The sequence below is a fragment of the Anarrhichthys ocellatus genome, unplaced genomic scaffold, assembly GCF_004355925.1.
Source record: "Anarrhichthys ocellatus isolate YVR2014 unplaced genomic scaffold, GSC_Weel_1.0 scaffold179, whole genome shotgun sequence".
Lineage (NCBI taxonomy): Eukaryota > Metazoa > Chordata > Actinopteri > Perciformes > Anarhichadidae > Anarrhichthys > Anarrhichthys ocellatus.
Window position 1 is genome coordinate 213920 of NW_022280209.1, and position 59158 is coordinate 273077.

The 59158-nt window shown below is 42.3% G+C and overlaps 1 protein-coding gene across 3 annotated transcripts; it reads right to left on the minus strand.

Annotated features, from left to right (window-relative positions):
* Positions 1 to 8924: 8924 nt before the first annotated feature.
* LOC116400552 (stromelysin-3-like) lies at positions 8925 to 43856 on the minus strand. Of its 3 annotated transcripts, none has more exons than XM_031878452.1 (8): positions 43401 to 43856; positions 27249 to 27529; positions 23635 to 23778; positions 18671 to 18804; positions 17173 to 17387; positions 14489 to 14693; positions 10679 to 10858; positions 8925 to 10560 (listed from the first exon to the last, which is right to left on the minus strand). In XM_031878452.1, the coding sequence occupies exons 1-8, from the start codon at positions 43509 to 43511 to the stop codon at positions 10433 to 10435; spliced, it is 1398 nt and encodes a 465-aa protein (XP_031734312.1). In that variant the 5' UTR covers positions 43512 to 43856; the 3' UTR covers positions 8925 to 10432. The 3 variants fall into 3 exon arrangements, with proteins under 3 accessions (XP_031734312.1, XP_031734311.1, XP_031734313.1); XM_031878451.1 differs by having other exon boundaries at positions 10679 to 10939; XM_031878453.1 differs by lacking the exons at positions 23635 to 23778; positions 27249 to 27529; positions 43401 to 43856 and adding an exon at positions 19653 to 20046 and having other exon boundaries at positions 10679 to 10939.
* Positions 43857 to 59158: the final 15302 nt, after the last annotated feature.

Consider the following 59158-nt stretch of genomic DNA (forward strand, 5'->3'; position numbering starts at 1 on the left):
TGTATATATATATGTGTATATATATATGTGTATGTATATATATGTGTATATATGTATGTATATATATGTGTATATATGTATGTATATATATCAGTTGGGTAAAAACAAACTACAATCCCCGGTGATGTTACTGTGTGCACTGCTCACACAGCAGCAGTGGCTCAAAGCTGTCAAGTGTTTGCAGCCAATTAGAGAGTTGGTTTGATTTTCGCATGTAGACTCTGGTTCTGATCTTACTTGCCAATTACGATCAGTTCTGTGCACCAGTGTTCATTTGCATGCTAAAACATAGGTAGTTGATACTGTACCCTGTGCATGAGGGACTCATTGTTCTTGTTACTACTGTTTGCACCGTGCCTCACATTGCACCAGTATCAGCAGACTGGAACCTCTGTTTTACTAGGAGTGTTTTTGAGTAGCAGACAAGGACCAATGGTGTCTTCTAAAGTGCTGATTTTCAACTTCAACATGCTCCAGAAAATGATGTTAACGTATGTACCGTCGCTTCTTGTTCTCTTCTTTTGTAAAATGGCTTTACCTTTTATAGTGCAATTGTTTTTTATATGAAAAATAACAATAAAGAGAACTTGTTGGAAATGTTTTGTTAACCTGTGTATTCATTATATTTATATTGTGCTAATTTCTCTGAGCCATGAGATGAATAACTTTGCATAAAAGGTACAGATACAGGAGTGTATTTAGTTATTGAATGAAAGTACACATTATCTCACAGTATGTGTGAAGTCGCTAAGAGTAACATTTTGGTCTCAACTGTTACAAAATACTGAAAAATTACACTTTTTTAAATTTATTATATGAATATAAAACAAACATTCTTAAGTGATCGGACTTGGTCTCAGCTCCCATTTTATTTAAGAAAGCTCCAGAAATCTATAAAAAAAAAAAAGTTGAATCCTTCCAATTAAGAGCATTATGGACTGTGGGTAAGTGGAGAGCAGGGCCGTCCTTCAATCAGAGCGTCGGCGGTTCGATCCCCGACTCTGCTAGTCGTATGTCAATGTGTCCTTGAGCAAGACACTTTTTTTTTGCTCCTGTAGCTGTGACTACGGTGTAGAAATGTGTGAATCTGAATTGTAAGTCTCTTTGGATAAAAGCTGAATGACTAATGTGATGTAAATATGGAATCATGCTTACATGTCAGTGGGTTTCCACCACATCTGCAAATAGAAGAATTTAGTTGTATAATATAGATTTAGTTCAATAATATCCCACCCATTATATCTGATATTGTCAATATCGTTTAGAATCTCTCCTTCAATCTTTCAAAAATATTGACGCACTGGTGCAATGAATCATGGGTAGTCATTCAGAGAGTTAATTATGACAAGCTGTGATTACAAGCATGTCTTAGGTCCTGGGACAGAGGATGTCGTATGTGTACATATTGTAAAGCAAATTTGTGATTTTGGGCTATACAAAATATATTGAATTGAATTACTGATGCTGCCTGCAGTGCATGAGGTGTGGCATTGTGGGTAGACAGATTTGGATTCTTATTATACGTCACTGAGGAGTTGCTGCAGTCAGCACTGAAGAACAACACTTTGACTTTAGCTTCTTAATAGAAAGCCTCTCCGGCTTAAAATATTCCGACTCATTGGTCAAAGTGTAGGACCACTCTGAGCAGCATTTCTGACCACTTCTATACATCCCACTCCTTATCTTTGCTTCAGGGAGCTTTAGGTGCAGTGATCAGCATACAGACATTGTTCAAATGATATCTTAAATGTATTAGTTCACTCACATTCCTTTTTCTTAGTTTTCCCGATGATGTCAGTTTGTGTATTTCAGTATCATTGAAAACCAGTACCTCCATACAACTGTTAAATATTATACACTGAATGTCCAGCCCAAGACACAATCTGTTGCATACCAATCTAACCACAGCAGGTTGACTGAAACATGACTCACAAGATATGGAAATAATCAGCATTTGAAGTAGAGTTTGTTACTAGACATATGGTGCACTATGTGGACATATATTTTTATACCTTATCCCTCAGTTCTTTTCTTTATAGTAGCTGATACCTCAGTGGTTGACATTTTAGTCTGAAACAAACACTGGTCTAACCTGGAAAGACCTATTTTTCAAATCAATAATAATTATTATGTAATGTGTATATATATATATTAGTGCAGGGCAAGTTAACACGTTATTATCACGTTAACGCATTCATTAATTAACGCCGACAATCATTTTAACGCGCGTTAACGCAGTTCATTTTTTTATTATTGAGTGGGCGAGTGGTGAACAGCTGTTTGTGTGGTGTCTCTTCGTCTCTTCCTGTTTCCTTCACCTACATTCCCCTGGGTCCTAAGTCCCTCCATGTACAGCTTCTTATCACCCTCTATGTACCAACGTACATAACAAATACCACACATATTACGGTAATCTAATGTGTCTGACCAAAATACCAAAAAAAGCAAAAAAGAAATGATTCATATAAATTATTGTTTTAGAGTTTTTAAAGTGTATTTGTTTGGAATATGTATAATAAGCATTTAGTTATCGCTACTGAGAATTTAACAAACATAAAAAAAAAACACTGGCTGAATATCCATTATCAGAATCATTATAACTGTATTATAACGCTACTGTGTAAAGCAGTGGTGGGCCGTCAGGGTCTGCAAAGCCTTCCCTGCTGGCCTAAACAGAATCACAAAGTTATAGCTATTTTATAATTTAATAATTTTTCTTAAATACACTACATGTATTATAATTTATGAAAATATTTTCCCCATTATCTTATTTTCTCATTGCACAGCTACTGTCTTCCTCAGTTGCTCTGCTTCCAGTGCAGCTTGTTTTAAGTAGAGCTTTTATCCAATCAGATTTCACCTCTGTGTCTCTAGGTAAGAACAGAGGCCCGAGGCCTGCAAACCAGGTGAGACATCTTAGAAATGTGAGAATAGCTGTGCTCTCCATGTTTCAGTCTTATACAATAACTCATACTGTCAACAACAGTGCTCACACACAAGCACAGTGAGAAATCTTTAGAGCTAACATTACATTATGATGACATGATTTTGTCAGAGGTGTTAAGATGCTGACAGCAGAGTTACAACAGAACTGGTCAGAGGTTGATGATGATGGTGCAAGTTATTGGCAACATATTGGCAGAGAGTGCCAGCCCTTGTGCCTTTATGTAAGTGGATGGGATCAGGAGACACTGCTCACGAAGCATATCAAAGAGGAGGCGGATTTTGAAAAATCTGTCTGGACTGTCGTTGCGCTGCTTATCATTAAAATGGATGAACCGGGGTAACAGCTGGAATCTCTTCTTTGGTATGATATAAGCTATCAGATCAAAACCTGACTCATGGTGCCAGTAGTCCTCTAGGGATGGGAAGGCGAGCACACCCATGAAGAGTGGTATCGGCAGGAAATCTTCAATCTCTTCAATCTCTTCAGGGCTAGTCTTGATTGGATCCCCCGACTCATGGGCAAAGTACAGATTGGTATGATGAGCAATATGTTCAATTATTTGGTCAGTGAAGAGCATTTTGAAGTACTGGAAGGGTGTCTTTACAGCCTCAGGGGGTTCAAATATTGGTTCAGGAACCTGGAATCCCTCAATGTCTTCATGCTTCCAGATTCTTCTTGTGCCTTTGTTTGGGCCTGAGAGCGAACCTGGGTCAGGTGTGTCCTCTGGGCTTTCTTCCCTTTACTGCCCTTACGAGAAGGCAGTGTAGAAGATGTGCTTGTTGAGGCAAGCTTCTCCTCATCCATGGATTCAGAAGAAGTGTCCCAAGTCTCTTCTGCTCGTGTGGGCTGATAATCAGGATCCTCAATTAGGTCATCGTCATCACTCAGATCAGCATCAGAGTCTTGAGGATTTTCTGGTATAAGTGCCAAAAAATAGTTTGGCCTTGCTCCATAAAAATATTCATCATCCATCTTTCTTTTATTTGTAAACCGGAAAGGGGGAAAAAAATACAATACTGTTATAATGCTAGTAATATGTTATTATACCAAAATATGTCAATTGGTTACCATCCATCCATCCATCCATTTTCCTCCACTTATCCGGGGTCGGGTCGTGGTGGCAACAGGCCAAGCAGGCTGACCCAGACTTCCCTCTCCCCGGCAACATGTTCCAGCTCATTCTGGGGGATCCCGAGGCGTTCCCAGGCCAGCTGGGAGATGTAATCTCTCCAGCGTGTTCTGGGTCTTCCCCGGGGTCTCTTCCCAGTTGGACGTGCCTGGAAAACCTCCAGTGGGAGGCGTCCAGGAGGCATCCTAATTAGATGCCCGAACCACCTCAGCTGACTCCTTTCGACGCAAAGGAGTAGCGGCTCGACTCCAAGCTCCCTCCTGATGACCGAGCTCCTTACCCTATCTCTAAGGCTGAGCCCGGCCACCCTACGGAGGAAGCTCATTTCGGCCGCTTGTAGCCGCGACCTTGTCCTTTCGGTCACGACCCAGAGTTCGTGACCATAGGTGAGGGTAGGAACGTAGACCGAGTGGTTGGTTACCATCCAAAAATCGTAATTGTATTACTTCTCCGTACTTATTCTAGAAAGTTACCATATTTACTTTTATGAAAACTTAAAAAAAAAACGTTTTTGTTAAAAAAAAATGTACATTTATTATTTCAGAATCACTATGTTTACCATAAAATGCTTATGAAATCATTTTGGCATATATATGATGAAATAACATTAAATGTATCGTATTTACAACACTAAATATTTCATAGAAAATACTGACTTTTATTTATGTTAACTTCGCTTCCTTTATTATAAAGTTACAATTAAACCGTTTGGTAAAGCACGTTTTTATGAAATAATTTTACCCTTATTAGTAAAAAATTTACTGTTTTTGGTTCCGCCATGTCCTTTTTTTTTGGCCGCTTTGGGTGTATCTCAACCCAAATCTATTGCTATTATTATATATATTATTGCTGTTAGCTTACAGTCCTTCGGGGGTGCTACAAGCTAACTGTTGCATTGGCTAATGCAAGTTGCTACCTACTGCTCGATAAATGAAAGGAAAAGGTAAATCTGAAAAAATGAAATGTTATTTAGTGATTCAAATGTTACATGTTCTTTTCTAATATGCTACTGTATTCATCTATTTCTTTACTGGAAGTTTTTCCACACTCAAAACTCCTTAATTAACTGCAGCAGGGTCCGACAGTCTTCCCATGCCTCCCTTCCCTTGAGCAGGCCCACCAATACAGCCTCCAGCAGCTTGGTGCTGGCTGAGAAGTTCTGATTTTCTCCTGGCCAGAAGAGGAGCTGCTGCTGCTGCTGGGCAGCTCTCCACCTCCTTGCGGAGCTCTGACTGCAGGTCGATTTTGAGTCTGGTGCCATGGACGTGTAAAGAGCCATCCTGTGCTTTTTGGTGCTTTTTTTGCTGCACACGTTAAAACAGAATTGCACTGCATTTATTAAATGTAAACTTTGGCAACCTGTCTGCACCGTCAAACATGCTGGTCATACTTTGTTCCTTAATCCTGAAGCTAGAAGAAACTAGAGAACCCCCGAGCCAAGATAGAAAATGGGTATTTCTGTTTTTAATTTCTATATTCCACAGTTTTGGGACATAAAAACAGGAAGCAGCCTCACCAGAGTTATTGTGGAAATCATTAGGGAACCTCAAAGACATTTGAGGAAGGCATATGAACATAAAATGGAGGACTTTCCTTTTTTATCTATGCTTATTTTGCTCTGCACAACTATTGTGAAGTTCACAAAGAATCCTTAAAAGAACAAACTTATAAATGCTCTCCAGTGCGACAGGGACTTCCAGCCACACGGCGGAGCTACGAGCTAAGAGATTAATATCTGGACGTCGATTGCCATGGCAATGGTCGCATCTTCGAAGCATTGGGGTCAGCCTTTAAGATACCAGGCTCTCCACCTGTCCCTTTCACCCCAGGGTATCTCTGCCTCACGTCTCTCCCTCCTGCCTGAGAAAAATCCCTGCTCTAAATGAAAATTGCTAACATGTAATATATTACTTGCAGAAATAGTAAAAGCTGGTTTTATTGTAACAAAATAAAAGAAACAGATTTATTCACATATCAAATACATAATCTGACTGACAGATCAGTATCTGTGTAAAGAACATCAAAGTAGATGTTCTTTCCACAGATACTGATCTAAACTGATATACATTGCTGTCAGGACATGTTGACACTTTAACATCACAAGAACCACAGTGATTATATAAGTCAATGCAATAATCTGTGTCCTGCACAAAGAGTAACACCTTGAATACAAATAACCACATATAATATCCATAAAAAAAGTATACAGTATGTCAAACCATAGTGAGGTTCTGTCCCATTTCTCTCGATTAGGATAGAAACACATGATTTATACTCAAAAACATTATCATGTCAGCCAATTATGTGGTTTTTATTCTTTTTAAAATGATACAGAATGAAGACACACAATAACAACCAGATAACTGAGACAAAGCTCTTCAACAGATAATGACTGTTGTATGGCTCTATGAAATGCACAAAAAGAATACATTGAACAGTGAAAGATTTGTGTAATATATGAGGTACTGGTTGACCTTGACTGAAGAACTTTAAATAGCACCTTCAATATTCAAAGATGTACTCTGTTTCATTCTAATTAAGTGGTTTCGGAATTTACAAAAAGGCCAAGATATGTAGATATGTAAGGCCAGAGGTAAATTGTATGTCTCCAAAACTGCAGAGTATTCTTCGTGTAATGCCAAGGCAGTGACCAATGGAATGGTAAACCATAGTAATAGTGATCGTTGGGAAAGGGCTGAAGATAAGGCATACTAAAGCCTTAAAACTCTCACATTTGCTGAACTTGCTGCCAGTCTAGTAATTCTGCTTGCACTGCCAACTTGTGGTGGGTCATTACACAACCATTACAATACAGCACATTGCACTATAGGGCATCACAGACCTTTCAACCCACAGAGGTCAGGGCAGCAGTGCGGCTCCTCTTAGATTTAGAGAGGAGTTGCTCTTTAAACGTGAAGTAATCCAGGCAACATGCCAGTGTGTTCTGGGACCAAAGCCTGGGGAAGAAGCTTTGTCAGGACTCAATTTCACCAGCTGTCTTCAGATGTGTGTTCTCATCTCAAATTGACATCCAATCCAATGGACATTCCGGTAACACTTTAAAATAACGGACACCAGGGACCAAATGAGGAACGAATGAGGAACTCACTAATAGTGAACTATTAGTTAATGAGTAACTCATCCTTCTAAAGAGCTGGTCTGAAGTAATGAGTTTTTGAAAATAACTTAAAAGAAGACAATGTGTTGTCCTCTGGCAGGTCATTCCTTGACTGTGGGGACCAAACCGTTACCTTTAGTCTTAAGGTTTGATCAGGAATGCTCTACCAGAGGATCTCAAGTTGCATTCAGGCTCGTAGGACGTCAGATATATACTCTGGTGATAACCCCCTACACAAGGGATCATTTAGATTTCAAAATCCACTCTAAGACGACTGGGAGACAATGAAGTGATTTTTAAACAGGTGTGATGTGTTCTCTCTTGTTGGACTTGGTTATTAGTTTAACTGTTGATCCCATCCAGTTATTGATATCTGCAATGCCCAAGTGGAGGTTGTTTGATTGATTCGTGTCAAAGGAAAGATATAATTGTGAATCATCACTATTGAAATGGGAAGTGATATGTCTTTTAATAATATTATCAGGTGGTAGTATGTAGATGGCAAATAGCAAGGGCCAAGAATGAATTCATGTGAAACTCCATATTTTAGCGGTACTGAAGCAGATCGATAAGTCCCAATTTCCCCACAGTATGACCTTTCTGAAAATTGAGAACAGAACCAATCAAAACCAAGTCTGACATGCCAACCCAATTTTTAAGATGTCCAATTAAAATGCTGTGATCATCAGTGTCAGAGGCCGCAGATAGGGATTCCTAATGAACTCTGAAGCAGCTGCTGAGCCGCACAAATCTTTCAAAGACTCATTAATTACTGATTAGTTTACCATTTAATTACTGTTTTTGTGATCTAGTATTGCACTTTCATAAAATTGAGGGACATGTAAAAGACATATTTTAAAAGAGCCGTTAAAATGGAAGCCCACATCTCACCAGTGTGTTGAGGCTAAATAAGGGATCAGATCATTTCAACTTGTCCATCTGCTGGCCCCAAGCAACAATCAATACCTTTATGTTGTCTTTAATCCATTTAAACACTTTTAGACACTTTGAAAAGACTGTCACTGCGTGTCTGAATAAACCGTGGATGTTAGTAGCAAAGCGCTCTGTTGGCTCTGCTGGAAGTAGGAGGGGCCTGTCAGACAAAGTTACTGGAAATGTGCCTCTTCAAAATTACTCAAAAATCCTCTGTGCATTCAAATAAAAAGGTGACGTGAACACAAAATAGCCAATTTCCCTGAAAGATAAATAGATATTGAAGTGTGGGGAAACTGAACCTAATATAGCAATGAACGTTGCTGCCAACACCTTGCCTCCCTATATTAGGTTTGTATGCCCGACTCACATCCACGGTTGACTCTTTTCAGTTTTTGTTTCTGATGCTTGAAATACAGCATAAACATTTTATGCCCATCAGGACTATCTAACATACAATATTCATACACTGTAGGCACAGCTACGGGAGCAATCTGGGGTTAAGAGTCTTGCCCAAGGACACATCGACATGGACTAGAGGAGCCGGGGATCAAACCACCGATACTCTGATTGAAAGACGACTCGTTCTAACACTGAGCCACAGTCGCCCAAGGAACTAATTGTTAAGGAACTAATCGTAATGATAATGATAAATTAATGACGGACTACTTCGCAACTAGTTAGTACTATGTATCCCTTTATTTGGTGGTCATGAGATAATGATGAAGTAACAAGGGACTACCTGGTAAATACTCAGCATTACGTATGTACTTTACGGGGGGGGGGGGGTACAAAAACAGTAACTAATGGCGTCGTTAGCTTTGGGCTGGTATAGAGTCTCAGGAAAGACTCATGAAGAAAGTGATCAGTATAATGAATTCACATATATGTATTAACTAATCATACCTTAAAGGTGCAAGATGTAATATCTGTCCAAAAACTTTGTTTAAAACATTTTTAAATATGAACATTATCAAAAGAATGTAAAGGGAAAACAGTTGACGTTATGCCAAATACGACAATGTATTGTGCTGAAGGGAAATCTACTGGCAAGCAGCAAGGTCCTGACTGTACTTTCTTCTGTAATACCATTTGTATCTGGAGAGGCAATAGTGATTCACTGCAGTGTCCAGTCAGCTCTCAGTCCATGAAGAAGTACAGCTGCCCTGTCCACAATACATCCGTGGTCCATGTGCGTTTTGATAGTTTGTTTATTGCAATAAATACAAAGTGGCAGAAATGAGAAAACTACTCACACCCTCGATTCATCCTCCCTGCCGCCAGGAGACCGATTGGCCGGGGGGGAGCTCGAATTCAGCCAGTGCAAAACCTAGCACCGGGAGTCTGGTCCCCGCCAGATCGGCAGACTTTCTGTTGCTGCTGTTACAAAGGTTAAACCAAGCGCTCCACCAGCCCGCTGGGAGTCCCTGCGCTGGGGTTTTTCCTGGCTGACTCTGAGTTACTGTGGCACTTGACTCGGTGTTCGTCTCCTGGAGCTGTGCCGACTGCTCTCCTCACAGTAGGGTGGTTTCCTGGCTGGAGGGCGACATGGAAGTGCAAGTCTTTTTCTAGTTTCTACCACCTTGGATTTAATCCAATACAAAAAACCTATAAAGGCATACAGCGGCCATAAAGCCCTGTTAGAGGCCCAGTAAACATACAGTACATGTAGCAAACATGAATTATAGGACAACACCACATGTGAAGATAGCAGTGTATCCAATATCACAAATCAGCCTCAGAGAGCTTTACGATCTGTCCAGCGTACGACATCCTCTGTCCTCGGACATTCACATCGGAAAAGAAAAAAACTCCCCAAAAAAAAACTTTAACGGGAAAAACATACTACAATATAGTCCTCCATTAGGAAATACTAGATCCTTATTAATGCTTCATCTATTATCGAGTCATTCCCGATATGTTCCTCACTCATTTGTCAATTAATTAATTATTTACTTATTATTTGATACGATATACAATTTCATTAGGTGCTATTCATTAACTAATGCTTAATTAGTAGTTCCTCTTGAGTTCCTCATTTGTTCCCTGGGAACTACTCAACATGTTCTCTTACTGTAAAGCGTAAACCCAAGTATTTTCATATGCAAATTCATTGTTAACACAATGTGGTGCAGCTAGCAGTGACTTTGGCAAAAATGTCATGTATTTATATGAGTTTTGATTTGTCTTACTGAAATACATCAACCTTACATTTCCAAAATAGCTAGAATGTTCTGTTTGGGGAATTAAGATGAAAAATCCATCCACTGATATTCACAAGTTTAGTAGATGCATATGTATGAACTTATTTAGACAGAAAGGCAGAACAGCCAAAGAAATCCATGCCGATGCTGCGGGGGTAGCCTTCTAGCACCTTCAACGCCACAGGGTCAAACTTCCAATAGTGAAGTCCACTCAGGAAATTGGCGTAGCCTGTCAGAGGGCAAGAGAAGGCAACAGTCAACTGTGGACATTTACCAGTCACTAGGCCAGAGGCAAAAGAAATAATGTGGAAGTTCAAATGTAGCCTTTTCCTGGTCCCTGTTCTCACCATATAGGTCCCGAAAGGCTGCATCAATATGGCCGGGCACTCCTCCCCACTTGTGCATGCTGCGAGGATGAACATCATCTACTCGATTCACTTGAGGATTGAAGGGCCAGTAGGAAGCCAACTTGAAGATGTAGACTTTCTCGACGCGGTCCTCTTCCCACTTCAAAGCTGCTTGGATATCTGTAACAGGAAGACCCAACTGCCGCACTGAATCTGGTCCTGTAATCTTCCTTTCAGCATCAAACACCCAGTAGCTGTCACCTGTGTGGTAGAAAGATATAAATAAAACCCAGAATTGGACCTTATATCTTATAGACTACTGTCAATATCCTTTTTATATGATTATTTTTAATATGATTATTTTTATTTTGTTAGCCCACAGGTTTTGCACAGTGGGAGTTGCCACTATAAGTGGATTATGTTCTACTATCACTGATTTATACAAAACACCCGAAAGAAAGCAGTGTTTTACTGTCCTCTAGTTCAGATTCTCAGGTCTGTTTCACCTCTGACCAAACCTAGTTTCACCGATGGATATAGTTGAGTGTGGACAGAAGTGTGCTCAGTTGCACCTGTAACCACACACAGCAGTCATGTCACATGTACTGACACACCCTAAAGTACACTTTTACTTCACTGCAGCAAGGTGAGACGTTAAATCACTGGAAGTCAGCAACAAACAAGGTTTTTACCTGCTTTTAAGTTACTCTTTAACGATTTGTTCAGTAGAAAGATCTACCAGTAAAAACTGTTGCTGGCATATTTTCTGTCCTGTCATTTTTCTTGTCACCGTTTCACACGGCACATATGCAGTTTAAAATGATAAGAGTGACAAATTTACAACGAAATTCAGAGCTTAATTTTTTTTTTTTTTTTTTTTTTTTTAAGTCCTGATTTCACACAGAAGTGTAAAAAGCAGAGTCTGTCACACTGTCACAAGTTGATCAGCTGTAGTTAGCTAGCTAGCTAGCTACATGAATGAATACCTACTCAGTCGGTTGGCTGAGAACTCTGTCTCCATTTTTAAGTGTTTCCAGTTGACTTATTAAAAAATAAATACCATGTATAGGGGTTTTAAATCTGCACTTGAGCCATTCATCCATTATCTCTTTCTGTTTATCCGGGGCCGGGTCACAGAGTTAGCAGCCATAGAGGGGTATTCCAGACATCCCTCTACCCAGCAACTCTTTCTTACCAACTCCTCTTACCAGTTGGACATGCCCAGAAAACTTCTAAGGGGTACAGGAGGGGCGTAAACCACCTCAGCTGGCCCCTTTCAATGCGAAGGAGCAGCGGCTCTGTTTCGAACTCTCTCCGAATGATGAGCTCCACACCCTTACTCTCAGGCTGAGCCCAGCCATGCTATGAAGGAATCCCATTATTTTGGTCACTATCCAAAGTTCATGACTGTTTCCAGACCAGTTTTTTCTTTGGCAACCGCCTCAACTGCAGCCCTTCTTGCCAACCGTACTTGTCTGCTGTTTCCAGGACCCCTGTGATGGCAAAATATATTTTATTATTCCAAAAGACTAACGCTAAAGCTGCTGTAACATCCCGTTAGCTTCCTCATGTCTCTGTTTCCTGTGTTTCTGTGTGTGTGTGTGTGCTTCCCCTGATTACACTCATCCTACTCACCTGCCCTGTACACCCAGCTGCCTTCAATCTCCTCATCACCCCACACACATATACTCTCCTGCTTTGTTCTGGTTGTCAGATCGTCCTTGTTTGTTCCCTGTCTGTTCGTTCTGTGCCTTCCTCGTGTTTGCTCCGTGTTCCAGAGTTCCCTTCTGATTTGTTCCTTTGCCCTTCTTTTGTTTTTGGATATTTTTGCCCGCTCCGTTGGAGTTGCTTTAAGTTTGTTTTTGACCTTTTTTCAAGTAAAGATTCCTGAGTTTGAACTTCACCTCGTCTCTTGTGTCTTATCTGCGATTGAGTCCTTGATCTGCCCCTCGGCCTGACAGCTGCATTACCAAGGCAAATCTACATTGTTGCTTTATATTTTTAAACAATATGTTTCACTTGTGCTAGAGGACTAGCCAATGTAACACTATCTCAGGTAACTGGGATAGATTGGCTGGGGTTGCTGGAGTGTAAACTTCACTAAACCCAATCAAGAGTAGGACAGAGCCGCGAACATTAGCCTAAACTCTGGTATAGTAGCATGGTTCCCACACAGCGTGTCTGTCCAGAACAGAGCTTTTTGAAACATAACCTGTTACCACATATAATAATAGCTAATGATACTTGACGTTGCAAGTAATGCTTAGTTACTATTTTAGGTGTTGCATTGTCCATTCTTTACACTTTTGCTTGGTTTTTGTGTTTGGAAAAGGGATGAAAAAAAGACGAGTCTTATTACAGACCAATGCAACTGCTTTGGCATGTGGATAAATCTGCCATGCCTAGTCTGTGCGCTAGGGGTCTGATTCAAAGGGACTGCCCCGACTTCTCACCAAATCAGCAAACTTTTTGTTGCTGCCACTACATAGTCGGTGCTTGGGTTTGCGCTGGCTCCCAGAGCTAATGGCAAAGTAGTATCCTGAGAACGAAATGAAAATACAAATGGTTTTCACTGCTTTAATTACCCCTTCAATATCTAAACTCAATTTTTTTCAAATATGTCAACTGACACTTCAATGTAGGGCTCGGCAGTATACCGGTTTTAATTTCCCGTACGATATGAATTTTTCATATACGGTCATACGAGGTAACTTCTGTCGCTCTTCAACAGGTATCAAAATATATTATTCGCCGCTGAGAGCGTTGCAGTCGGAGCTAGTTGTCTTAACTGTATTGAGAGGGACCCCTAGTCCAACTCCTAATGGTCATAACTTTATAATAACAATTAACAACCCACAACTAACGCTCTTTAACAGGGCAAAACACCACGACACAACAGTTTGTGACACATAAACAATTTGTAGCACTAATAATTGTACATTTATAAAATTTCCCCGCCGAACTGCATGCTGGGTAACAACAGTCTGCTAACAGCTGGGAGAGGCTCTGTCGCTCCAGTAACGTTACATTAAAGAACAGAGCAGAGCGACGCAGGATGAACAAAGACTGAACAACAAAAGGTATTTTGGTCAGACACTTATGCAACGCTGATTACCGTAATATGTGTGGTATTTGTTATAAATGTACGTTGGTACATAGAGGGTGATAAGAAGCTGTACATGGAGGGACTTAGGACCCAGGGGAATGTAGGTGAAGGAAACAGGAAGTGACGGAACGGAAGACACGTCACACAAACAGCTGTTCGCCGCTCGCTGGCCGGTTTTCGGCGTTAATTAATTAATGCTTTAATGCGGAAAACAAAATACCGTGATATACTGTGAAACCGCCAGAGTCTTACAAAATACCGTGGTATGCAGTTTTGGTCAAACCGCCCAGCCCTACTTCAATCCCGTTCAGGTCCCAGATTATCACCTTTGTGTTCAGCTCTTTAGCGACACACAATTTAAACTATTACATTTTACTCCTAATGTTTTCGGGAATTTCAACTGACACTTTCAGTATTATGCATTAGTAAGTATGTATTATTTACCATACTTTTGGATTAACAAAAAAGACAACTTTATCCAGCACTTACACTTTGACTTAAAATTAAAGGTCTTTCAGCACTCCCATTTTGAGTGCCATTTCATCTTCTTTTGGTAGCCTATTGTTTCAAATCTAATTTGAGCTATGACTCCCAACTGTTATGGCATTTTAAATTTCAAATGTTTAACCGCAAGTTTTCAGCAGTGATCACAATATTGTCTCCAGAAAATTTAGTCTTTTCAAGTTGGCTTCTGTATGACGAACCTTGGAAGAACCAGATGTTGCCAGACTTGTCTTCATACGCAGCATCGATGTAGTCAGGAATGCCTCTCCAGTGGCGTGAAGCCAAGGCTGGATAGCCAGCTTGTAGCTGCCCATCACGGATACGCCAAACATACCGAGACTTAAAGAAGAACAGCTCTCCCCTGATCATGGATACAGCATCAAAGTTTGTTCTGCAGGCGTCCAGCTGGGGCACAACAACATACAGAGCAGAAAGATTTGTCTGTGGACTAATATGTGTATTCAATACAAGACTGGTAAAATCTTGAAACCATTAGGCCTGTCCTGTCAACTAATTTTGTTGGACATTGTCCAATATATAATAGTGTAATAATGAAAGTACACCCTTTCAAAAGAGCAATGGCATTTTCATTCTCCCAGTGAGCACCAACCGGGATTTCTAGTTGAAAACTGGTTGATATTCGGTCTGAACGTCTATGACCTATTAGTTTTAAAATATTGATTGTTTGTTTAGTTGCAGGTTGAAAGAGAAACGATATTAGTAACAACTTTTAAAGTTGCACTGTGCTGGATACTCGGCACCGGATTTGCAGAGCGAAGTGAACGAGCTAACAGAATAAATGTGAGGCTTCACACTAACTACATACTTTGTAAGTACTTGAACTACTTTATTCCAACAATGCAAACCTAAATTAGCACCATTAGTATCATTTTATGCTGCTCACGATGAAGGCGAGGCTGCTAGCATAAACGTGTGTAAGTTAATGTTGGCAACTGTCTTTTTGGGCTGTTGCTGTTGTAAAGTTGAGCTTTTAGGCCATTTCACGTAAAATACACGACAGAAAGCAAGAGGGGCTGTACACAGTTTGAATGGGCAGGAAGTAAGTAAAACAAAAGTTAAGTACAAATATGAAGAGGGTCAAAACATTGTTGCTTGGCATACAGTAATATGCAAATAATATAAAGTATTATACTGTGTAACATCTTTCTGTTGAAAAGACGTTTAAAAGACGACTATGGTCACTGGTGAAAAGACGTTCAAAACTGTTCCAAAAGTGAATATATTTTTGTAATTCTTGTTTTAGTTACAGATTTCCACCTGACACCGGCTCCTTGGTACGTTCAATGAACGTACCAAGAACGTTCAATCAATGTTCTCAAATAGTCAGTGAAAAAACGTTCACTTTTAAACCAATTTTGAACGTCTTTTCAATGGTGGCCATAGTAGTCTTTTCAACGGAAGAATGCTCACCGGGAAGACCTATTTTCACCGTCTTTCAACCGGCTAAAATGCGGTTACAACATCAAAGTGTCACAAAACACCAATTTGCTTGAAAATGTTGATGATTTGTTCAGTTGTAGGTTAAAAGAGAGACGATAATGATTTCTGTGAACGTATCTCTTGAATGTCATATTACACTAGCAAAATGTGGTCGACACGAAGACATGATTTGAATGCCTTTAATCTTTCATAATGTCATAAATATGGAACTATAGAGGTTGTGCTGTGTGTTGGCAGATTTCCACTGTGACTTATCCGTTTGTATTGTCAGACCACTCAGTGTTTTGGCCCTTTTTGTCTTGCGAGATAAAACTTCAAGGTTTTAGGAACCCCAGTTATAAAAATGAATGTCAGATATGGTCAGTGAGGGTCCTCTCCAGTGAGTAATAGTGTGTGTGTGTATAAATCAGGGCCATGCTTAGTCAGCTTAGATAAGGGACTGAATAGGGATGCAATCAGTGGACCATTCAATGGTTAGCAATTCAATGGTTAACCACTGAATGGTCACTATTGTCCAGATGTCCTAGTGATGACTCCTCCTACCCCAATCTATGCTCAAATCCTTTATAAGTGGTACATAACCAACTCTCTGGGTTCCTTCCTCCTTCAGACCGCATTGCATTCTGTATGACGATTGAACCTTCTCTACACAGAGAATAAATACTTTAAAGACAAACTTCTGTTCTCAATGTTTCTTAATACGACTCACTCTGTACTATTAAAATAGTTTTTTCCACCACAGCTGCCAACAATAAGTTTCCAGAACATTGTAATGGGAGCAGTGTACATTCTGTCTGTACACTCATGTAAAATAAGAATGTGTGCTTACTGCTGGAAGAGGCATGCGCAGGAATTTAGGCTCTGAAAAGACGCTCAAAACTGGTTTAAAAGTGAATACTTCTTTTTAATACTGTTTTATTTACAGATGTCCACCATAAATATGGCACAGCATCTGAAAACAGCTCCTGGGTGGCTTTGACAACGACATTTTAAAGGAGAAGGAGATGTTATTTTTCCTCTGTATTTAAATTATTTTTAATAATGATACTGAATAAATAATACATATAAATACATAAATAAAATTAAACCACACAACCAAAACAATAAATAAATTAAACTCTCAGGCCCTGTCAACAAAAAAGTTCAATGTCTGCGTAATGCCCAAATCTTATAATTGTAGGGAAAACCCTGCTTTTTATTCTGTCATCGTGTTGGCTGAAGTGTTATCTTATGTAAACAAACACGTATGACCACACAATGGGTAATATCGATTTAAGTGAAAATGATTATGGCCATGGCCATATATTGTATGATAAGTTGGTAATGTAAAATTGTTTGGGGTCATGTTCATATATTGTACGATACGCCGATAACATAATCACCGAGACAGGCCTAAGGTTCATCCCCATTATTATTGTCTCACCATTCCAATGTCAATCTCATTGGTCTCCGTCATCTCAGGCTGTGCGTGCAGAGGGGGGCCATATAGATACTGGATGCCCCTCTTGTCATCCTCGCTGAGCTGCAGAGGGTAGGAGTCACTGTAGAAAGGACACATCACAGCATCAGGCTCCAGGGAGTGCTGCAGGCCAAGGACATGGCCAAACTCATGAGTTGCCACTTGTGCGAGATCAGTGCCTAAACATGACAGCAAAGCATAAAGGGACAGTGACACTAAAGTAAGTTGTAGAATCTGTTACTCTTTTTTGGAATCAAATGAGGAACACAAATGATGTGCAGTTTTTAAATGAGGTTGTTCAACATTAGTTTATTCATTCATTCAAAATGTAAGCTTTGAAAATGATTGAGGTTCACCTTATTGGTAATGATTAGAAACACAGATAATTACTTAAAACAAAACAATTGCACATTGAGGTAAAGTGGTTTTAGATAATCGTCTAGAATTGTCCAGGAGTAGTGAGTGTCAATCTTGAGAATATGTTGCAGATAATTCCAAGTGTTTGGTGCACAAAAACCAAAGGCAGATTTTCCAAGTTCAGAATAAACCTGTGGGATTGAAGCATACGACATTAAATAAGCATAAGATAAGTTAGTAGAGCGAGTTTGGTTGGGTGGTGAATGTCCAATAAGGGATTTATGGATAGAAACATACAGGTGTTTATCACATCTCTATGCCAGAGAGGACAAACCCACTTTGTCATAAAGAATACAATGGTGAGTCTGACAGGGATCTCCGGTAAGGAATCTGAAGGCAGAGTGATAAACTGAGTCCAAGGGTTTAAAGGTGGAAGCTGCAGCACGTCTGCAGATTATATCACCAAAATCTAGGCCTGGCAGAAAGAGATCCTCCGCTATGCTTTTCCTACAATTAAAAAGGAAGCTGAATCTGAATCTGATTCTGCGTAAAAATCCAAGTGTTGTCTGAGTATGTTGATGATATTTTCAATACAATGTTTAAATGTAAAGGATTCATCAAGCCAAATACCTAGATATTTATGCTCTGTGACTCTGTCAATATTGCTACCATTCAGTGTGAATAAGTGTAGACTGTTAAAAGCAATATCTCTTGCTCTAGAAAAAACTTAAACATGGACATTACTGTCAGTTAAACAAGAGTCAATATTATTAACATTAATTTTAAACAGGACATGGCCAGAACCAATCTTTGTGGAACACCTCTTATTACTGGTAAAAAATGTTTCTGTCTTTGACACACTAAGATCCTTCTGAAAGGTAATTCTGAAACCATCTACAGGCAATTAAATCAAATCCAATATGAAATAGGGTCTGAATAAGTAAAGTGATCAACTGAAAGCATTTGACAAGTCAATGAAAACAGCAGCAAGTGTTTCACTGTAGGTGGAGGTTCCGGAAAGGGTGTCTGAGGTGTAGGAACACATGAACAGGCAGAACATAAAACAAGATCTCCATTCACTTCAAGTTATTTCAAATGTACTCACCCACAATGCTGCCCACTGTCCAATTCTCATCATAGTCAAAGTGTACTTCGCCCTCTTGGTTTGTCCTGGGGAAAAAGGCGTGGGCGAGGATTCCTCCAGGACCATCAAACGGTAAGCTGTCGCCATGCCAGTACCTACACAAGCACTTATTTTATTGTACACAAGCAATTTAATATGTAATATAGCATAAACATAGCACAAAAAGTAAGGACATTTGTGTTTGGTAGATTAATTCTCTGTTGTAACAATGCTTCTTGGCAATAAATCTTATACCGTTGGAAAGCCTTTTTCCCTTTTAAATGGCACCACATTTGTAAGGAACATGCATTTGTGGGATGAGTATGTGGGTTGCGCCCATGAAAAATTTGCCAAATCTTCTCTGCCAATGCAAAACAGCTTATTCTGCCATTGACTCTTGTTTGGTGTCGTTTGGTGGATTGGATGATTGAAGTCTGAAGAAAGAAGACATATTGGCAATTTAACAATTTATTCATTTAACAAACAGTCAGGAGCCTCAGTAGCGTGTGGAAGAACCATACACAGCCACAACAGCCTGGCACCTCCTCCTCATGCTGGTCACCAGCCTGCTCACACACTGCTGTGGGATGGCATTCCACTCCTCAAGCAGGATTTGTCGCAAGTCAGCCAACGTGGTTGTGTTGTTCACTCTGGCACAAACAGTATGTCCAAGCTGATCCCACAAGTGTTCAATGGGGTTGAGGTCAGGAATGCTGGCAGGTCATTCCATCCTCTCCCAAATTCTGGAGGTAGTCTTTGATAAACCCCGCTCTGTTGGCATTGGCAGAGAAGATTTGGCAAATTGTTCATGAGCGCAACCCACATACTCAGCTCTGCTGCTCATCCCACAAATGCATGTTCCTTCTCCGACGCCATTGGTGGGAACAGCGTTATTAGCTGCAACTTCCATATGGGAGTGTTGCAGAGTGGCGTGCGTGCGCTTGCCAGTGTAACACACACTTACGGCAGTGGCGAACGCAAGCCTGGGCAGATGGACAGGAAACCTCCTTCTCCAGGGCAGAAAACAGTGGAGGTTGGAAACCGTAGGCACACTGGAACGGGGACATTCCAGTAGCAGAGCTGGTGAGGGTGTTGTGGGCATACTCCACCCACAGGAGCTGCTGGGCCCAGGACGATGGATGCTTGGAGACCAAGTACCGTCTCCATCTCCTGGTTTTTGGACGTTAGATTGTGGATGGAATCTAGAAGACAGGCTGGCTGTGGCCCCAATGAGTGTGCAGAACTCTCTCCAGAACACTTACGTAAACTGAGGGCCCCGGTCAGAGACCACGTCAGTGGGGAGACCATGGAGCTGGAAGACATGCAGCAGGACCAACTCAGCAGTCTCTTTGACATAGGGGAGCTTGGGCAAGGGCACAAAGTGGGCCATCTTGCTGAACCAATCTACCACTGTCAGGATGGTGGTGTGTTTGTTGGACAGTGGTAGACTGGTAACAAAGTCCAAGGAGATGTGGGGCCAGGGCCGATGGGGCAGAGGTTGCAGGAAACCAGCTGGAATGGCTTGTGCTGGTTGCAGACAGGACAGGCGTTGACGAACTCCCGGGTGTCTTTCTCCAGAGTAGCCCACCAGAACCTCTGCTGCAGGACCTCCCTGGTACGCTGGCTCCCAGGGTGGCAAGTGAGTCTGGAGCTGTGGGCCCACTGGAGGACATCGGACCTCTAGGTCTGAGGGACAAACAGGCGGTCAGGAGGGCAGGAGCTGGGACCGGGCTGGTCCTCCAGGGCGGCCTTGACTCTCTCGAAGCAACCAAGATGGGGGCAGAAAGGATATTGTCATCGCCAGGGGTGGACTCCCCCTTCTCCACAAACTGGCGGGACAGGGCATCAGGCTTGACGTTACGGGTACCGGGCCGGTAACAGAGGGAAAAGTTGAATCAGGTAAAAAACAGGGACCATCTGGCTTGCCGAGAGTTCAGTCTTTTGACGGAGTGGATGTACTCAAGGTTCTTGTGATCAGTCCATACCAAAAGGGGCAGACTAGTCCCCTCAAGCCAGTGGCGCCACTCTTTAAGGGCCAGCTTAACAGCTAGCAGCTCTCGGTTACCAATCTCATAGTTCCTTTCAGCTGGTGAGAGCCGCCTAGAAAAGAAGGCGCAGGGGTGGAGCTTCTGGTCATTGGCAGCCTGCTGGGATAGGATTTTATAAATGTACAATTATTAGTGTTACAAATTGTTTATTTGTCACAAACTGTTGTGTCGTGGTGTTTTGCCCTGTTAAAGAGCGTTACTTGTGGGTTATTAATTGTTGTGTTATGAAGTTATAACCATGATTAGGGGTCCCTCTCAATACACTTAAGACAGGTAGCTCCGACTGTAGCGCTCATAGCGGCGAACAATATATTTAGCTGCCTGTTGAAGAGTTACAGCAGTTGTTTTCAGCTATGACGGTGTGTGAGAAATTCATATCATACGGGAAATTAAAACCGGTATACCGCCCAGCACTAGGGGTGACCGCAGGATAAGAAACCAGATGGTCTCATTGTAGTTACCAGACAGGAGCATACGGACTGGCGTGGTCTGGTGAGTCACTGTCCCCAATAGGTGACCATCCAGGGCGCTGGAACAGGGGCATGGCAGGGGTACCTGTTCGATACCCAGCTGAAGAGCTAGGTCCTCATCAATGATGCTGTCATCAGCGCCACAGTCAATGAAAGTGAGGGTGTGGGATCCATTAGTGAGCAGGAGCTGAACGTGGCACAGGGGTCTTTGGTTGGGGGAGAGTCTTGTGGTTCGGCAAATCAAAAGAGACCAGTTTATCTTTAATATATTCTGCTAGTCCAGCCAGAAAAGCGTCACACTGAGCTGCAGAGTTCCAGTCACTAAGGCGTGCTCTCATGCGAAACTCAATGGCATAATCAGCAACTGTCCGGTCTCCCTGACGCAGATCCATAAGTCCCCCGGTAGAATCAGGACCCTTGGAGACCGCCCCGCACACCTTGCGTAGTTCAGCAGAAAAAGCCAGGAACAAAGAGCAGGCTGGCGTCCGCCTCTCCCATTCAGCGGTGCCCCAGTCGTGCCCTGCCTGTCAGGTGGTTGATGGTAAAGGCTACCTTAGCCTCCTCCAAAGCAAACGTGTAGGGCTGCAGGGAGAACAGGATTGAGCAGTTTGTGAGGAATGAGTTGCAGCCCTCAGTTTATCCAGTGTTGCGCTCTGGGATTCCCACACGGGGCTCATGTGCTGGAGCAGGCGTCACAGGGACAGAAGGAGGAGCTGAGTCTGCATGCTGGGTAAGGACTGCTGTTAGCTGTTGGACCTGAGCGGCTAACGCAGCCAATGCCTGCTCGTGGACTGCTGCTGACTGACGTGTCTCAGCGGCGGTGTTGGTCATCAGCGCCTCATGCTGCTGGAGGATCCTCTCGAAACAGTTCTGTGGTGAAGAGGTGTGCGTTGGGTCCATGACTGGCCAGATTGTACTGTAAGGGATTGTGGGTTTACTGGGAGTCAGGCGAGATGGGTAGATCAGGGGCAGGCAGGGTCGATAACAGGAAATCAGTCCGTGATAGAGCGCTGGAAAGTCTGGCATTGAAAAGCAAGGAACAATCTGGCAATGTGTGTCTGAGAGGCGGGATTCTATATAGTGGCTTGATTAGTGATCAGAGGCAGGTGAGTGAACAGGTGAAGGGAGTTAGACTGATGAGGAGGGAGTGGCTGACAGGTAGAGTGAGGAGGGTGTGGAGCTGAACTGTGACAATTTCAAAAACTAGACATATTCAAGTTATTGAAAAACATGGTTGTGCTTTGTTCTACCTCGGTGTTATGACTGTGAGTCATGATATAGGATCATATATGCTGTGTGACTCCCTGCCTGAGGGTGGTACTATGTATTGTGACTGTTTTCTGTGTATCCGGTAGATGAGAGGCGATTGGACTGGGGACTCATGAGGCGGGACATATGAAGGCACCTGTGGAGGCGGACCGTGGTCTCTCTCTCTTCTCCCCGGCTCCCAACCGGACCGTGCTGCATCGCAACAGGGATCGGTGGGAAACAGATCGGGGCGACCACCCTAGCACATCATATAGCTAACAGTCCATGTAATGGTAGGGGTGAGCCGCTCTTTTGTTTACTTTTGTTTTCTCCTATTTTGGGTAGGGAGTTAGGTAAGGTGCCCGTCTTTTCTTTTGTTTAGTTTGGGAGTAGGTTAGGTAGTGGATTAATAAAGATTGTTTTGTTTATTGTTTTGGGCCAGGCTCACCCTGACGTATATTACTACCAATGATGTAAAGAATAATAAATATGATGGACTGTATTACAGCATAACTGGTCGTTCTTGGGAGTGGGAGAGAGGGGGGAGACCTTATACTATGCTGTGCCCAGGTTCCCCTAGACCGGGCGTAACACTCGGGTAGGGGGATCTCAACTTTTAGCCTTAGTTCCTCTGCTATGTAGAGATTGTTTGTTGATTTCATGAGTTAATTGCTTCTGGAGATATTAAAGAGATTATTATTTGGTTTGAAGTGATGTAAGGCCTTTATTAGACAATGGGGCAGGTTTTGGCTATTCCTGCTCTGAGAATTCACATGAGAAATCACGTGATCACTTGGGAGCTGATCTCGTATGGTTTCCTGTAAGTAGGAGTATGTCACTTAATAAATCTGTTATATTTTTCACTTTAAATGAAGAACCGTTTTATTCTTAAATTGGCTCTTTAGATCATCAGAAGTTTATTCTCTGGGAGTGTCTTGGCAGCCGAGTGGTTATAGCACATGCCATATAACCGTAACATCCTAGGTTCGATTACAGCCGTGGGACCTTTTTTGCTTGTCATACCCCCCCCCCATTTCCACACTGTCCTCAAATGAAGGCGAAAATGCCCCAAAATAAAATAGTCTTAAAAAACAAGTTTATTCTCTGAAATATAATGTACTATGGTTCCTATTAACAACCTCACTGTTAGTTGTGTTGCCTGCTGGTGCACCTTTCTTACCTGTTGAAGTCAATAATGATGTCAGCTTTCTCAGTGGTGACTTCTCTGAACGTCAAAGGAGTCACTGCACTCCACACTCCAAATGCCTCCTGGAGGACGTGCCGCACTTTGCCCTCACTCATCTGCCAGGGGAAACGTACAATCCTATTGGACGCACACACACATCCTATAAATATTTGCATCCTATAAGCTTATACAGCTGACTTGAAAAAAAACTAAAGACTGTAACTCATTCTGCAACAGTAGATTTCTGTAAATATGATCACATTATGCAGAGCTGCAAATTAGCTTCAGCTGGACGTCTCTCTATGTAACAATGTTTATCAGTATCATCAATGTCAAATAAATAACGAAATAAAAAAACAATTCCTTTCATTGTATACTAAAGATGAATACAGTAAAGAAACTAAAAGTTTAGTTTTTGACATTATTACTTGGTTTTCATCACCTGCACAACTCCATCCATTAATTATGTATTGTTTATTCCCAAGCATTTTGCTTATTTGATATTTCCATACAAAGTATAGAAAATATGGGGTTTCCTTTGCATGGTTTACCATTTTTGGCAGAAGTCAAACCAATAAATAGGATGCGTTATTTTTCGGTTGATAATGCAGAGGAAGAATTATCAATCAGTGGTTATTATTTAGGCCAACAAGGTATTACTTTATTATGTAAATGATGTATCCAAAATTGGGCAACAGGGAGCCAGTACATTCAATATGTACATGATGGAATATTTTAGTATGAAATATCAATTCAGGAAAACTTAGTAAAATGATACTTTCATCTCACACGAAAAGGTACACTGACTTCAAAAAACATATTACAAATCAACAAAGTATGTATGCATACATTCCCCTCTGTGTTAATCTATAGATAGAGAATGGGCTTTTTCTTAATGTTCAGCTTTGTGGACAAGCTCAGACATGAAAGACAGGATGCAATATGAACCTCTTTACCTCCGGCAACCACCACTGACAAAGTTAAAGGACTCACCGAACACCAAATAGATGGTAAGCTGTGTGTGCTGCTGTGTAAGGAAAAAGCTTATGTCACAAATTTTAACTAATTAATAGTTGATAACCATACTGGTCTGATGTTGTGTACACAGTTATAAATAACCCCCCGATAGTTCTAGTTGATGCTCTTGGATATATTGATAATACAACACTGGTGTAGGTGACGTATAGTGTTTAAAGCTCACTAACTGGCTCACTGGCTTGAGAAGCCCTACTCACGCAATACATAATACAATTGGTGTTTGGTCTCTAATATTCTGCATTTGTCCTTCAATAATCATTGATTGTCAGTGCAAATAGGTGAGTTGTCGGGCCTTGCAATTCTGACGGGCCAACAGCGTGTATTTTTTGTAGCCATGCTACAAGTGTGTTCTTGTAAAGTGTTCTTCTCGCATGTGAATGTTTAACCATATCAACCACTGTCACAATTGGCCTTGTTGCTTGTTATTGACAACACAGCTAGTTGTGTTAAAAAGGGAAGCCCAGCTAACTCGGACCCAATGAAATCAGGAATGACACTTCGCTAAGCCCCGTTGCTACTCTGTCAAGCTTTTAGAGTTACCATGGAGCCCACACTGTCACTAACTGCACTCCTTAAATAAATATTGTAAAACTATTTCAGAAAGAAGCAGACAGAAGGGTCTACAATGTGGGTTTGAAGAATAAATCCAGGATGTCAAGTTAAATCAGCAGAGAAACAGGTTAAAAATATAGAAGCTAAAGCTACACACCACAGTGTAAATGTGAACCAGCAGATCACATGACAATCAAGACACAAGACAATGAAATGAAGGAACAGCACTGTTCTTGTAAAGCCGGGTAGATCTTTAGTCACTGTTACAATCGTTACAAAGCAAAAGTTGCATGTGTACATTCAGTGTACTTTCTGTAGCTAGTGTAACAAAGAAGTGCTAATGCTAGTTAAAGGTCACATATCATGCAAATTGCACCTTTTCATGGCTTTTAATATTGTTAACATTATGTTAGCATTATCATTGCTCAAGGCACCGCTGTGCCCAAATACAGCCTCACAGAGCTGCTTATTTGGTATCAAAAGTTTCATTGAAAATACCTGACATGACATTTTGTGCTTGTTTTTTTGTCACTTATTCATGGTAAAAAGTATGTAAACTTGCACTTTTTGGCTCCTTGTAATGGTGTAACAGACCATTGTCGATCAAGGATCCGTACGAATCTCCCCCCGGTTCAGGACGCATGTGAATGACGGATTAATTACAGTTTAACCATCATAGTGTGAAATAAAGTTTTACTGACATTAACGGCCGATATTCAGTAAAAAGATGAGATCAGGACATCAGCATTTATGCTTTCTGTTCCTTGAATGTCTAACCGAAGGAGGTTCCATAGATTCACATTCAGGCTCTGTTCAGTGAAAATGAGTATTGGGCGAAGGTAAATTATGACGTTATCATGATGATCACATGTTATCTTGTAAAATGTTTTGGTGAGAAACTTGAATGAATCCAGTTGTTTGAAGGAGATCTTTTCACACTAAATAGACATTAGAGATGAATTATGTGCAATAAGCTAATAGAAGCTGATATATCAGCCAACCCACAGCGTCATGTTATTTTATTTCGTTATTTGTCTATTTTGCACTTGCACCTCTATTTTATGAGCTCAGTGCTACCTGATATATGTGCTCTTATGTTCCTCATGTGTGTTTGTCATGTAGGGAGGATAGGGGCTTACATGGGTTTCTGAATTTGATTTTGTAAATCTTTTAATGTGGAAGCACTTTGTACTGGCTTGAAAAGTGCCATATAAACAATATGCAATTATATATATACATTTATCATTAATACTACACTAGTTGGCTACTTATCTCTACTTTATGTAACAAAAGAATACGCAGTAAAACAATGGCCTGTTCAAGATTTCTTAAAAATAACCACAGCAGGCTGTGGATGGATAGGAACATTGTGTGTCACTAGAAGCATATCAGTAAGCCCGTCGCCCAGACAGGGATCCAGACAGGGATCCAGACAGGGATCCAGTCTGGGTGACTACTGTGCGGGTTCTTCTGGGCTGCTATAACTGTTAAATTGTCATGCAAGTAGCTACGTAAATCTGAAAAAAAGCGAAATTGGACTTGTAAAAATCTAAATAACATTTTTTTGTTTTGTTATGTGTTCACATTTTGCATGTTATTATTTATTTTCTAATATGCTAATATTGCTTTACTGTCAGCTCATCACACTCAAGTCCATACAGTGTTTAACCAACGCGATGTCAGTATTGTATTCTGGCTGTTGATTGGTAACGACAGAAGGGAGGACGTCCTCCCTCGGAGCATCATGGTATGTGTTTTGGCCAATCACAAATTAACATGAAAAAAATCTAATGGATTACATTAAAGTAACAGAAGAGAAGAGATGCTAAGATAAGTTAATGATTTATTTCAACAAATTACTCTGTTTTATTTTCTGCTCTTCCTTTTGCCTCTCAAATATAGAGGAGCTGCAACCTCCTCTGCTTCATTGAGTTTACATCCAGCAAAACAACCACCAAAACATTCAGGATAGAAGACAAAAGCAGTGCACTTACAAAGAGAATGTTTGTGTTTCTTACTTGTAAGTGAGGTCCGTCTTCTCCCAGCGCCCTCCAAACAGAGCAAATCGCTTCCTGCGCTGGTGTGTACTTAGACCTCCCTTCTTCTCCTTCAGGTTATAGTACGACAGGCCAACCTGCGTTAAAGTGGGATAGTCTGGGACTCCACAGCGAGGACGCTTCCAGAACTCGGTGTCATTTTTGGATGCCAGTACAGACTGTAGATGGTACCCTTTGTTTAGCGTGTCCTGTTGGTGTTTCCCCCTCTTCTTCAGATCGTGACTGTTGCTGTGAGGCCATACCTTCAAACAAAAGCACACTCATGAAGGTCATTATACAGAAACAGGGACTTTATTAGACATGATAAATAATAATATATATTATTCATTTTCCAACTGAATATTGCAATATCCATTTTATCCTTTAAGACTCATACAGTGCTGTGCTGGGTGGCCGCCATAATCCTTCCTCCTCACACAGTGAAGTCAGTTACTTGCTGATACAGTTTGGTTGTGTTTTGCTGATTTGACAATTGGAGTCAACAAGGTCAGCTGTCCCATTAGCCTATGATTGTTGGTACAGTTCAGCTTCAGAGTCGCTGAGTAGGCCATTTTTTAAAAGACAACAAGCTGGACCAGTACACATTACTGTGGTGGAAATGATTGGGTGAGAACTGTCATGGGGATGGTGCATCCTTTTCTTGTAGTACTATTTCTAGTCTTCTTTTTTTCCAAGGTCAACAAGAAAGAGACCAACATTTGACAAACACATTCTATCATCAGATTCACTAGTTGTTGGCAAATAGTCTTTAATTTAAATACAAAAAACATGGAAATTGTTATAGCAAGTCATTCTGTTTGTAGTGTTTCCATCTGATATCAGACCACCAACAGTTTGAGCAGGTCTAATAAAGTACTTGTCAGAAGGAATTTAGGATACAAATATACAATATGTAGCAATGGGGACTTCACATTTACATTCACACAGGAACTTTGATCTCTGGACAAGGAAACAGCCTGCAAAGACTCGAGGAAAACAATAATGGACAACTGACCAATTCGTGGTTCTGACCCCTTTTTAGGACCAATATCATTCATTCATTCATTCATTCATGGATGCTTTATTTATCCCCTGGGAAATTTAGGCATCCAGTAGTTACACATACAAGACACAGATACTATAATATAATGCGATTGAAAAGTAATTAAACAGCAAAAACAGTGCCAAAAAAACAATTACTACGGATGTTGATAAAAATGTTTGGAAGTGTTCGAAGATACGCCCGAGGTAACCAGTTGTTTCAGTTCACCCTAAACCAAAACGTTCTGTAGACACTGACGAGGTATGACTGAATCGAACTGAATGTTTGACACATCCTTAAGAGCAATTGGCAGATCGTGTAGCGCGACCGTCTTTGGATTTATTACTATTTTGCTCGAAAGAGTTCGAATCCAGGTGGTTGCGATCTTTCCATAAATATATTTTCTTCAATGTATTTCTTCATACGTTCCTGTGATGTATCAATGAATATGAGATGTGGTTTATAGATCTCCAGCAATATGTTTGTGAATGTTTGACGAATCTGTCGACAGAGGCAGGAAGGGAAACCAGTAGGTTTGAAAACCAGTAGGGACGTAACAGCAGCAAACGACCCACAATGCCACGTCATATGCCCACGCCAACTCTGGGTGTGGCCTGTTACTTTACCACGTTACATGACGCAATAAGATACCTCGAGGCACCACATACAGTACCATATAAACTCAATAGAATACACAATTACACATGTCTCTTTGACAGTTACAGTTAATGTGGAATCTGTGTGTACATACGTAAAAGCCATGTCGGACTCCGTAGATTTCTCTGGCCCCCTCCCGAATCTGACCAATGATGAAATGTTTAGCCGCATGTCATTGTTCCACCGCTGGCTGTCGCGGTGGTGTCCAGCAAACAATGTGGGCTTCGTAGACAACTGGGAAACTTTCGGGGGAAAACCTGGTTTGCTTAGGAGGGACGGCATTCATCCCACTTTGGATGGAGCAGATCTCATTTCTGCAAATCTGACCCAGTTTCTTTGTGAACCTAATCCATGACAACCCAGAGTTGCAGTCTTACACACTTCTCTGAGCTTCCATTAGAGCAGGTACTCACCCAAAACCATATAGAGACTGTGTCTGCCCCACGGCCACTTCAATTAATTAAATCAAAAGTAAACAGTCGAGGAGTTAAACAAAATAACTTAATCCAAGTTAATACCAACGCAACAGTGCAACAAAATAGGATAATTAAATGTGGACTCTTAAATATCAGATCTTTGTCATCTAAAGCTGTACTAGTAAATGAGCTAATATCAGATAATCATATTGATTTATCTTGTCTTACTGAAACCTGGCTGTGTAATGAAGAATATGTCAGCCTAAATGAATCAACTCCTCCAAGTCATATCAATACTCACATTCCTCGAGGCACCGGCCGAGGAGGTGGAGTAGCAGCCATCTTTGACTCAAGCCTATTATTAAATCCTAAACCTAAACTAGATTATAACTCATTTGAAAGCTTGGTTCTTAGTCTTTCACACCCAACGTGGAAAACAATACAGCCAGTTATATTTGTTATAGTGTACCGGGCCCCAGGTCCGTATTCTGAATTTTTATCAGAATTTTCTCAGTTTTTATCAAGCCTAGTCCTTAAAACAGATAAAGTAATTATTGTAGGTGACTTTAATATTCATGTGGATGTTGAGAACAATAGCCTCAGTACTGCATTTATCTTATTATTAGATTCGATTGGTTTCTGTCAGAATGTACAGAAACCCACTCACTGTTTTAACCACACTCTCGACCTGGTTCTGACTTATGGCATTAACATAGAAGATTTAATAGTCTATCCATAGAACCCTCTTTTATGGGACCATTATCTAATAACCTTTGAGTTCCTACTAACGGAGTGTACACCGGTAAGCAAGAGTTACTACACTAGATATCTATCTGATGGTGCCGTAGCTCAATTTAAAGAAGCAATTCCCTCTGTATTTAACTCAATACCATGCTTCAATATAACAGAGGACTCCTGTGCTAACTTTAGTCCTACCCAGGTTGATCATCTTGTCGATAGTGTTACAAGCTCACTGAGAAGGTCACTAGACTCTATTGCTCCTTTAAAAAAGAAGTTAGTAAAACAAAGGAGTTTCGCGGAAGTTAGTGGAACATGGCGTTCCAATAACTTGGAAGAATCTCGGTTAGTCTGGCGAGACAGTCTTAAGACATATAAGAAGGCCCTCCGTAATGCTAGAGCAGCTTACTACTCATCGTTAATAGAGAAAAATAAGAACAACCCCAGGTTCCTCTTCAGCACTGTAGCCAGGCTGACGGAGAATCACAGCTCTGTTGTGCCGAGTATCCCTATAGACCTCAGTAGCAATGACTTCATGAACTTCTTTAATGATAAGATCATAACTATTAGAGAGAATATAAACAATGTACTGCCCTCGACTAGTACCGATCTTTCCACAAATAGGGTAACCTTAGAAACAGCTGTAAACCCTGATATATGTTTAGATGGCTTTACTCCCATCAACCTTGACAAATTGACTTCAACAATTTCTACGTCTAAACCTTCTACCTGTCTCTTAGACCCTATACCGACTAGGCTGTTTAAAGAAGTGCTACCATTAATTAGCACGTCTTTATTAGATATGATCAACCTGTCTTCACTAACAGGCCATGTACCACAGTCCTTCAAAGTAGCTGTAATTAAGAAGCCCACTCTGGATCCAGAGGTGTTGGCTAACTATAGACCAATCTCTAACCTTCCCTTCCTCTCTAAGATCCTTGAGAAAGCAGTTGTGAATCAGTTGTGTGAGTTTCTACTTAACAATAGTTTATTTGAGGATTTTCAGTCAGGACTTAGAAAGCATCATAGCACAGAGACAGCTCTGGTAAAATAACTAATGACCTTCTAATCACATCAGACAAAGGACTTGTCTCTGTTCTTGTCTTGTTAGACCTTAGTGCTGCGTTCGACACCATAGACCACTACATCATGTTGCAGAGACTAGAACACAGTGGCGGGCCGTGCATTTTATACCTGGGCCTTCACTGCTGTCCTGCAGCTGAAACACCTCATTATGACGCCACAGCTACGGTTATTAAAACCTGCCGAATAAAAACTTCTGCACATTCAACAACAATAAACCCTGGTTTACTGCAAGACTCAGGCAGCTTCGTCGGGCCAAGGAGGAGGCCTACAGAAGTGGGGACAGGATCCTGTACAACCAGGCCAGAAACACACTGACGAGGGAGATCAGGGTAGCTAAGAGGAGCTACACTGAAAAGCTGGAGGAAAAGTTCTCAGCCAACGACCCCTCGTCAGTTTGGAGAGGCCTGCAAGTACTCACAAACTACAGGAGACCATCCCCCCCACTGAGGCCAATCACCAACTGGCTGACGACCTGAATGCCTTCTACTGCAGGTTTGATAAGCCTACCCTCACACCCCCCACCTGCCCCATCAAACAACCATCTACACCCCCTGCCTCCTCCTCATCTCTCCCAATCGACCCCCCACCGACACTGAGGATCTGCGAAGAGGATGTGAGTCGGCTCTTTCACAGACAGAAGACCAGGAAGGCACCAGGCCCAGACGGTGTGTCACCCTCCTGCCTGAAAGTCTGTGCTGACCAGCTGGCCCCCATCTTCACACAGATCTTCAACCGATCACTGGAGCTATGTGAAGTCCCCTCATGCTTCAAACGCTTCATGATCATCCCGGTCCCCAAGAAATCCTCCATCACAGGATTAAATGACTACAGGCCCGTCGCCCTGACGTCTGTGGTCATGAAATCCTTTGAAAGACTGGTGTTGACCCATCTGAAGAACATCACAGGACCCCTGCTGGACCCCCTGCAGTTTGCCTACCGTGCAAACAGGTCGGTGGATGATGCAGTCAACATGGGACTGCATTACATGCTGCAACACCTCGACTCCCCAGGGTCATATGCAAGGGTTCTGTTTGTGGACTTCAGCTCCGCGTTCAACACCATCATCCCGGAGATACTCCAACCCAAACTCTCCCAGCTCACTGTGCCAGCCTCCACCTGTCAGTGGATCACAAACTTCCTGACTGACAGGACGCAGCAGGTGAGGCTGGGAAAAATCACATCCAGCACCCGGACTATCAACACTGGCGCCCCCCAGGGATGTGTGCTCTCCCCACTGCTCTTCTCCCTCTACACCAACGACTGCACCTCAGAGGACCAAACAGTCAAGCTCCTGAAGTTCGCAGACGACACAACGATCATCGGCCTCATCGGGGACGGTGATGAGTCTGCGTACAGGCGGGAGGTTGAACAGCTGGTCCTCTGGTGTGGTCTGAACAACCTGGAGCTAAACAAGCTCAAAACTGTGGAGATGACAGTGGACTTCAGGAGGAGCCCCCCCAACACTGCCCCCCCTCACACAACAACACTGTATCCGCTGTGGAGACCTTCAGGTTTCTGGGATCCACAATCTCCCGGGACCTGAAGTGGGCTCCCAACATCAACACCATCCGGAAAAAGGCACAGCAGAGGTTGTACTTCCTGCGCCAGCTCAGGAAGTTCAACCTACCTCAGGAGCTGCTGATCCTGTTCTACTCAGCCATCATCCAGTCTGTTCTCTGCTCCTCTATCACTGTGTGGTTTGGATCGGCCACCAAACAGGACAGAAACAGACTACAACGGATTGTCAGGTCTGCGGAGAGGATCACTGGTTCCAGCCTGCCCTCCATCCTGGACTTGTTCACCTCCAGAGTCAGGAAACGGGCAGGAAAGATCACTGCAGACCCTTCACACCCCGGACACAAGCTGTTCCAACTCCTCCCCTCTGGTAGGCGCTACAGGGCTCTGTACGCCAAAACCACCAGACACAGGAACAGCTTCTTTCCACTGGCCGTCACTCTCATGAACAATAAATAAGTCATATTGCACTACCTCTGTTTGCACTATTGTATTTTATATATATATATACATACACACTTTTGTTTGGGATATATTTATACTTATATTGTATATAGCTGTTAAATGTCCTTGTTTTTCTTATATTTCTCTTGTTTATTGTATATATTTCATATGTGTTTATGTACGATGAGAGTAATGTGTAACCGGAGTCAAATTCCATGTATGCGCACGCATACATGGCCAATAAAGCCGATTCTGATTCTGATTATTTGTTTTGTGTAAAAATGAAGCTCAACATCTATAAATACACTAACTGCTAACTGCAGAGTGCAGATACATGAACACACAGTGTGTCGCCTCTCTTCTCTGACTGCAGCTCGGACTGCAACACCAGAACAAGTCGCTAGATTTGTCGCTAGTAGCTTTTGACAAAAAAAGTAGCCATGAGGGTTTGTAAAGTCGCCAGATTTAGCGAGAAAGTTGGCAACACTGGCACCGACTAAATGTGTCCCCAGCGCAACATTGGACGTAACAATGGTTCCTATCACATATAAAACCAAACAAAAATCCATCTTCATAAAAACAAGTTGTACAAATAATAATCTATAAACAAGCATATTAAAGCTACTGCAGATGTAAAAACAAAAGCAGTTCACTTACCAGAGCTGCTGTTCACTATTTAAAGACAAAGTCCTCCTTTCTTTGTTAACAGAAATCTCACGGTTGTTCAGTACATCCGTGTGTTTTAGTTCCAGTAAGAAGTCCTTCTCCATTCATGGACGCCAGTGAAGACAGTCGAGTCTCCCCAGTTGTATTTCTTGAATATGTTTTAATACGTTTGAGGGCTGAAAATGTCCGCTCGACAGAGGCAGCAGATATTGGGATTGTCACCGCCCAGCATGTCAGGCTAGCCCACTGACCAATCACGTACTTGTAGGCCAGCTAGCAGGCTCTGACACGTCAAAGAATACGCCCAACATGTCAAACTAAAGATCTGATTGGTTGAACACTATGACAATCAACAATATCGTCCCCATTCACTTAAACTGCAAAGGGATTCACTTGTGAGTCTGCAGGCCTCGGGCCTCTCTTCTTACCTAGAGACACAGAGGTGAAATCTGATTGGATAAAAGCTCTACTTAAAACAAGCTGCACTGGAAGCAGAGCAACTGAGGAAGACAGTAGCTGTGCAATGAGAAAATAAGATGATGGGAAAAATATTTTTATAAATTATAATACATGTAGTGTATTTAAGAAAGATTATTAAATTATAAAATAGCTACAACTTTGTGATTCTGTTTAGGCCAGCAGAGAAGGCCTTGCTGGCCCTGACGGCCCACCACTGTTAGAACATTATATTGGCATCAAAGGAACCGCACTAAACTGGTTTAAGTCCTATTTATCAGATCGATCTGTTTGGAAATGTAAACGATGAAACCTCGATGAACACCAACGTTAGTTATGGAGTTCCACAAGGTTCTGTGCTTGGACCAATCTTGTTCACCTTATATACTGTATGCTTCCTTTAGGCAATATTATCAGAAAACACTATAAACTTTCATAGTTATGCAGATGATACTCAATTATATATATCGATCAAACCAGATGAAACCAACCAGCTTGCTAAACTGCAAGCATGTCTTAAGGACATAAAAACCTGGATGACCTGCAACTTCCTGATGTTACACTCAGACAAAACTGAAGTTATTCTACTAGGCCCAGAACACCTCCAACATCAGTTATCTAATGATATAGTTTCTCTAGATGGCATTGCGCTGGCATCCAGCAGCACCGTAAAGAATCTCAGAGTTACCTTTGATCAGGATTTGTCTTTTAACTCCCAGATAAAACAAATTTCTAGGACTGACTTTTTTCACCTACATAATATTTCAAAAATCAAGCACATCCTGTCTCAAAGCAATGCAGAGAAATTAGTTTGTGCATTTGTTACCTCTAGACTAGATTACTGCGAATCTTTATTATCAGGCTGCTCTAATAAATCTCTTAAATCTCTCCAGCTGATTGAGAATGCTGCAGCTCGTGTACTAAGAAACACAGTCGCCTAGCTTTGCTTCTTCCCCAGAGTCTTTGTTCTTTCTCGCCTCACAGGTTCCATGGATCGTGGTATCATCTGGACACTGGTCCTTTCACCCGCCATGGCCCTGCTGACACCTACTACTATCTTTATTATTAACATTATTAACCCTATTACCGATACCATTAATGCACATTATTGACTTTGCTTCTTCACCAGATTCTCTGTGCTTTCTCGTCTCACAGGTTCCTGTGGACCCGGGTCATACCTGGACCTGGTCTTGCCTCCTGCCGTGGTTCTGTCATATACACAACTCTGTTATGCTGTTCATTCTGTACACATGACATCTATTGCACTTCTGTCCATCATGGGAGAGGGATCCTCCTCTGTTGCTCTCTCTAAGGTCTCTCCCTCTTTCCTCCAGGTTAAAGGTTTTTTTTGGGGGAGTTTTTCTTGTTCCGATGTGAGGGTTCCAGGACAGAGGATGTTACATGTGTACAGATTGTAAAGCCCTCTGAGGAGAATTTGTGATTTTGGGCTTTACAAAAATGAATTGAAATTAATTGAATTGAATGGGATCTGCCACTTTTGGCGTGAAAAACCTTCTAAAGGGTTCAAGCGATTCCTACGGGATTGAAGTCACTGATGCTCCCTCAGCACATCACAAGTAAAATGGATCGGGACAGTTTCCCCACACTAATGGAAATACTGGAAAGCTGCCCTGTGGACATTTTTCCCAATATGATCAGTTTGTTAAGGGCCTATCATAACCCTCTGAAATCCTGTAGCGTTGAAGACATGCACATGCTGCGGCCGGTAGCTCCCATGAATTGTGCATCATTCTTTTGTCCTAATCTTTTTTGTGTGTTGGTCACTGAAGCACTTCTGCATATGTTTGACATTCATCAACATCTGAAAAGGAAGCGTTTGGATTCAGTGCAGCAGACTCTGAGACGATCACCGCCCACAGACCTGCCAGACCAAACGCCACCAAAGTGCCCCAGGAGGAGAGGGAGGAGAGCCCAGATGGAAGCTACGCTAACCCAGCTAGGACCTGAGGCTAGTCCACTACCCAGCATGCTGCTGGCTGTCTGATACTCAGTCACAGGAAAATGAGATGGATGAAATAAGACTTGAGGTGAACCCAGCGACCACATCTTCACAGAGACCTGACTCCATCGTTCATCCAGGATCAAGCTGCACTTGACGGGCAGACAGCAGGACAGAGAGCAGGACTCTGGTGGACCAGAGGAGGAGGACTCTGTGTTCACATCACGATGCTCGGTGCTCAAACACAGTCAGAGTTCATGGACAATGTTTTCCTCATGTTGAATTTGTAATGTGAAGATGTCGGCCATATTGTCTGCCCAGAGAAGTGTTTCTGTTGCTGCTGGTTACATTCCTTATGATGCAAATTCAGAAAGTACACGACAGGAATGTACTAGTTTTTGTTGTTTGTCATGTTTTTACTTGTATTACAAATTACAAGGTTTTTATTTGTCATTGTACAACAGGGTTGCACAACAAAATTTAGATTGTAGTCCCAATTTGCTACATAGACAAATGGGCTGCATTTCGTTGTGCTTCCCCTGCGCTGCATTAGTATAATAAATTATCCTTGAATCCTTAAAAAGCAGGGAAGGCCTTGGCGATGTTTCAAATTGCAAAATGCATCTCTGCTTCAAACCTGTGTTGGAATCTGACTATATGGCTTCGACATGTGCTGCGAGACAAAGAGAATCAGGCCTCCCCTTTTGCCAAGCAAAGGGTTCATCCTGATTCGAGTTTGAGAAAGACCATATCCCCCACTCTGAAAAATGTCACATTAGAGTGTGAACTTCCTCCCCCAAATGCAACACTACTCTCATTGGACGAGAGCAGGGATGCCAAGGCGGGACTTCCGGTAAGACAACCAGATACCCCCAAAAACTATGCTTTCCTGAGGTTACCTGAAGGCACCGCTGCAATCTAATTGGCCAAGGGCCAAGACACCCCAGGACCCCTGTGGTTCAGGTTCTCTTTCTACAAAATCACCAGCAACCCCCACCTCAACGCTCTTCCATCGATCCCTCGGTTGTGCAGGAGGCACACACACGCAACGCTTGCTCCCCTTTTAAAGAAATCTTTTTTTAACCAAACCCTAGGTTGAACAGTTTTATATTGGCGGGACAAATATACCAGCTGTTTATCATTTTGTACTTTGTGTGTTCGCATTCCTGGACGCGAACCAGTTTTCCTGCAGACGTGAAGAAGATTTCTTCAAAGAGAGACAGAAGCGCATTTCTCACTCTTGTTCTAGCCATAAGGACGCAAAATTCCCTTATCCAGACGAAGAGATTTCTCTGCTACCGAGAGAATCGATCGCGCCGCACATGCCTGAGTTCCACCGAAGCTCCCCGCTCGTGAAGCCGGAGGTTGTTTCTGGTCAGTGCGGAGGTCAGACCGCAACTGTGCAATCAGAGAGTCGCTGGCTGCACTTCTTTAGCTGAGAGGGCAATCTTCCGTACTGCAACGCGGCACGGAGGGTCTCAATCTTTTGTTTTGGAGGATTTGTTTTATTTTGTCTTCTTTCCCTCCTATTTTACTAATCCACACACACATATAGCTTTGAGCTAATGTAGCTACGGGTTGCTCTAAACGGCTACAGGCACGTGTAGAAAACAAGGTCCCCTTTTTGGCTATCCGCCATTTTAGAGTCTCGAGTCATCTGGTGGTCTCGCGAGAGGCGCCCCGACGTTCCAGACTGACGTACGTCGCCTTAGCTGTCCCCTCGCTCCTCCCCCTACGCACACACACACACATACACTCACACACACACACACACACACTACAGGTACACACCAAATAGTCTGTTGACTTTAGATAGCGTGCTCATGAATGTATAGTTGTTGTTAGTTTAGATATTAGTTGACTAGATCATTATTATTAGAACGTAATAAACTCTGTTATATTTTAAAGAGCAGCTGTCTGTGATTACTTTGTGCATGTGTATTGTGATAATAGCTGTATATGTGGTCTGTGCTCGAACTTAAACCTTCACTTTCACTCTGAATGTGTAATAGTACTCAGACTATTGACATTGTGAATGAATACTAATTATGAGACTTAGTTTATCGTTTGGTTATTGGTCCCTGTTCGCAGGGTGGTGCCCCGTTATTATCAATAATCATTAATAATTCTACTGACATTAATAATCCTATTGATGTCAATTATTTAGTTTTCTTAAATGCTGATAACTCAAACACACTCCTTTTCGTTCCCAACACCTGTATGGCTTTGAAAACTGTTAAATATAATGTTAAAATAGCACTTCACTGATTTGAAACACGAAGTTTGAAGTTCACTTTACTTGTGGAAACAGTTGTATAATGTCTTCTGTGGCTCTAGAACAAGCTGTCCCAAGTATGAAAAGGTAACTCTGATATCATCAGGGTCATTTTTGTTGGGCTTGAAACCTAAAACCAAAACTATCTGGCCCACAGTGTCATCACAGAAATGTAGCGCCCACCCTCCTGTCCCCCTTCAGGTAAACACAGTTAGCTCTGTCAGCCTTTTGGCCATAGTTCACACTGTTAGTACTATCAACATGTTGAGAGCCGCTGAGTGGACATCGGAATGCTCCCAATCTCTGATCTTGCACCTTCAACCATTGATATGAAAAAGAAAAGCAGCAAATACTCCCAATGAGATGACACTTTGGGGGCATTTTTGCATGAAAGATGACAGAAGCGATTGCTTGACTAAACTCATGGAAGTTTTCAACAATGTCTGCACGACATACTGGAATCAGGGTTGAAGAGGTTTTAACCACTTTCATAAAATTGAGGCCACAGTCCAAGCAGAGCTGACAGGCAGCTCAGTGAGTGACAGAACGATGGAAGGTGTCTGGGCAAGAAGCAAGTTTTCATAAAATATAAACACAAACTCACATGCTATTGAAACAAAGCTTTGTGTATCTTGGGGGAATCCTGGAGATGGAGCTAACATGTCACCACAGGACCCTGTGTGGCTGCATCCCGCCCCAGAGAAGCCCAAGCTTCAACCCAAATGAAGTGGCGAGCCCATCTTCACAGAGGAGCATTGTTTCATCTAATAGGTGGCATTGGTTACATCTGTTACAACGTGTGCATGCAGGTAAGAACACGCACATGACTGAAAAAATGTGCACCGCACAAACACACACAAGTCTATTCTGAAAACCTCAGCAAAACTGCATCACACACAGTAGGCAGATATCTGGAAATTCCCTGTTCAGTCAGGTCGTCTGCCATATTACACAGGGAGTGTGTTATGAAAGGTTTTCAAAGATGCTGATCTGACATTACTACGATGACTAAAGCGCTAAGTACGATGTCGATGGAGGAAGTCAGCAGCCTGCCAGCCATTTGACAGATCTCGTTCTCGGTTTTTTTTATATATAGGAACCGGTGCCATATTAGCACCGGTTTTCGGTACTCAACCCTACCTATCATACACCAGCAATTACAAGTATAAACATTTGTAATGCTGCTGCAAAACTTAAACATAGAATTGAATTGAATAGAATAGATCGGCCCCACTGTCACAGATACCCCATCCAGCTATTTAGTCAGTATCGGCTCAATATCCGGTCAGTATTGGTGCATTTTTTTCTACATCTGAATCAGAACCGTTTATTGCCATGGTATGTTGAACATACAAGGAATTTGACATGACAGGAGGTGCATAACATTTAACAATCAACATCAACACAGTGCAAAGTAGAAACATTAAAATTTACAGAAAGATATAAAATAAAGTAAAATATAAAATAAAGTGCACAAACGAACAGATAACAGGACTATAAACAAGTGAGATGTAAGTGTAGTGTAAAAGTGTCGAGTGTATTTAAATAATAACCTAGAAGGGATGTGCGGAGGAGTGACCAGTAGGAAATTGTCCTGGGGATGACAGAGTCAGTGGGGGACCCGGGCTCTGTTAATGAGCCCGACTGCGGATGGGAGGAAACTGTTCATGTGTCGTGAGGTCTTGGTCCTGATGGACCGCAGCCTCCTGTCAGATGGAAGGGGCATGAACAGTTTTTGTCCAGGGTGAGAGGGGTCGGCTACAATCTTTCTTGCTCGCTTCAGGGTCCTTGAAGCGAACAAGTCTTGGAGGACGGCAGATTGCAGCCAATCACCCTCTCAGCAGAGCGAATGATGCGCTGCAGCCTGCCTTTGTCCTTGGCAGTGGCTGCAGCGTACCAGACTGTGATGGAGGAGCAGAGGATGGACTCAACGATGGACTCAACATGTGTAGAAGTGCACCATCATTGTCTTTGGCAGGTTGAATTTCTTCAGCTGCCTCAGGAAGTACATCCTCTGCTGAGCCTTCTTGGTGATGGAGCCGATGTTCAGCTCCCACTTGAGGTCCTGGGATATGATGGAGCCCAGGAAGTGGAAGGACTCCACCGCGTCGACGGGGGAGTCACACAGGGTGATAGGGGCTGGTGGGGCTGCATTCTTCCTGAAATCCACAACCATCTCCACTGTCTTTAGAGTGTTGAGCTCCAAGTTGTTCAGACCGCACCAGGTCACCAGATGGTCAGTCTCCCACCTGTATAACATACACTTGTGAAATACTGTTGACAGTGGTCGAAGAAGTATTACATCCTTCACTTAAGTAAAAGTACAATTACCACAATGTAAAAATACTTAAAGTGCAAGTCCCGCATTTAGATTCCAACAGTGGGGGTAAGTGGAAACAGGTATTGAACACAATATTGGCACATCATATAGTTTTGTGCTGCTCACAGCAGTATTAAACATGCCAAAACTCCCAGTGGCACTGTAATAAACAGTTATTGGCTGCGCCCATAGAGGTAAGCACAGCTTGGGTCAAAGGTCAACAAAGTAGAACTTTCGGCACACCTTCATTATGCTCTGCACACCACATACCATGAAGAGCCAGCTCTTCCTTCATATAGGTGTGCGGGCAACTGATGATTATTTTCATTACCAATTAATGTGTTGATTATTTTTTCATCTAATCGATTAGTTGTTTGTTAAAAAATTATGAATAACATCCATAGTTTCTCAGAGCCCAAGGTGACATCTTCAAATGTCTCGTCTCGTCTGATAAACAGTCCAAAAACTGAAAATATTCAGTTGGCAATGATATGATAGAAAAAAATTGAAAATCTGGGACCTGCAAAGCAGCAACAATAAGGTCTGCTCTTGGGTGTTGAGCTCGCCGCCTCCCGCCTGCAGGTCATAGGCGGCATAAAATCCAGATCTGGGTCTGTCCACGGTGGACCGGTCTCTGCTGGAGGATCTGGGTCTGTCCACGGTGGACCGGTCTCTGGTGGAGGATCTGGGTCTGTCCACGGTGGACCTGTCTCTGCTGGAGGACCTGGGTCTGTCCACGGTGGACCGGTCACTGCTGGAAGATCTGGGTCTGTCCACGGTGGACCGGTCACTGCTGGAAGATCTGGGTCTGTCCACGGTGGACTGGTCTCTGCTGGAGGCCCTACTGGAGTTTGAGCTGAAGGAGTTTCTCCATGATTTCATCAGAATCTGAATCGGTGGCTCCGATGACGAGCATGAAGAATAACTATATAGAAATAGACCATCTTCTCTGATACTGAGACATCAAAGTAACTTTAAGATTAAATTAGCTAAATAAACTTTGATCTCAACTACACCTGAAAAGTTTGCACGGTTGTGACAATATCGCAATGACAAAATCTGTCAGACGTACAAACACCATGATAACACACACACATACAGACTCATAAGGCGAGAAAAATGCACACGCTATCGCGTCTGATAATTATAGCTTTATAATGATATTAACAGAGTAAAGAGTATAGTATTTCCAACTGAAACGTAGTGGAGTAGAAGTAGCAGTAGCAGAAAATGGAAATACCCAAGTAAAGTTCAAGGACTTCAAAATTGTTCATTAGTGCAGTACTTGAATAATGTGCTTAGTCACTTTCCAGCGCTGAATGTTGAGTAGCGGATGAACTAACTCATGTAGGGCAAACTAAAGTGAACAGAAGTCATTCACTGTCAATCAAGACATGTTTTGTGGCGGTGCCAGGTAGCTCCGCTGGTAGAGCGGCCGCACCATTTACCGGGTTTGAATCCGACCTGTGACCCTCTCTGTCTTTCCAGTCTATCTATCCTGTCAATATTAAAGGCTAAATGGCCAAAACGTAATCGAATAAAATGAAAAGAAAGGTGTTTTATGGGGTGGCTTAATGCCCACACATGTTGTCAGGGTTTCACTGCATGTTAGGAAGATTGGCTAATAAAGTCAAAGGATTATGTAATGAATAGCAATGTTTGATACTGTTGTATTATGGTCCTGTTTGGCTGGGCTGGTTGTTTTCTGCAGACACTCCGCATGATGCACCAGTCGCCGGCTGTCTGTTTGCCTGACGTGTCTCTCGCTAAGTATCTGCTATGATCTCCTGTTGGTCCGAGTCAGCAAACAAGCAGAGTTTTTTAACCACCACCAGTTGCCAGATGACTTGCCTCTGCCTGCTTAATCTGACTCTCTCACTCACGCTGTTGACAGCCATACCGCAAAGCAGGCCTGCAGATGTTCTGTCTGGGCATACAGTACAATGACATAACATGCATGATGCCTCATTATTTTTTACTTCATGAAAAGGACGTTTTGATTCTATAACTAAAATCCCTTTCCATTAATAAAATACAGTATCTCAGCCACACTCATCCTCAAATGGATTAAACATGTATAACAACTACAGGACCAATGAGTTTCCCAGAGTTCATAATCATTTTACATATCAGATATTTCATGTTGGTGAACAAAAGCAGTTCATATAGATAGCAGACCTCTTGTTGAGCTAAAAGCTGGCAGGGAGCCTTGTATGAAAGTGACAGGAGTTTGCAGCTCTTTCAATATAACAATTTCGCTTCACTTCATCTTCAACCACTTATATATATGAAGAAATATGTCATGAAACATACAGCTGCTTTTAGCTGGCTTTACTGACAGTAAATTACATGAAAAACATTCACCGATACGCAATTCTTTTCTTGAACTCCATCTCTCTTGTCTCACACACACATGCGCACACACACGCGCACACACCCACACACACTACCTCCTCTTTTGTCCCTGCCTGCTCAGCATTGTGTGATCTTCACATGCATAAAGTTCCCTGTCCAACTCTCTATCTCTGCGTAATGCTCAGGTGTCCGTGTTTGACTCACCTGTGGCTGCTTGGACCTGCTGGCGGGCCGGTCGCGGACCGGCAGAGAATGAACACAGAGGAAAAGGTGCAAAGGCAAGATGCCGCAAACCAGGACGGACACAGTCCGCATCGTGTTCTCTCACGGGAGCAGGACGCAAGAGTACCGGTGTGAGCGGAACGGGACGCTGTGTAGCGCAATGACGTCTCTGTCCTCCTAGCGACACTTCTTATGAGCTCCCAAAACCTACACACGTGATTTAACCCCTTTCATTCCAAACGCACGAAGATGGATGGAGTGCAGTAAAGGAGGAGGCTTCTGGGACCTCAGCTAGCAGAGGCTTCTGGAAACTAAACACTCAATGCCTAAAAAATACAGATTTATTAAAGGAGCTAAAAAAGGAAATACAAAAAATAACACAATTCAAAGTTCTAACCAAATCTAATATTAAATTATGGGAAATATTAAAATATAGAGTGAAAGATTTCTTCAAATTCAAATGCAGAGAATTAAATAGAGCAAAAAATATATATTATGATGAATTAATGAAGCAATACATTAGTCTGAAACAGAAGAAACAAAAAACTACAGTAGATGAGGAAACCATGATAAGTATTAAGAAACAAATAAACAGCTTCAATCATGAGTTATTATATAATGTTTATAAACAGTCAGACTCGGATAGCAGAGGGAATCTAACTCGCGCTCTGAAATCAAGTCAAAAACAAATTCAAGATAGATTTTTTAAATGTATAAAAAACCATGAAGGTGATACTTTCTACTGTGAAAAGGAAAAAATGGAAGTAATCAGAAATCTATGTGTCAATGCATATAAGAGAATAGACATGTAGGCTGTGTCAATATTCTGTTGGAAACAATGCCCTCATACAACGAATCAGACTTCACTCATCTTAGTGGAGACATAAGAAGAGAGGAAGTGATGTGGGCCATCCAACAACTTAACATCAGTAAAGGTCCTGGTCCTGACGGTCTGCCCACTGAGTTTTATCTATTATATAACGAAGATGTTTTAAACCTCCTCACTGCTGTGTACAATGAAGGTATAAACAGCGGCAGTATGGGAGACTCCTTTTATCAAGGTGTTTTATGTTTATTGTTCAAAAAATGTGATGACGCTGATTTGGATAACTACAGACATCTATTATGAATACAGACTATAAGATTCTTGCTAAAATAATTATGAATAGATTAAACAAAATATTAGACAAAATTATAGATAAAGAACAAACGTGTGCAATTAAAGGCCGACTGATGTGGGACAACTTGTGCATGCTAGGAGAACTTTTACATGATCCTGATAAAAAAGGTTTCTATGTTGTTGGGCTTGATCAGAAGAAGGCCTTTGATTACATCTCAGAGATTACCTCTGGGCTGTGATGAAGTCATACGGCTTCCCCGATGCTTTTATTCCAGTCCAGTCTTCACATGGTGAGATGTCTGTATGTTAAATCCAACATCTGTGTAAATGTAAATGGGGTTTTAACTGAAACCGTTCAAGTAGAGAGAGGAGTGAAGCAGGGCTGTCCGCTAAGTGCTGCGTTATACATCCTCGCCATAAATCCTCTAATTAAAAAAATAAACTCTGACCATCTAATCTCAGGTTTAAGTGTAGGTCATATGCCCAAAGTTACAGCCATCACATAAGCTGATGACATTACTGTCATCATAAAAAACCAGTTGGAGATGGATGCTTTAACTAACAACCTATCTCTGTACAAACTCGCATCTGGAGCTAAACTAAACCACAACAAAACAGAGGGAGTTTGGATCGGGGATGAACACCATCAATGTAACATTAACATTAAAGTCAAACCAGAAATAAAAATACTGGGTTTAACATTCTGTGACAGTAAAAGTAGTGAAAGAAATTGGGAAAACATGATGCATTGTAACGAGGACAAAACACAAAATCACCTGTTCATAGACTGCTACAGAGCGCAACAGGTCTGGGCCTCACTTCAAGGCCTCGGCTTATGCTGCGTTCACACCAAACACGTCGCGAATTATTCGCACTAGTAGATTACATACAAAGTCTATGCACAGACGCGATGAGACTGTCGCGGCTCGAATCTGCGATGGCGCGTCGCGATGGACGTGAATTTGCGGCGCAATGGACGCGAATCCGCGTCAAACGCCAAATCGCCCCGACGCGCGAGTTGAAATTTTTCAACTTCTGCGAAATATTCGCATTACGCCCCAGCGCGATAGCCTATCAGCGTTGAGTTGCTCCCCCTGTCATCAGCGATGTCCTGCCGTTGCTGAATCAGAAACAATGGAGGAGAAATTAATAGTGGGGCGTCCAGCGCGATTGGCGCGATTCACGCGAATGAACACTTGGTCCCCAGCGTTTTGACCGGTGGCGCGATGGACGTGAATATGCGGCGCGAGTAGACGTATAGAGTAGGCTAGAAGTAGGCTTCCTCAAAATCTGACTTCAGCACAGTAAGCTACTTGAGTAAATGCACTTAGTTACATTCAGTGCTTGGTGTGTACTCGGGGTGTATTTCTACTTTTACATTTTGCCATACCGTGACTTTTTCTTACTGCCTGGGTCCAGACCTTTGAGTGAGCCCGCTCTTAATGGAAACGACTTGACAGTTCTGTCTGATGCCATTTCGTCTTGCGCACCGGTGTCATGTCGAAATCTGTTCTCTTCTGCCCTGACTGCTTCTTTTGGCGATTGGCTGTATGAACAGATGTAGCGAGCAGCTGGACGAGCCGATTCTCAGCTACATGGGGCGAGGCTGCTACTGATGGACATAATGTTCACTTTTGTACAATATTTATATATGTTAGGGGTAATCGGGGGAGACAGTTAAGATGATCATCTCTCCCATGGTTCTTTGTATTTTATATATGCTACCTTAAACTTTTCCATTTGTACAAAAGTAGAGGTCTATCGCTGTCTGGTACCAATATGCATTTTCACTTTCCCAGTTATCTAAAGTAAAAATGCCCTCAATCGGGTGCCGTCCTGGGTAAGAATTATAGCCCAAACTTCTTTGGAGGTACCAAAACCGGTACCTTTTGAGAATCCAGTACTGTTTTGTTAAAAAGACTTGATAGAAATATTGTCCATATCTTTACCCTAAAGCCTATATCTGGTATAACAAAAAAATATTGATAGGCAGGAAAACTATCACGTGGGAGAAATTGGTTGGATCTGGAATCCATCTTCTTGGTGAATAGGGGAAAATGGAATGAGATGAAATTAAGAGTGATTCTAATCTTAGTCAAGAGGATTTTTGAATTTTTCAGATCAGGCACTGTATTTTGAACGATGAGAAAAACAATTCTGACCCTCTAGAATTCAGGAAAAAAAGGTGGAGCTTCCAAGTTCTGTTGGCTTATTTGAGATGTACAACTACCCTGTTTGGAAGATTTGAGATTAAGCAGGGAAAAAGATGTGGGTGCAAATGTGGGTATGCCTTTTGACATTAAATTCAATCTCAACTCACTCAGTGCCCTAGCCCTATTTTTAGGCCTCTGCTCGAAAATTGCATACCCATACTAAAAATTGTGTATTTCTCTAACTGCAAGGTCTATTTTAATAATTTTGATGTTATAATAAAGGTAACACTTGTGCGATTTGTTCACATGTGTAAATATCAGTGTATATGTTACTGGTTAAGAGTAAATGAAGATGGCACACAGCTCAAATTGAAAGGTTTCAGGTTAGCCTGAAAGAAAAAAGCACTGAAAGCATGATTATCTCTTTTGAATGATGCAGCTGAAAGTTTAAACCTCTCCCAAATCATAGCACAATATGATTTGAGGGGAGCAAGGTAAGATGGGGCATGGAGAGGGGAGGGAGAGCTGTGGGGGAAGAGCTGGAGATGGTGGACAGGGACACTGAGAGACTGAGGGAGAGGATGGACAGGGACCAGGGGGCTGAGAGAAGGAGGACCTGATATCGTTTACCTTCTTGTCAAAGAAGTTGGTGAAATCGTCAGGGAGAAGGGAGGAAGTAGGAGGAGGAGTTTGGAGAAGTGAAGAGAACGTTTTGAAGAGTTTTTTAGGATTGGAAGCAGAGGTTAGGATTTTGGAGTGGAAGAAAGCAGCTTTAGCAGTAGATAGAGAGGAGGAGAAAGTGGAAAGAAGAGCTTGGAAGTTAAGAAGGTCCCCCAGGAGTTTGCCTTTTCTCCACTCAGCCTCTCTTAGGCTCCGTCTGTCAGTACGCAGTGAGTCCGACAGCCATGGGCAGGTGGGGTTGGCCGTGCAGGCCTGGAGGTGAAGGGACAGAGGTTGTCCAAAGAAGAGGAAAGGGTGGAGAGGAGAAGGTCAGTAGCAGTATCAGGGGATAGGAGAGAGAAGGATTCTGGGTCAGAGAGAGCAGAGGTAACAGAAGAAGAAAGATCAGCGGGGAGAGGGATCGAAGATGACTACGGGTAGAAACCATGTGGGTAGGTGGAGGAAGTATGGGGGGAGAGGAGACGGAGAGGGAGTAAGACATGAAATAGTGGTCAGAGAGCTGGAGGGGAGTGACAGAGAGGTTAGCAGTAGAACAGTGTCTACTGAAGATAAGATCCAGCTGGTTGCCGGCCTTGTGGGTAGGAGGAGAAGAGGAGTGGTAAAGGTCAAAGGAGGAGAGGAAGGAAAGAAGAGGTTCTAACTTATCAGTCTGGATGTTAAAGTCTCCGAGCAGGATGAGTGCTGAGCCATCGTCATGGAAGTGTGAGACTAATGTGTCGAGATCTTCCAAGAACTCACCAAGAGGCCCCGGTGGGCGATACACAACAGCAATGGAGAGCTTGACTGGATAAGTGACAGTAACTGCATGAAATTCGAAAGAGGACGGGGAGAACTGAGGAACTGAGACAAGAGTGTATTTCCATTTTGGGGAGAGTAGCAAGCCAGTACCACCACCCCGCCTCGCAGCTCTGGGAGTGTGAGAGAACGAGTACACATATGACAGAGCTGCGGGTGTGGTGGTATTTTCTGGCGTGATTCAGGTCTCAGTTAGAGCAAGAAAGCTGAGAGAGAGCAAGGAAGCGTAGCCTGAGGTGAACTCAGCTTTCGGCACTGCCGACTGGCAATTCCAGAGCCCCCCCGCCACCACTTGCTCAACATGAGCTGAGAGAGTAGGATAAATGAGGTTAGTGGGGTCACGGCACCTGGGAGTGGCCCAATGTCTACGTGACCACCGAGCAGAGAAACGGACCGAAATCGGATGCAAACACATGGTTTGACAAATAAAAATTCGGTAACTACACGTTCGAGAAGTCTTAGCTTGACGAAGTCGGGCTTGAAAAAGTTGCCCTGTTGCCTTTGTTCGCCCTAGCCTTCGTTTGCCTGACGCTTCCAACCTACAGAAGTGCTTAAGGACAGCAATCTACTGATTGTCTGCCAGGAGTGCAGGCTCCTCCCTTGCAATTAGCAAAGCTATTCAGCAGCTGAGACTAAATCACACCTCCTCAGACAGGCAGAAAATCACAGTCCAATCACCACTGAGGCAAGCCTAAGTACAGTTGAGTCAGAAGTTCAGTTGTTGCTCCAGAAGACAAATACAGTCTGAAGCAAAAGCTGAAACTGGACTTCCTATATCCTTGAGATGTGCAGGCTCCTCCCTTGCAATTAGCAAAGCTATTCAGCAGCTGAGACTAAATCACACCTCCTTCATACACTGATGACAGGGGCTATGCAAGGTGCTCATCAGAAGTCTAACTAACATTCATACAACATTCATACAGTGCAGGAACAGCCTGGGAGCAATTTTGGGTTAAGTGTCTTACCCAAGGACACATCAACATGGACTAGCGGAGCCGGGGATCAAACCGCCGATCTTCTGATTGAAGGACGACCCGCTCTACTACTGAGCCTCAGTTACCCTCCTGAATAATGTGTTTCAAGTGTCCTTCAATTGATGAAATATCCTGCTTTATGTATTCTGGGTCTGTTACCGGACAACATTGTTGTGAATGAACGGAAGAGGTTATGGGTCCGTCTGACTACAACAACAGGATGTAGAATACTATGGAGAACATATATTTTCCATGTTATGTTGAGGTATGACAACATCTGATTATTCTTTTTTCCTGTCAAAAATATAAATAAAAAAGGAATATTGAATAATTTCTTAATTATTATTTATTTTAGACTAAGGGGTAGAATAAAATGGACAGGCGCTATGACATATTGCCTAGTGCTTTTAGCAAACATTTGCTTACACATCCAGCAGACAGAGCTTGTGCTTTGTGTCATCATGTCTTCTCCACTTGATGAATGGGAACCACTTTTAAATTAAAATGGACTTGATTTGGTCTCCACCAACTCTGGAGAACAATATATTTTTAGCTTTCTTCATAGCTAATGCGATGAATTCAGGCAAAGTCCAACAAAAACTGCTTGCTGCCTTTACTCGAGGTTGCTTTTTTCATATTTACCCTGAAGCCCAAGAAGAGTGATATGGGAGATCACTCTCGCTGTGTTCTCTACAATCTGGCGAAAAGATGGAGCACAAATAAGCTAGTTGTCCAAATACAGAAGAATTATTATTTCCCACAACTGGAGAGGAGACAAGGCGGACCCCGCAACCCTGGTAAACGCCCCTGTGAGAGGAAAAGAGCAAATGGCAGGAACTTCAATTGAAAGGCTTGTCTTGAAAGGCAAACCTAAGAAAAAGGTCTGTGGTCTGGGCAGATGGGCACGTGGAAGTATGTATCTACGAGAGTGAAACACTCCCTTTTTTCTATAGATTCCAACATCTGACCTGCAGTCAGCATTTTGACAGGTAGCATCTTTATGAACGCGTTTAACTGCCTTAGGTGTAGGATGGGACGTAACTCGCAATCTTTTCTCGGCACAAGGGAATACGTGGAGTAAAAGGCTACGAGCAGTTCGTCTGAACCGACTTCTGCAGAAGGATTCAAATCTACCTGGCTGTGACGGTTCCCTATCTGGGTTACTTGTGTATGTTCCTTTAAGCCAGCAGGTACCAGAGGTGGTGATCGCCCTAAGTGGAGGCACCTGGGCCCGGTGCTCTTCCACTATAAGGCTCCGCCTTCCTGGCAACCTGGCGGCGCGCTACTATCACCCCGTGGAGGAACGTGGACGGCTCGTTCGCAACCATTGCCAGTTAGATACTTTGTTAGGTCTAATAAACTTGTTACTTTTGGTCAACTGTCTGTGTCTCCCTGATTAGGTCATGGCTATCAGAGCCAGGTCGTGACACCGGCCAAGATCTGGTCATACCAACCCAGGAGAAAAGAGGGGGACCTGTAGCAGGATGGTGCGGAAACCCTTGCCAACGCTGTAATGACTGTTTGGTACCACCACCAGAAGTGAAAACCCTGCAGCCTGCTGCCAGTCATATGCCCATGGCTTGGCAACTCCAAGAGAATTGTTACAGAGGCTGGGAGCCCCTAGGTTTACACCTGGCAACTGTAGCCCTGCTGAACATATGCTTATGCATATGCTTTATTCTTTTGCGCCAAGACTATTCTGCCTTATCCAACACACTCTCAGAATCAGGGTGTAACACTTGTGCTGGCATGTTGGTAAGGTCTTTCTTTCTGGAAGAGATGTATGCGTTAACCAGATCTGTTTTCGTGACATCATGGCAGAAGACATAGCTGCACCATGTTGTTACTAGGCTGGGAATGGGTGACAAGGGAGGAGATTATTAGGCTTACGGTGCGCCGATCCTCTGGATTGGCTGTTTACCTGAGAGCTGCCAATGTAATGGTGAGTGCTTTACTTGACCGGGCTGCTCGTTTGGCTGCATTATAAGTCCAACACTCCAGTCGGTCAGTCTTCTCGCACTCTTTTGCTGGACAGCTTGGATAAGCAGTTACTCGCTCTGGGCCCAGAGATGTTAAGTCTGCCATCTACTGCTCAATTGGAGGCATATCCCCCATTCCAGTCTTGGGAACATAGTAGACCTTAGTCAGTTTCCCGGCAGCCGCATTATATTGAGATGCGCCACTTGGGGTGTTCCTGAGCAGCTGCAAATATTCTCCAGCCACAGGAATAGAAAGTAATTGCTAGTGATGAGAAATGCTTGCAGAAACCACATCCACTGGGGCAGGAACCATAATTGGAACATTGAGCACAATTTTTGCTGCACTCATAACCGCAGAGATGATGTCCACGGCTGAGGACTCATTGTCACTTGTGTTGCTGAGATTGGACGCCCCTTCAAATTGTGAGGCCAGGAGGCTCTTTAAATGCGCTCCTAGGGCAGTTCAACTGCTGCCGCACAAACAAGAAATGTATTCACAATGGCCATCACAGGAGTCCATGACTCCCTGGCAAAAATGACACAACTGTGGTTCTGTAATTCTTTTAAAAGAAATCATGTAAACTGAAGATAAACAATTGTACCTAACAGCTATGGATAGCTGAAAAAGGCCACTATCACTTACAATATGATAATGGGTGAAATAAATGTAATACATTTCAAAACACACACCATATACGTAAATGTATAGCAAAGGGGGAATTAAGCAGAAGCCCACCCACTGTGAACAGGACCTAAAGGCGATACAGTCAACACTTAACAAAAATAAATGCAATCAGCAATAAAGTTGACTTTACACTAAGTAACTTAAATCCCAATATACAGGAAGAAGAAAGAAAACAATCCCACTTGTATACAGAGGCAAAGGGGAAATGGCAATAGCGATTTAAATATAATGAAATATTAAATCAAAACTTACCTCCCCCACTCATTGTGCACAAACGCAAAGAGGGGGGCAGCTAAAGAAAACAAAACACTAGCTGCGAACTGCGAGTCAGGACCCAATTTAAATTATTATAGGCAGAGATTACTGAACTACTTAAATCACGCCACAACTTGTTTTGCTATTAACTTACTCCTGAGAAAAAAACAGGATGAAACAAACAGCACTTACCAAGCTACAATAACTAGCACCAGTTGCAACAAATTAGGATACCTGAAACAAAACGAAAAATGTTAACACACACAGTGTAACACTAATTAAATTCAAGTGAAAGCATAGAACGGGAGCAACCGCGTACAATCCTCAGGGACACATGGCACTTGCACACAGTGACAGATTTTTGATAGTGGAGTCGAAACATATACGTCTTTCTTGCAGTCTCGGATGAGACAAGTGAAGCTAAGAGGAGTGTTCACCTGGATGCTATGGTCAGTCACATGTCTGGGGATAGCATGGTCCCGAGGATAGTGACATCACACCATCAGACAAGGCCCTTTGCAGGGGTTCAGTGCAACAGGTTTTTGCCTGTCTGTGCATGTCAAACATTTTCTAACAATGCAGATGAACTCTATCCAACCATAGCCAAGGGGGCGTGGTTTGAGGTTTGCGTCGAATAGTTATTTTTACTTGCTTCAATGTTTCCTTTCTTATCTCCTTTAGCATAAGATACACTGGACCATCCCTTATGAAAGGAAAGGAGAAAATGCCGTCCCACAATTCCTTGCAACAGCAGCATTCAAAGCCAGACGCCAACCTCCGGTTCTGCCAAGTGACGTCAATGCAGAAGTGTCTTAAAACTGGCATTCTCTCTACTGGCCAGCAGGGGGCAATTGCTCCGTTTGCAAAAAGAAGTCCAATTGTATAGAAGTCTATGAGAAAATGACTCTACTTCTCTCTTGATTTATTACCTCAGTAAACATTGTAAACATGAGTTTATGGTCTCAATCTCTAGTTTCAAGTCTTCTTCAATACAGCATGATGTTCATTTAGTACATTATGGTCCATTTATAGTCAAATAGACCATAAAGCAAGGGATGATTTAGGGTGGGCTTACTGTGATTGACAGGTAGCTGCTCCTACCAGAGCCTTGTCCGGCGTCACTACGTCAATCCTCCACATTCCAAATATGGTAACTTCGGATTGTGATTTTACAGTGCTAACTTTTCAAGAATAATTAAATGTTCAAACGAAGGCTGTGATCGAATTCTCAAAATGTATTGAAAATGATGTAGAATTGCGTAGTTTTAAGTAAGAAATTATTCAATTATTCTTGAGGGAAGAAGCTCCAACTCAACAGCTCCTTGCATCTTTTAGTGACTTTGAAATTCAGATTGTGTGTCTTTATCCTGCTGCTTAATGTTAGCGTCGTGACTGGGACACTGCTAATAAAACCTGAATGAATAGCTCACACCCTGTCTGGCTGGTGTTGATTCCAGGCTGTTGGCATCCCATAATATATTATAGAGCGATATTACAGGCAACATATGACACAGTAAAGCAATTCTTACTATTGTAGCGACCCTGTACAGCAGGGGTATTCAATTAAAATTCCAAAAGGTCCAGATTGAGAAAATCTCCTCGGGCAAAGGTCCGGAACATTACAATAATATCTAACTTGCGCTATTTAGTGCCATATATATATATATTCAAGAAGTCTAGTAGTAGTAACAATGTCTCTGTGTAGTCAACAACTGTCAAATCAAAAAAAGAAAGTACACATCAATTATATTTGAACAATTATTATTCTCAGTTTTCAAATTTAACTGCATGGATTATAAATAATACATAAATAAATGTTCTTCTAATTTCAAGTAAAATAAGAGCTGGATTAAAGAATAACTGATAAACAGAAAGCTTTTCAAAAATGTGCATCTTAAAATAAAGTACTTAATTTTAGAAAAATTAATTTCACTGAATTGTCCTGCAGCTTTAAATTCAGTTCATTCAGGTGTGAAGTGATGTCAATCAAAAAAGCCAAGATATTTTATTTTTCTCATCTTCTAACAAGATAAATCAGTGTGCATGATCTTTATCTGTGGTTATTAAACCACTTGTTTCAGCTCTATTCTCTCTGGTAACATCATCATTGTTGGACAGTGAATTACTGTGTCAGGATTCTGATCATATTGGACTCTTAGGTTTATTTTCTGTGTCTTCATTCAGATGTGAGTGGGTACATTTGCTCAAAAGAGTTGTGCTTTGTCTCGTAGTGTGGCTTTTACCGCTTTTAATAATCTCCACGGTCTCTGAACATGTGAGACACACTGGTTATAAACTGTCTGTGGGAAGAATTAACCTATAAGAGTCTGTTCATTCTTGGTTAAAGACTCTGGTCTCACTGACCACTTTTCTCTTTTTGGAGAACGTCATGTGAAATAACTTCTCTGACTCACGTACTATTCTCCTGCTCTTCATTCTCTTTCCTCATCTCTCCCCCGGTGTGTGTAAATCTCACTCCAGTCAGGAAACGTGTCAGCATACTCATATTTGATTGGCTGAGCTGCATCACGTGATGTGATTTACACCGCATTGGTCGGTGCGTTTCCTGCACCGCTGAACAAGTGCCGTAAAGGCTGAAAAAGCAGCGCCGGTTAAAATAGAAGCGCCCTGTCAAAATAAAATCGATTTTAGGTGCTGGGTCCGGATACAACGGCGTCCGGATCCGGACCGCGGTCGACCCCTGCACAGTAACAGCTGGTAGTAGAGGGGTTAGGCTGTCACTTCCCTCTCTCTGGCCAATCACGGGACGCACTGTACACGTTAGTCAAGGTGCGTGCCTGTGATTGGTAGAGCAGAGGGGAGGAGGAGTTACCTGTTCTGTGTCGGGAGCTAGTCAGGGTTGTTAGACCGGAACCAACGAAGAAGGGTTGTTGTTGAAACACACTGTAAACAAGACCGATAATGTTCGCTGGAGTTGCTCGACACTATTGTTGACGGTTGGTGTTAATAAACCTCTTGCAAGGATTTCACTCTGTCTCCGACTCGTAAGTGGAACATTACAGTATTTACACACACCACCTTCACCCTGTAATGTTAATGCAAACCAGGAGGTTTTCTGTGAGGCTCGTATTGAGATTTACATCGTTTTGGACCAATGACATGATTGATGACGTCCGAAAACGTATCACGCAAAGAAATTATTGTTTATGAATAAAAACGAATAAAGTCTCCACTCTTACATCACTATAGTTACACAAGCACATTGACTGCCCTCCGCCCGGCTAAACTACTGCAACGTTGATGCAGCCTTTATCACACATGACATGAGATAGTCTTTAATAGGTCTGCCTGTTTTACACTCTTTGACCAGCAGGTGGTTTGTGTGCACATGAAGCTTCAACAAATGAACCCTGCTAGGAACCAGTATGCTTCATGAAGCTTCTTCTCGACACTTTTGTATTCCATCTTCGGCCACGTTTCAATATTCGTTTTTTCGATTAAACGGTAAAACAGACTGTTTTACTTTTAGACCGCAGTCCAAGGTCTTTTTACGGAGAGACTCTTCTTCACTACCTCTTCCTGTCAACAGTGTCCTGCATGTGCTCTCTGTTCCTGGTTTGCCCTCTGCTGATATGACGAGGGTACTAGAGTTGCTACAGTTATGTGTGTGGTGGAAATTTATCATATGGTTATTTTAGTTATAACTTGTATCGCTTAAACCTGCATATACCAGCCTAACCCTCTTCCCACGAAAAGGCTGGGAACCTGGCCTTGATGGGTGCAGCGGCCAACAACATCTGCGAGGAAGAGGGTGAAGGGAGAGGAGACGAGATAACGCGCATATATACTCTGTTTTGTTTTTTTATTATTGTTAGACCTCCGAACAATTCGTGGGGAAAGAGCTCTATCCATTCAGCTGAATTATGATTGAAGTGTCTGTTCATTAAATATGTTTTTAATACTTTAAGAAGTTCCATCGTGATTATTTCTCACAGAGGAAAAAAGATTTTTTTAAAAAGATTTTTTTCCACCACAATGTGCAATACAATGTAGGAGCAGGTGTTCATTGTTAAAACACCACACAAAATAACCTAACTAGCCTATAGGAAAAAGGAACAAAACAACACATTAAACATACAGACAAACAAATGCACATAGAGCACCTGGAAGAGCAGTTGTCATTGTACCAGCAGGAAGCGCTGTTGCATTTTCCCTGCACACCAAGCGCAGTAGAATAGAGCGTCAAGTTGACTGGAGATAATGCCATTTTATTGATACCTTCGAAATAAAGGTTTAAAAACAACCACTAGCCTTTTCTTTAAAGTTTCCAAACATCAAGAGTTGGGATGCAATACATTAAATATTTCTTTTGTATGGCATACTTGACTACATTTTGGTGTTCTTTATTAATAGAGGACTCTTTCGTTGGTAAATAGTTTTATTTTGAAGGTGTTCACAGGATGTGATTAACTAGCATTAAGTTTAAACTGAAGTGACGCCATCGATGAAAGTTGAACATGAAGGAACGGTGAAGAGGAAGAAGAAAAGGAACTTGCTAGCTGGCTAACTACCTTAGCAGTCTTCTGGGTTTAGCATTTTGATAATGGCGCCTTTAGACCTTGACAAGTACGTTGAAATAGCGAGACACTGCAAATACCTGCCGGAAAATGATCTAAAGGTGAGTTTAAGTAGCTGAAATGAATGTAGACTAAGGTTTGATAATATCAGTGGCAGCAAACGACGGTGTTTGTTCAACAAGCGTGGCGAATAACGTATCTGCTAGTTAACAGTTGTTACTCAGAGGTAGACAGGCTCGTTATTTGTGCGCATATTTTACCAGCGTCACCGATAAAATCCTCGCCGGCTATCAAAGTCCAATTAAATCAGGACAGGGAATTCATTAAGGACGCTGTAGCTGTTAATGCTTAAAGCTAATGTAGCTAACGGTTAAATGTTACGATTGGTGCAAAACATGGGAACCACGGCAGCAAGTTTCATCATGAGTCTATCAGTAGCTAACGTTAGGTTTGTCGTTACCCACCATAGATGCGTACGAGCATGTTGCTACCTGCTTCTAATGGATGGAGCTCTCGTAGAGGCTAAGTTGAATAAAACACTTGTTCAGGGTGCAGTAACGTCTGAGTTTACTGCTCAAACAGAAGAATGTCGGAGCGTAATCTGATTTTCATCCTTCTTTCCAACATGATCGTGAGATGGTGATTCTTGTAATACTGTCCTTTGCATTTTAACTGTCTCACTACAGTCTCTCATAGCCAGACCTGTAATTGCATCACCATCTCACTGGCTTCATATTTCTGCATTATTCTTTATAAGGAAGAAAAGCACTTAGCTTAGCGTGAACTAGTATGCAAGCTACATATTGTAGGCTATTGTCGTCCGCTTGCTTTCTTCTCGTTGCCTGTTTAGCCTGTAACCAACAGGGAGACTCTGTCACTGTGCAGGCCATTTAGCCCTGTATAGAACTGTGTAGAAATTATAAAGTCATTTCAATTCAACACAGGGTTGCACAATAAGATGCAGTTGTAGAGTTTTTCAAGAACAAGAACAATCATGACCAACAAAACTAAAGCAGTGGTGCATTTATTTTAAATTGGCATCAGGAGGAATGTAAACTGCAGCAATAAAACAATACTCTGGGCAGATAAGATGGCAATACATTTTTACATCTTTACAAATTCAACATCAGGGAAACATTGTCCAACAACTCTGACTGTTTGAGCACCAAGCATCATTGATGTAACACAGATTGCGAAATACTACCGTGAATAACATCAGCCATTACACCGGCTTTACTTTTTCACACTGAACCAAACAACGGCAGCATAATGTCTCCCCAGTGTGTGATGTCAGATAGCACACCTGGAGCAAAGAGCATGGATAAAGAGAATTCAATACAGCATTGGAGGGTGCCCCATTCATCGTGAAGCAAAAGAAGCAACAAAAGTTTGACTTCCGAATCTAAAATGACCCGGATCTTCCTCATTATGGGGCCCATAGAGCAAGCGCACCAGTGTTTCCTTTAACCCTGCTTCCCAGCCCTTGGTCCAGTCTCATTCTTGGGACGCATTCTCATGAATGGAGGGACTAAAAATAACTCTGGACTTGGCTATTGGTGCATTTAAGAACTTTTAAGACTGAATGAAAAAAGGGTTGTTCCTGTGTTTGTTCTGGGATGTTTATTCACCTCCCAAAGAGAATTATCAGCTGAGTTACAGACGTCTTTCCCATTGTAAGTCTATAGGACTTATCTGGGCCCCATGGCATCACGTGATGGACCAGGTAATTGTAATTCCACCATTTGGCCATTATGGATAATTTGCTTCAAAGTCTGGCCTGTTAAACACAACAGAGTGGGGTGTCTATTGTTACAAACATAGACTGTAAATAGGAAGTGGATGTAGTCGTGGTGACATGACCATTTGGTTTGGGGACTGCCATGTTGAAGCCTTGATTTTGGTGTTTTCGCCACCGCCATCTTGGATCTTGATGGCCATTAGAGAGCATGCAAGTTTAAGACACTTTCGCATTGGCATCACTTTTCAGGACCGGAGGTTGCCGCCTGGTTACGAATAACATATGCGTTGGGCAGAAACTCGCATCCTTAATAATTGGTTGGCAGAATCGATCGCAGCACAAGGCATGCCTCTTAGATTTGTGTCCGACTTGATCCCGGCTTGCTCCCACTTCATGCACACGTTGGCAACGATAACCTCACCAGATGGAGGCGGCCACAGTTTTTAGAGCCAGGCCCCACAGTTGCTCTCCACCGACTGCAAAACCAAAGGCATGATGGGAAACGCCTGCCCGTGGTCTGATCAAAGAGCTGATTGGCTCTTAGTTTTGACAACACCTGGTTTTGTGTATAATTGTAATATTTATCACTAGATTAACGATTGGTGTCTTGTTCAATGAAGGTTATTTATATAGCACTTATCATGAGCAGCAAAGTATTGTACATGAACAAAGGCTAGAATACATGCCACATGTATGTATATATATATGTGTGTGTGTGTGTATATCTGTGTGTATATCTGTGTGTCTGTGTGTGTGTGTATATCTGTGTGTGTGTATATCTGTGTGTGTGTATATCTGTGTGTGTGTATATCTGTGTGTGTG

Coding starts and splice junctions, on each gene's coding strand:
- LOC116400552 (XM_031878451.1), bottom strand. CDS start 43,511: ATGCGGACTGTGTCCGTCCTGGTTTGCGGCATCTTGCCTTTGCACCTT. Junction 14,694..17,172: donor ATGAGATTGACATTGGAATG/GTGAGACAATAA, acceptor GTTGTGCCCCAG/CTGGACGCCTGCAGAACAAA. Junction 10,561..10,678: donor AGCCTTTCGGGACCTATATG/GTGAGAACAGGG, acceptor GCCCTCTGACAG/GCTACGCCAATTTCCTGAGT.